Here is a 70,486-nt window from a genome sequence, read left to right as displayed (position 1 = left end):
ATGGATTCCTTTCCGTCTCCCCACGGAAATGCCATACATGATACTCGCGCTTATCTTGATACTTTTATGAGTAGCCATTAAAGTTGTCTATGAACAACATATGTCTCCAAGTAGTCCATATCCACGGACGCGGCTATTCGAATAGATCATAACCTTGCATGGGTGTACTTATTCACACACGCTCTCGCCACTTATCGCCATGTGCACGTCATGCACCTCGGCAACCTTCAAGCGGAAGCCCAGCATGGGAGTCGGCCACGACCGTTAACAACACTAATACCTAGTCCAGGTCTATCGCCTATTTGAGGGTGAACCCGCACGGAAGTCCGGCCAAGGTTTTTGCCACGGCCCCAAACGATGTGCGCAGGGTTCCCAAGCCCACCATCCGGGTGCCACTTGGTACACCGTGCCACTGCCTACCGCATCATAGCCCACCTCTAAGGTCAGCAGTATGCAAGGCCTCCAGCATGACTATAAACACCAGAAACTACTTGCAACTCCTGGACCGAGTACTAGGCGATTAATAAGCCGAGATGGTCAATTGAGTATCCCAACATGTGGTAGTATCTAGTCATCGATTATATACACGGAACTCAGTTCCTAAGGACGGTTCCAATGAAACAACCCGCCATGTACTCCTACATAGCCTTTCATCGGTACCTTTACCAAATCAGGTTCCACACTTACACTTTGTCACTAGAACACATTCATCAATTCATGTTCATCACCCAGATGAAACAGATCTGACACTACTCTAGGCATAGCAAGCAAAGCAGGAAAGGCACATCATGGCTCAAGCAACTACCAGGTATGCTAGGTTGCAAGGTTTGGCTATTTACTGTGACGATGACAGGTCATGCAAAGGAATAGGTTCAGCTATCGAAGTAAGGCATTAGCAATATTTTGTGCTAATGCAATAAGTGGGAGCAGGAGCAAGAACATGGGATTATATCGGGATGATCAAAAGGGTGCTTGCCTTGTTGCTCAGTAGAAGGATTAAATCCGTCAGTCGGATATTCGAACGTATCCGGAAGGGCGGAGCCTACCGAAACAATAACGACAATCAATAACATTCATATGCAACAATATGATGCATGATCATGGCATGATATGAAATGTAGCATGAGCTAGTGTGGCTATCAAACCTTTGGGTTGATGCTGATTTGAATTCAAATTCAAATATTAGTTGAAATAGTATATTTATCATATTCATTTAATTGATTTGACCTGATGTTGTTTCATAACTTTGTTTTTCATGCATGAAAGTAGCACCATTGTGTTCATTGAATTTTTATGATCAATTTGCATATATTATTTGTCAAATTTGGAGTTATAATCAATTTTCTATGAATTTCCAAAGTTTTGCACGTATTCTGGAATTAATATAAAACAGAATTAGTATTACTGCATCAGCATGACATCAGCAGGTCCATCTGGCCGTTGAAAGTCAAACCTGACCAGTGGGGCCCACTAGTCAGTGACTTTGGCCAGATTTTAATTAAACTTTAAGTTAATTAGTTAGTTAACAGGGGCTGGCCCACATGTCACTGTCTCTTTAGTAATTAACATTTTCTTTAATTATTTTTAAGTTAGTTTTATTTAACCAGGGGCTGGCCCCGCCTGTCATAGACCCACGGGAGTCAACCCAACGGTGCTGGGGGTCAAACCCGCCGGCGTTGAGCCACCGGTGGCTCCATGGATGGCAGAGGGCATCGGAAATGCACCTCCGACGACCAAAAGAGCGGCGGATGGCACCAGAGGAACGACCACTCGTCCGCGCGTCCATTTTTGCAAGTCTCGGGGGTTGAAACGGCCGGAGATGACGCTGATGTCCCACAAGCGTATGGGATCGCAGCAGTTTTTGAGGGTAGAGTATTCAACCCAAATTCATTGATTCGCTCACAAGGGGAAGCTAAAGGATATTCTCAAGTATTAGCAGCTGAGTTGTCAATTCAACGACACCTGAAAGATTAGTGTCTGCAAGCAAAGTATCAGTAGCAAGGTAGTACGATAGCAACGGCACCAGAAAAAGCTTTGGCAATCCCCGGCAACGGCACCAGAAAAAGCCTTGTTGAGGGGATGTTAGCGCCAACAAAGTCTTGCAACAAGTAACAGCGGAGTAGCAAGGAACAGTAGTAGCAGCAGCAGCAAAGTAACAAGTAACAACAGTAGCAGCAGCAGCAAAGTAACAGCAGTAGCAAAGTGGCCCAATCCCTCTTGTAGCAAGGGACAAGCCTAGGCAAAGTAACGTAGCGAGGACCGGTAGTAAAAGACTCGTAGGCAGTGGATCGGTGATGGATGAGTATGACGGATGTGATTCATCATGTAACAGCTATAACACGGAGAGATATGTGGCTAGCTCTCGTTCGTCAATCTAATGTAGGCATGTATTCCGTATGTAGTCATACGTGCTTACGGAAAAGAACTTGCATGACATCTATTGTCCATCCTTCCCGTGGCAGCGGGGTCCTAATGGAAACTACGGGATATTAAGGTTCTCCTTTTAATAAAGAACCGGACCAACGCATTAACACGCGGTGAATACATGAACTCCTGATACTATGTTTATCTCCGGGAGTGGTTCCGGCTATTGTCACTCCGGGGTTGCCAGGTCATAACACATAGTAGGTGACTACAACTTGCAAGATAGGATCTAAAACACACATATATTGGCGACAACATAATAGGTTCAGATCTGAAATCATGGCACTCGGGCCCTAGTCACAAGCATTAAGCATAGCCAAGTAGTAGCAACATCAATCTAGAACATAGTGGATACTAGGGATCAATCCCCGTCAAGAACTAACTCGATACATGATAGATCTCATCCAACTCATCACCGTCCAGGAAGCCTACGATGAGATTACTCATGAACGATGAAGAGCTTCATGGAATTGTCGATGGAGAAAGGTTGATGATGACGATGGCGACGATTTCCCCTCTCCGGAGCCCGAAACGGACTCCAGATCTGCCCTCCAGATGAAGAACAGGATGTGGCGACGCCTCCGTATCGCAAAACGCGATGAAACCTTCTCTCTGATTTTTTTTCCAGGCGAAACGGAAGATATAGGACTGAGATTGGGGGCGGTGGTGCCACGTGGGCCCCACAAGCCCTCATGGCGCGGCCATAGGGGTTGGCCGCGGCCCGGGGGCTTGTGGCCCACTCGCACGCCCCCTCATGTGGATCTTTGCGCAGGTATTTTTCTTTTATTCCAGAAAAAATCTCCGTAAATTTTTAGGACGTTCCGAGAACTTTCATTTCTGCACAAAAACAACACCATGGCAATTCTGCTGAAAACAGCGTCAGTCCGGGTTAGTTCCATTCAAATCATGCAAATTAGAGTCCAAAACAAGGGCAAAAGAGTTCGGAAAAGTAGATGCGACGGAGACGTATCAACTCCCCCAAGCTTAAAGCCTTGCTTGTCCTCAAGCAACTCAGTTGACAAACTGAGAGACAAAAGAAAAACTTTGACGAACTTTGTTTGATCTTGTTGTTGCAACTATGTCTAACTCACAACCAGAAATTCAGCAACATCACAAGCAAACCACAAAAGCAAATGACATCTAGGTCTCACGGTAAACTCATATCAATGGCATAATCAACTAGCGAGCAAATAATAATAAGCCTCAAGTGTCAACACTTCAATCAAAACAACATGAAGCAGTACGAATAGATGGTATCTCGCTAGCTCTTTCTGAGACCGCAAAACATAAATGCGGAGCACCTTAAAAGACCAAGGGCTGACTAAACATTGTAATTCATGGCAATGAAGATCCAGTCATAGTCACACTCAACACAGTTAAAAGCAAAGCATAAAAATGACAGAGGTGCTCTCTAATTGGTGCTTTTGTAAGAGGAGGATGACTCAACAGGAACATAAATAGATAGGCCCTTCGCAGAGGGAAGCATTGATTTGCAAAGGTGCCAGAGCTCAAGCTTTTAAAACAGAGATAATAATTTTGGGTGGCATGCTTTCATTTAAAATGCAATGACTAAGAGTTCTCAACATCTTCCACGTTACACATGCTATAGGCGGTTCCCAAACATAAAAGTAAAGTTTTGACTCCCCCGCCACCAATCAATCACACTCCACGGCTAGCCAAATCCTCGGGTACCGTCCAAACCAACATCAATCCTGGGGGAGTTTTGTTTGCAATTATCTTTTCGATTTGAGCATGGAACTGGGAATTTCAATTACCGGCCCCTTTCTCGTGAATGATAGTGAATAAACACATATCGAGGATAACACGCCTGGCATGGAAGATACCGATAGCCCCCTGTCACCACATGAGCGGTTCGGGCATGCAAAACAGATTATTTCTTGAAGATTTAGAGAGTGGCACATGCAAATTTACTTGGAACGGCAGGTAGATACCGCACATAGTTAGGTATGGTGGACTCATATGGCACAACTTTGGGTTTATGGAAGTGGATGCGCAAGCAGTATTCCCGCTTAGTACAAGTGAAGGCTAGCAATAGACTGGGAAGCGACCAACTAGAGAGCGACAACGGTCATCAAAATGCATTGAGATTAACTAACATTGAGTGCAAGCATGAGTAGGACATAAATCACCATGAACATGGACATCATAGAGGCTATGTTGATTTTGTTTCAACTACATGCGTGAACATGCGCCAAGTCAAGCCACTTGAAACATTCAAAGGAGGATACCATCCTATCACACTACATCATAGTCATCTCAACATTCATGTTGGCAACCGAGACAAACCATTATAAGCTCCTAGCTAAATAAGCATGGCATAAGCAACTATGATCTCTAAGTTGTCATTGCAAACATGTTTCTCTCACAACAAAGCTGAATCAGGCATGATGAGCTAGTCATATTTACAAAAACAAAATAGATCGAGTTCATACCAGCTTTTCCAGGCTCAGTCACTTCATCATATATCGTCATTATTGCCTTTCACTTGCACGACCGAACGATGTGAACAATAATAAGTGTGCTCGTGCATTGGACTACGCAGGAATCTGCAGGCAAACACAAAGGAGAAGACAAAGTAATATGGCTCTTTGAAAGCTAAACAGGTATGCATGCAAGAGCCACTAAACATTGTAACCAATATCTTCTACCTTGACCCAAAGAAAAAGAAAACTATCTACACGGGAAATCTCCCAACAAGCAAAAGAAGAAAAGGAAATCTTTTTGGTTTTTCTGAAAGTAGACACACACACGAAAAGAAAACGAGAAAAGGAAAATAAACTAGCATGGATGATACAGTAGCAAAGTGTGGACACCGGCTAACAAAGTGAAAGCATAAGCAAGAACGTAAAGTCGGTGAGAACACGTACTCCCCCAAGCTTAGGCTTTTGGCCTAACTTGGTCTACTCCCAAGGAGGGAAATAACCAGCTCCTAGGTACTCCGGAGTGGACTGTGGATGCCACTCATGTGTGAGCTCCAATGGCTCCCACTGATAAACTGGCGTCTGGTACTCGACTGCCGGCTCGGGCACGGGCACCTGTTGTTCGGCCAAGGCCCAATATGCGTAGATGTCCGAGGGCATAATAGTGTACCTGCCTCCATGAATATTGAACAAAGAAGGAGCTGGCAAAGTAATAGTCTCATGAGTACCCTGACTAAATACCAGGTTATAAATCATCCTTCCACCTATATCTCTATCAAGAAAGTCATGGCGAACCATGATATCGTGATCTAGATATCTCTCGGGAAGAAGCATCTCTTCTTCTTCCTCCAGTCTAATAGGTATCTCAAAGTGTCTGGCAAGACGCGTAGCATAGATACCTCCATAGACAACACCTTTAGAACGTTCAAGGTTCAACCGTTGACTACTATAGCGCCCAAGCTATGAGTTTTATCGTTATAAAGGGCTTCGCGCAATACCGCGAGATCTCGGGAACTAAGTGACCCAACTTTCCCACGACCAATCAAACATTTTCCCACAAATAGTGAGAAGTACCGAAGCACGGGAAAATGAATGCTAGCAGCTCTAGCGCAAGACACTCCTCTCTCCTCTCCTACAGCGATAGTACCGGTAAAAGCTTCCCAAGTCCCGTGGACGAGGTTCATGAATATCCCCTATGTAAGGTAATTTGCAAATATTGCAAAAATCCCGGAGTGACATGCGCTGGGGGACATCATAAAGTTTAAACTCAACCATAGGAGGATTCTTCTTCGGATAGAAGTTAAAGTTTTGTATGAAGATATTAGTGAGGAGGAGGTATTGCGAACACTTATCTTCAACGAAGGCGGTAAGGCCTGCGTTCTCCACCAAGTGATAAAAGTCCTCATAAATTCCAGCGGCGCGTAAGAACACGTCGCTTGGCCACTCGCACGCTCGAACTTCCGCGACTCGAGGGACCAGATACTTGGGCTTCTTCTCACTCCCATCATCCTTGGGGTCACGGCTTGACGAACCTCTCAAGAACCTCCTCATCTTTTCTCTTTTCTATCTCTGAAAATTTCTGAAATTTTTAGTGATTCTAAGGATAAGTGAATAAGACTCAAAGAAACTCGTAGCAACTACTCCCACAAGTTCCTAGAGACCATATCACGCATCAAAACTACTTGGGGCCAGCTAGAATCAGCATACAAAGCTCAAGAACATGGTCACCAAGGCAGCAAAAATACGCGAAGTATAAGGCACTAGAGCAAAAACTAATTGGACCAATGGAGGAGTCACTTACCAAGGAGTAATTTCCCCAAAACAGTTCGGAGAACGGTGATTTGAGCAAAGAGATTGAAAATCCCAGCAAGAGGAGCAAGAACACGGGTTTGAGCTACGAAACGATTTTTTCTGGAGGTAGGAGAAGCGGATGGGAGCAAGAATGAATGGAGGGGGTGCCTGTGGGCCCCACAAGCCTGGGTGGCGTGGCCAGGGGGTGACCGCGCCCCTAGGGCTTTTGGCCCACTGGTGTGGCCCCCAGACAGACTCTTTGTCCTAGTATTTTTCAAATATTCCAGAAAAAATCATACTAGATTTTCACAGCGTTCGGAGAACTTTTATTTTTGGGGTATTTTTCCACCGGACGCTAAAACAGAAGACAGGGAAAACTAAACTAAATCCCTCATTTTTCTTCTAAGCAACCTAAAGTGAAACCTTGAAATAGAGGTTTGTGACTCCTTGATTCATCCATCTCATGGTCATCGAAATAAATCCGTCAATGGGGTTGATCAACTCCCTCGACAAAACTTTCTTGAATCGCAAAAGAGAACGTAGAATTTTTGAATAGTCACTAAGTCACCTCAATGGGGATGTGTATCTCCCCAACAAGCAAATCATACTGCATCTTGACACGAGGAATAGGTCATTCAAAGCTCCCGATAAGAATCGATGAAGTTTTTTCGATAGCATTGATGCAATGTACTCAATATTGTTTCTTCGGAAAGTGCACCATATGCTCATTACCGTTGACATGGAAAGTGACATTGCCTTTGTTGCAATCTATAACAGCCCCTGCAGTGTTTGAAAAGGGTCTTCCGAGGATGACAGCCAAGGCATCGTCCTCGGGAATATCCAGGATAACAAAGTCTGTTAAGATAGTGGTGTTAGCAACCACAACAGGCACATCCTCGCAAATGCCGATAGGGAAAGCAGTTAATTTGTCGGCCATTTGCACAGAGATTTCAGTGGGTATCAACTTATCCAGTTCAAGTCTATGATAGAGAGAGAGAGGCATAACACTAACACTGGCTCCAAGGTCGCACAACGCAGTTCTAACGTAATTGCCTTAATGGAGCAAGGTATAGTGGGCACACCGGGATCACCTAGTTTCTTCAAAGTTCCACCCTTGAAAGTGTAATTGGCAAGCATGACGGAGATCTCAAGATCAGGTATCCTCCTCTTATTAGTCACAATATCTTTCATGTACTTAGCATACAGAGACATCTTGAGCATATCTGTCAAACGCATCTACAGAAAGACAGGTCTGATCATTTCAACGAAGTGCTCAAAATCTTCATCATCCTTTTTCTTGGATGGTTTGGGAGGAAAGGGCATAGTTTTCTGAACCCATGGTTCCCTTTCTTTACCATGCTTCCTAGCAGTGAAGTCATTCTTATCGTATCTTCTATTCTTAGGCTGTGGGTTATCAAGATCAACAGGTTCAATCTCCACATCCTTTTCATTGCTAGGTTGAGCATCTTCATGAACATCACTATTGATATTATCATTAGGCTCATGTTCATCACCAGATTGTGTTTCAGCATCAGAAACAGACGCATCGTTTGGACTCTCACGGGTAGCAACAACAGGGTTGCTAGCGTGCAGGTTCCTATCATATTTCTTCTTCTTTCTAGGATGACTAGGTGCATCAGTGCTAACTCCTTGAGACTCTTGTTCAACTCTCTTCGGATGACCCTTAGGATACAGAGGTTCCTGGGTCATTCTACCGCCTTTAATGACGACTCTGACGAAATTGTCATTCAACTCATTGAGCAAGTCATTTTGAGCTTTAAGTACTTGTTCTACCTGAGTAGTAACCATAGAGGCATGTTTACTCAGAAGTTTAAGATCATTGACATTTGGGTCCACACAAGCACTTAAATGACTAAGCATACGAGCATTCTTTTCCAATTGTCTGCTAACATAATCATTGAAACTCTGTTGTTTGGCAACGAAGTTATCAAATTCATCCATGCATAAGCTAGCAGGTTTATCAAAAGGAATATCACTCTCATCAAACCTACGCAGAGAATTTACTTCTACTACCTGTATCGGGTTATCGAGACAATGGATCTCTTCGATAGGTGGTAGATTTTTGACATCTTCAGATTTAATGCCTTTCTCTCGCATAGATTTCTTGGCTTCTTGCATATCTTCACGACTGAGGAATAGAATACCTCTTTTCTTTGGAGTTGGCTTAGGAGGTGGTTCGGGAATTGTCCAAGCATTCTCATTGCACAAGATGATATTCAGTAGAATCTCAGCTTGTTCTACAGTTCGTTCCCTAAAAACACTACCGGCACAACTATCTAGATGGTCTTTAGAAGCATCGGTAAGTCCATTATAGAAGATATCAAGTATTTCATTCTTCTCAAGAGGGTGATCAGGCAAAGCATTCAGTAGCTGGATGAGCCTCCCCCAAGCTTGTGGGAGACTCTCTTCTTCAGCTTGAGCAAAGTTGTATATTTCCTGCAAGGCAGCTTGCTTCTTATGGGCAGGGAAATATTTTTTAGAGAAATAGTAGACCATATCCTGGGGGCTACGCACACAACGAGGAGCAAGAGAAGTGAACCAGGTCTTAGCATCATCCTTTAGCGAGAAAGGAAACAGCTTGAGCATATAGTAGTGGCGCATCTTTTCCTCACTAGTGAATAGGGTGGCTATATCGTGCAGTTTGGTAAGATGGGCTACAACTGTTTCAGACTCATAACCGTGAAAATGGTCAGATTCAACTAGAGTGATTAACTCAGGGTCGACAGAGAATTCATAATCCTTATCGGTCACAAAGATAGGCGAAGTGGCAAACTTCGAGTCGTATTTCATCCTAGCGTTCAGAGATTTTCCTTTCCACTTGCGCAGAAGTTTCTCAACATCATAGCTATCCTTACACGCAAGAAAATCCCCAGCTATCTCTCCCTCCATAACATAGCACGTATCAGGCATAGCTGGCAATTCAGGCATAGTAGCAGGTTCTACTTCAATAGTATCAACAGTTTCAGAAGTATCATCACATCTAGCAGCAACTCTAGCAATATGTGCATCAAGGGCACCAAGTGGCAAAGCAGTATCAGGCATAGTATCAAGCATAGCATCATAAGCATCATGGGCAGCAGAAGTAGCATCATCAAGCACGGGCGACATATCATGATTTCTAGCACGAGGCGAAGTCGCAAACTTACTCAAAACTGAATGTGAATCAAGTGTAGAGCCAGATGGCAATTCCTTACCTCTCCTCGTAGTGGAAGGCAGGATTTTAGTTCTTGGATCTTTCGGATTCCTCATAGTGATCAGCAGACGTCAATCTCAAGTGACTCAGAGAATATAGTTGTGCTTCCCCGGCAACGGTGCCATAAAAAGCCTTGATGTCCCACAAGCGTATGGGATCGCAGCAGTTTTTGAGGGTAGAGTATTCAACCCAAATTCATTGATTCGCTCACAAGGGGAAGCTAAAGGATATTCTCAAGTATTAGCAGCTGAGTTGTCAATTCAACGACACCTGAAAGATTAGTGTCTGCAAGCAAAGTATCAGTAGCAAGGTAGTACGATAGCAACGGCACCAGAAAAAGCTTTGGCAATCCCCGGCAACGGCACCAGAAAAAGCCTTGTTGAGGGGATGTTAGCGCCAACAAAGTCTTGCAACAAGTAACAGCGGAGTAGCAAGGAACAGTAGTAGCAGCAGCAGCAAAGTAACAAGTAACAGCAGTAGCAGCAGCAGCAAAGTAACAACAGTAGCAAAGTGGCCCAATCCCTCTTGTAGCAAGGGACAAGCCTAGGCAAAGTAACGTAGCGAGGGCCGGTAGTAAAAGACTCGTAGGCAGTGGATCGGTGATGGATGAGTATGACGGATGTGATTCATCATGTAACAGCTATAACACAGAGAGATATGTGGCTAGCTCCCGTTCGTCAATCTAATGTAGGCATGTATTCCGTATGTAGTCATACGTGCTTACGGAAAAGAACTTGCATGACATCTATTGTCCATCCTTCCCGTGGCAGCGGGGTCCTAATGGAAACTACGGGATATTAAGGTTCTCCTTTTAATAAAGAACCGGACCAACGCATTAACACGCGGTGAATACATGAACTCCTGATACTATGTTTATCTCCGGGAGTGGTTCCGGCTATTGTCACTCCGGGGTTGCCAGGTCATAACACATAGTAGGTGACTACAACTTGCAAGATAGGATCTAAAACACACATATATTGGCGACAACATAATAGGTTCAGATCTGAAATCATGGCACTCGGGCCCTAGTCACAAGCATTAAGCATAGCCAAGTAGTAGCAACATCAATCTAGAACATAGTGGATACTAGGGATCAATCCCCGTCAAGAACTAACTCGATACATGATAGATCTCATCCAACTCATCACCGTCCAGGAAGCCTACGATGAGATTACTCATGAACGATGAAGAGCTTCATGGAATTGTCGATGGAGAAAGGTTGATGATGACGATGGCGACGATTTCCCCTCTCCGGAGCCCGAAACGGACTCCAGATCTGCCCTCCAGATGAAGAACGGGATGTGGCGGCGCCTCCGTATCGCAAAACGCGATGAAACCTTCTCTCTGATTTTTTTTCCAGGCGAAACAGAAGATATAGGACTGAGATTGGGGGCGATGGTGCCACGTGGGCCCCACAAGCCCTCATGGCGCGGCCATAGGGGTTGGCCGCGGCCCGGGGGCTTGTGGCCCACTCGCACGCCCCCTCATGTGGATCTTTGCGCAGGTATTTTTCTTTTATTCCAGAAAAAATCTCCGTAAATTTTTAGGACGTTCCGAGAACTTTCATTTCTGCACAAAAACAACACCATGGCAATTCTGCTGAAAACAGCGTCAGTCCGGGTTAGTTCCATTCAAATCATGCAAATTAGAGTCCAAAACAAGGGCAAAAGAGTTCGGAAAAGTAGATGCGACGGAGACGTATCAACTCCCCCAAGCTTAAAGCCTTGCTTGTCCTCAAGCAACTCAGTTGACAAACTGAGAGACAAAAGAAAAACTTTGACGAACTTTGTTTGATCTTGTTGTTGCAACTATGTCTAACTCACAACCAGAAATTCAGCAACATCACAAGCAAACCACAAAAGCAAATGACATCTAGGTCTCACGGTAAACTCATATCAATGGCATAATCAACTAGCGAGCAAATAATAATAAGCCTCAAGTGTCAACACTTCAATCAAAACAACATGAAGCAGTACGAATAGATGGTATCTCGCTAGCTCTTTCTGAGACCGCAAAACATAAATGCGGAGCACCTTAAAAGACCAAGGGCTGACTAAACATTGTAATTCATGGCAATGAAGATCCAGTCATAGTCACACTCAACACAGTTAAAAGCAAAGCATAAAAATGACAGAGGTGCTCTCTAATTGGTGCTTTTGTAAGAGGAGGATGACTCAACAGGAACATAAATAAATAGGCCCTTCGCAGAGGGAAGCATTGATTTGCAAAGGTGCCAGAGCTCAAGCTTTTAAAACAGAGATAATAATTTTGGGTGGCATGCTTTCATTTAAAATGCAATGACTAAGAGTTCTCAACATCTTCCACGTTACACATGCCATAGGCGGTTCCCAAACATAAAAGTAAAGTTTTGACTCCCCCGCCACCAATCAATCACACTACACGGCGGAGAAGTAGATACGACGGAGACGTATGAGACGCCGGCGACGAGCTCGGCGGCTGCCGGAGCTCGGCAACATCGGAATCACTGCTACGGGGCTTAACACGCGTGGGGCTGGGCTCCTATGGCACCTACTCGTCGAGCTGAAGCCGATGGTACCCTCAGATCGACCAACCGATCACGAGAGCGTCACCGACGACGAGCTCCCGCGGCGGATCTCGTCAGGCTCCGGTGGAATCAGGCGCTAGGGCACGGGATAGAAGGGGAAAATGAGGGGAAAAGATCCCTGAGCTCACAAGGAATGCAGAGGCGTCGAGAGCGGGCTCGGGGATGGCTTGGAGAAGGCGAACGACGACGGCGATCAATGGCGGCCCGAGGAAGAAGACGATGGCGATCCGACGTCTTAAGGGCTCTCGGCGTCGTACGGCTTGCTGGGGAGCTTCAGTAGGTCACTGCGATCCTTCCACACGGCTCTGAGGAGAGAAAAGGTGGCTGGAGCGGCTTGTCGACTGCGAGCTCAAGCTCCGGCCATGGCGGACAAAGAGGGGGAAGGGGAGAGAGACCAAATGAGGAGGAGGAGAGGATGGGAATGGGGTGCAGGGGGAGCATATCCAGCTCGCGAGCACATCACCGAGACTAGGCAGGCACCCAGGTGCGTGCCGTCGCCGGAGAGAGCGGCGGCCAGCTCCTGCTGCTCGCTGGCAAAGAGGAAGACGGCCGGGGAGGAGATAGGCTGGGCGAGGTAAGCGCTAGATAGCATTTTTCCATTTTTCTTTCTTTTCTGTTTGTGTTAAACATTTGTTACATATGTTTGATTTTAGTTTTGGCTTCAATCTATTTCTAAAATAGTGAAAATAATGTTGGGGTGTTAGTTGTAATATTTTAAAACCCACATAAAAGATTCAACATTTTATGAAATTCTCAAATATTTGAAATCATATATTTGGGTGATTTCAGTAGCTTTTAATATTTAAATCAGAAGCTAAATGTTTTGTCAAAATAAGTTTCAACCCTGAATTGTTGTTTCCAATATTTATCAAAAATGATGGACTTTTATGAAGGTCATTTTGGGTTCATTGATTTGTCACAAGTTTGAATTGGATTGAATATGAAGTTGCTAGGGTTTTTGTCTTGGATTTCTATTTTCACTTTTAATGCAATAATAAACATGAGCATAATATTGCTAGACTTCAAAAGGTAGCTAGGGATCTGACGAGGTGGGAGGCTGGCGTGCCTGCCACCGACTAGCGGGCATGGGGAAGAGAAAGGAGGGCGACGCAAGTGTGTGTCCTTTGTCCGTGTCAACGCAAATCCAATCCAAATTTGAGTCTGATATGGATCGCGAATGGACACAAAATAAAGGCGCGTTCATTTAAATCGACACGTTGAGTTATTTTTACTGTCCACAATGATTCAAACGAATAAGCGCGGACGTAATGAGTCGGTGGTTTGGAGTGGCTACGGGCATTGGTTCGACTTCCATTGCCAAGGAAGCACGCGAGGATCCGATGCCAAGCAAGGTTCAGTGGAAGAATTTCCCGCAGAAAAGAAAAAGGTTGAGTGGAGGAAGGATGATCCACGCAATAATTACCTCCGGCCTCCATCCGATCCGCCCGTCGCTTCGGTCCTTCGGCTCGCAGTGTCCCACACTGCTTCCGAGTACGCTTCGGTACAGCATTTCCGTGGTGCTATGCTACGGGGGGCAGGCGCGCCCACACTTTTTGTCAATCTCGTTCTCACCCCTCTCGGCGAGGCATACCGCATACGGTCCGAAATACATCTAAATTTAGGAAGCGAGAATACGACTAGGACCCGTCCAATCGCGATTCAAAACTGCCACATTTATTATGAGTATAGGAGAGAGTGGTATAGTATTCAGCTACGTACTCCTTTGAGCGTGCTCATCCATGGCTAGTCCCAAACCGAAGGTGTGACGTGCCATGCGCCATGCGCCATGCATGAAAGCCAGCGATGACCCTGCGACGCCGCCAAGCCCCAGGCGCTGCATGCACGCACGCACATCGAACAGACTTAATTAATTTCCCGCGGGCCGCGGCCACGTCCCCGATGAGCTGACCTTAATTGACCCCTGTGCCGAGCCGGTTCATCTCCAGGAACCCTTTCGCCGAAGAAAAATATTCCAACCTGCAACCGACCCCCAACCAATCATGAACACCCGCGCAGTGAAAAAAAAACAGCGAAGAGGCCGGGCGGGCGCCATCAAGTCACGGAGGATAAATAAAGTTGACTTATCGCGGCTCTGACGACTGCAGCAGCGTATTTTTACTGTGACGGGCAGGAGCGTGGTCCGAGTAATAATCCACTGTATGAGAGAGGACTGGGCCTGCGACACTGAGATGAGAGAGAGGGGGTTAGGGACCAATGAGCCGCGGAATGATGGCGGGATTAGCCCCGGGCAGAAAGGCTCGTGCTCAGCGTCGCAGCGGCGGTGGGCTCGACCGGCCGGTACCGGTCCTGTATCTCACTGCCACCCCATGTGCCGGCCAACTGTTCTCCTTTCCCTCCATAAAATCTACCGGCCGGACAGCGGCCGAGGAAGAAGACGACGAGGTGCACGGCGACGGGTGGGAGGGTCCGCGCCGGGGGAGCGAGGGCGGGAATGGTGGCGACAAGCCGGGCTAAATTCACGGAGGCCCGCCCGCCCTGCACCAATAATTCCTCCCCTCCCGTCCAAAAAGCATGCATGCAAACGGTGCGCCAACACGGGCCAAAAACTTACACGTTCCATGCCCTCTTTGGCATACTACCACTCCACCCCAATTTCTCCTTTCTTTCTTTCTTTCTTACACATGCATGCAGCCTCCGTGATCCCATTCACAAACCAAAAACTTACACGGATCACCGTTGAGCCGGGCACCTAGCTACCTACGTACTCGTGCGAAGTATATTCCAATGCGCCCAGCTTCTGGTGCCTGAACGTCGCACGGTCGATCGATCGATGCAACGGAATGAGCACGCCGTCCGTCGTAGCAGTACATGCTATGGCATGCTAGGCTCGGGACCTCGTCCGTCCGTCCGGAAGTTGCTACTCCTCCTACTGGACAGTGAGTGTACCGACCGCGGGCCATTCGGGCCTGTCCCTGGCTGACTCCCTGTCTCGTAGCGAATTAAGCAACGACGCATTACTGTTTGCGGCAGCTCCTGTAGCGAGAAACCCGCCGCATCTATTGCCTCTTGTACCACCACCGTCCACCGCCCCACCGGTGCACTGTACTCTAGTCTCTGCTCTCCAGTACGTACCGCCCTCCTCCTGCTCTGCTCGTCGTGGATTTGCCCACTGGCATCGTAGATCGCACGATATTGTATGGATCACAACATACGTGCGTACGTGTCCATGCATGTGCATGCAGATCCGGTACGCGTGTGTGTTACGTTGCTGTGCTGTGCTGTGCTGTGCGGCGAGTCGTTTGTGTGTGTGTCCGGGGCCAGAGGAGCGACACGTCGCGGGGGCCGTTAGGCGGGCAGTAGTAAATGCACGCCGCGGCGCAGCTAGCGTCCAAGTCCAAGAAGACGGAGGAGAGGAGGTGGCCGGCGGTCCCCGACAGCGTGCAGCTGCCGCGCCGGACGCTCCAATAATTCCCGTCTTCCTCCATCTCCCTCTCGTATGGACGTATGGACGTACTCCATGTCCATGGTAGTGGGTGCTGGCCGTGCTTGGGCTGCATGCGGCGCCGGTACGCGCCTCTCGTGTACGCCTCTCGCGAGCCATAAATGGCATCTTTCCTTGCCAAGAGGTTCCCGTTTGCGGCCCAAAGGATGTTTGATGACTACTCGTACGTATTTGGTGCACCCGTATCAACTACTGTATAAATGAAAATTAAGAGGACGCCTATGCATTTGGTAATCCCTCCATCCGGATGTGCGTAGACTCAGCCAGCGGCGGATCGAGCTCAAAATGCTAGAGTGGGGTTGAGGTGGGTTGGGTTGGGTCTTTTGGATTCATTTTTCATTTCTTCAGCACTTATATAGGCTCAGCCAAGATCTTTAGGGTGGGCCGATCCCTACTCTACACCCTATAATGGATCCTTCCCTGGTTGCAGGTGGACAATTTAACTATTTAAACACTTTCTCAGTTTATTTACTCCCCATATTAGCTTTGGTTTAATTTTAGAAGTTTGACTCGAGAGAAAGCTATCATGCGAATTAAAAAAAAAGGATATGCATTATATGTGGTAAAAATAATTATGTCCACAAACAACATCCGGTTAATAGTCCAATGATATACTCTTGGTGTTATATAACAAAATTTTGTTAGTCAAATCCATGACTTGGATCTATGTGCACCCTCAATACAACCGGATGGGGGAAAGGCTTCGGCGTGTTGGATCTAAAATGGATGGTCAGGTCCGCCTCTTCTCCCTCCGTTGAATGTTCTGGTTATATTCTTTCACATGTGTTGCCCTCGATCGCCCGCCTCGGCACCCGCAACAAGTAGCATTGGCGACTCCTCCACATCACGTCTTGCTAGATCATCCCACTAAATTGTGTCACCGCCACCCTACCGTCCCCCCCCCCCCCCCCCCGCCACACACACACATTTCAAACGCTAGTGATAATCCCACCCCTCCCACCCAAAAAGTATGGCCTTCAAACCAAACTTACCGCGGAGGCCATAGAAACCTTCGTGCACTCGGAGCTGCGATTTGTTTTCTCTCTAGAAGTCGACTCTTATAGGATTAACATATGTGAAATTTCAGCATAAGGGTTAACGTATGTGAAATTCAAATTGGGGCATTTAGTAATGTGGGTTTGAAGTTACTTTATACTTTATCTTAAATCCGACAACATATAGAGACCATGGCCAACTCTTATCATGATAGTATTTAACAAGGAGTGCATGTTTTACCAAAAGATCAATCAATTCTCTCAGGCTTCTTTATTTCTATCCCACATGAGCAATTATCATACATGAAGGAATTAGTAGTCAACTGATATTGCTTCCTACATGAGCAATGGTTAGGTTCCTTTGGTGGAACCAACGCGTCACGGTTTAAGACCAAGAATTGGCGCTCGCGTTCGCAGTTTTTCGGATTTATATTTAAACTTTTTGGCATGCTCGTTAAGTGGGAGGAGACACTCCTTTTGACTATGAGGCACCTTTCGTGGCTTTTTCGCCAATCTCAAGATGTGATGCCAGCTCAGTATCACAAAGTTGCTTAGTATACATAGATGTGTGCTCTCATATGTGTGAATGTATATGCATGTATTTGAGCATCTGCAATTGTACATTTGGAAAAACTGAAATCAAGTCGTGACTTTTTTTCTGGTGCAAGATTGGAGTGCATCTAGGTTGGACTTGTATTTTCTTTAATTCATTTGCTCGTGTTTATCCATTGTAATATTAGACAAGAATACTATTTTTACTATAATACATAATTAAAATAGATACATGTATGGAAGTCCACGGAAAGTTCACGCACACTACCTCCGTCCTGCTTTATTGGACCCCTTGGTATTTTGTAACTAGCAAAATATTAATGCATGTCACTAAAAATCATATAGTTTGATTCATATTTCAACATAATTTCTATTGGTATTATTTTTCTATATGTATAATTTATATTTTATTAGTTAAAATTATGATCGAAATATGAACCTAACTAGATGTACTCCTTTAGTTCCATAATATATTCCTTCCTTTCCGGTTTATAGGGCCACAATCTGAAATCTCATCAATCAAGGTGAACTGTGAGTGGATGACGCTAGTTTTAACTAGCCAATGAAATATTTCTCACATATTTAATTTCTGAGTCAATAAATGTAGCATCGTCCTTTTCATTGGACTTGTATGGTCGATGTAGAAAACGATGCAAGCATAGCCACTCATTTTCATTCTTTAAACTCTATAAATTAAATATAGCGTGAGAATCAAAACACTTTAACTCAATTAGACTTAAAATGAACCTAATATAATGAAAATTTGAAATTTTTGAGATGAACCTTATAAATCGGAAAGGTGGGAGTAGTGCGTATATGTTTTTCAAAACCAAACTTGACAAACTCTGACTAAGTTTATAGAGAAAACTGTTCATATGTACGCGAGCAAATATATATAAGATGCAACTGCATCTTATATAAATCTGATAACATATGTTTGGCAATTTAGAGGTAAACATGTCCATAAATTTGATCAAAGTTTATGAGCTTTCACTTTAAAAAATATACAATATAGTACATTATAGAGGGAGTAGTAACAAACAAAATCGTTTACCTCGCAATTTTTCCTTTCTCAATCAGTGCAAAACCGTTTTGATCACGTACTACCATTTATCCCAAGGCTTTCTTGCATGGAAATATGTGCGTGTGAATTTGTTAGAAATCTGTCCCATGATATGGCAGGCATGCCGGACGGCGGGGGGAGTATTTTAGGCGCCGATCCCTGCACACACAGAGAACATCCGGGGAGCTGCACGCCGATCATTCGTCGCCCCCGCCACACCCGATTCCGCTTTATCTCGACGGGAGCAAAAGGACGGAACTCTCGTTTAGTTTACCAACTAACCGGTGCGTGCCCGATCTGACGACGGCGACATGCAGTGGACGGCGAATCTCAGTCGCAAACTCGGCCTTTTCCCCGGCCGCGGATGCTTCCTCCTCAACCGTAAACCAGCGGCGTTTTCGAGCCACCTTTTTGTCAGTTTAACATGTAAACCTGGGCCAAAGCGTAGCGGGTGCATGAGAGCGGGGTCATCACGAAACACACGACACAGCAGCTGGACTGGATGGAAGGATCAGACCGGGATCCGGGTGCTCTCTCGCAAGCAGCAAAACTGCAAAAGCTGTGGTGTCTCGTTAGCTCTCGCAAGGGACCAGCTGCCTGCCGGCTGCCGCTGCATCAACCGATCGAAAAGATCTGTGCGTCACGTCTGGACGGGACCTGACCCCGCCCGCCGTAGGTCCGTCAACGTCACCGGCCTCCACCGGCTCCTTGACGTTACGTCGCAGGAGACCGGTGCCCGCCCGATCCTCGCCATCTAACTTTGACACAGGCTTTACAGCCGCGACAGGAGACGCTCCAACAGTTCTTTTGGCAGCTGCCACCTTCCTCCGTTGGCAATTGGCACGCATGTTATGTTTGCTTGGGGCATATACGGACTTTGGTTCCTCAGTGTATACGCTCTATTTTATTTTATTTTCTAAAATAGTCTAAATTTTTAAAATAAAACGGACCTTCTATATTGTACATGCAAAACAATCCGCAAAGGAAAACTCCCCGTCTACTTCTTGGCAAATAAAACTTAAATATTTTTGCCTTGAAGTCAAAGTTTTTTTTCTTCATGAAAAATATATATATTAGTGCAAAAGAAAGTCAAGTTTATTCCATAAATACTTCTAATTTTTTGAATGCTTTATAAATTTCCCCATTTAGGCTGTATATATACCCAAAATTTTCCATCTGCAACGTCTTCTCTCAAAACAGAATCACTAATTCTCCGTTGACTGGTCCGGAATTGTAAGTGGACACGGATATGGGAGCCAGCCATCCAACCCTCCCCCCTAATGTTTGTCTTAATTTTTTCTCTGAAGTCCGCAACAAATAATTCAGAAGCACAATTCATACATAAAATGATATGTTAGCATCCCTAGTGCAATAATAGTTCAAAGGAAAAAATTACATCCGAGATAACCAAATGTTCAACAAGTTCTTCGAATTCACCGACTCCAAATTCGACGATACTCAAGTGTGAATCCGCATATGTCATCCCACGTAATGTGGCCCTTGAGCTTCATCCAATAATGTATTATCGTAAATGGCTTACACCCGATCTTGTGGTACACCACAACATGTCGACCGGGCTACATGATGATATGTGAGCCCAATGGTCACTTTTCCTCCACTTGTGCAATCACATCATAAAACTTCATGATATAGTTGAAGATGGTGTACCAGCGATGGATAGCAACTTCACATTACGTTCATGGATCACGTACAAATTCGAGGGTGCAGAGTGGTTTTGCTCGTGAAACAAAGGATGCACGTTTAGACAAAAGATCGGATCGAGGCCCCTTGCCTCGTGCCTGAAATGTCGTATATATGACCAACCACGCATCACAAATCGGCTTATCCTCCATCACCGAGTATCCCTCCATTGTCCTTATTGCTTACTCTAGGAAACTAGGAGAAGGTAAAAAGAAAAAAAAATACAATGGCTTTTGATCGAATATTTGTTGGCCCTGTTGTTCATCATGGTCGACTTCGACAAGGGGCAAAGGGTACCTGGCTATGAATAGATCCGGGGTGGACGTCGCGGCAGAGTCCAAGGCGGTCAGGTGTGTGCGTGGGGGTTGTGGACGTCCGACAATGCATGAGCTGTGGTCGAAGGGGACAACGGCAAACAGAACGAGAAGAGTGCTGACGCAGAGCAAAGGGGATCAAAGATGAAGTCGAAGAAAAGTGGTCTGAAAGGGGGACTTGAGTGATCCGGAGATGTCGAAGTCCTACATGGAGAATGTCCGAACCCTCGCAAACCTTCCCTTTTTTGGGTTCGTTTTGCGAAAATTCAAATAAGGGAACGGTACACATGCAAATACTAGTACTAGTCATGTTTGATACTAGCAAACTACATTAAGACAGTTCGGTCCGGGTGCGTGTAGGCGTTGCAAGGGACCACGTTTGGAGATGCCATTAGCGTGTCCAAACGCCACAAGGGAGCCCTTTTCCACCTCCGCCTCCCGCCTTTGGTTCCACCTCCGGGCGCTCTTTCGCCGATCGGCCGGGACGGTGACAGGGCCGGACGCTTTCCTCCGTTGTCGTCCAAAGTAGCGGCGCCGTTCGATCAATCATGCCTGCGTGCATGCATGCGAGCCGGGAGCGGTCGGGCACATGCGGGGGGCGCAGCGCCGTCGCCTTTGCGGCCACATTTTACACGCCCGTTCACACCGTGGCATCCTCCCACTCGTGACCGTTCGGGTCTCGTGCATGCTGGGCAGGGCATCGTCCACGTCCACTTGTTTGTTCGATTCGCCGATTTGGGTCTCGTGCGTGCCCGTTTCGAGGATTCCGGCGAGCGGAGGCAGCCAGGCAGGGCAGGACCACGCGCGCCATGGTTCCAAACGAGACCCACCTCGCTGTCGTAGCAAGATATCCATGGGGCCGGCCGGCGTAGAACCCGCGGAGGTCGAAACGTGGAATTGTAGATCCTTGTCACCATCCGGTACACGGGTTAGCAGCAAAAGGCGGATCTTTGTCGAAAAATCAAATCTCAGCCCACCCTCATCTGATCTAGGCGACCAGTAATTAATTTTAAATATAACAGGAAAAAGTATAACAACAACTGACTTTTCTTTTTGGTCAACCATGATGTCCGGAGAAAATTTCGTGATATTCGGACGTCCGAGGAGCTCGCAGAAGGAAAGACAAAACCGGGTACAAACTGCGTGTCTTCATAAACTTTCTCACCGTCCTGATTATTTAATTTTAAAAAAATCTAAACTGCACACAATGCACAGCCGCTTTCCCGTGCGGCCCCTTTCTCATGCACATAAATTCAAACAACTTGCTTAGCGGTGTTGTATTTTTTTAAAAAAATTATCTCTCAAACCGTTATTTTAATTAATGATCCGCTTTCACCACTAACTTTATCGTGATGAGATCTTCAAAACTAGATCACATGTCGACATGTTTCGATAACTTTTATTTTTCGTCGTTACTTGTCAGATTACTATCACTTACTTGTCACATTATCTGTCACATAGTTCTCACGTTAAATTAACTTGGTTATTAGATTTATGAATGTCGATATACCCTCCTAAAAAACATGATTCATTGTGCTTGTGCTGGTTCATGCATTTACTTGCTTATTGTTAGTGCTTTAATATCCTTTTTTAGCTTCACATAACACTGCAATACTTAAAAAGTGTAAAATTATTGTCCGATAACTATGTATAATTTTTATGACAACTATCACTCGTAAAATGACAACTATGATGACATAAATGTAGCAACTAGGAACGACGAAAAAAATATTCAACAAAACATGTCAACATGGGATCTTATTTTGAAGGTCTCGTCGAGACGAACCTAACGGTGAAAACGAATCTTCAATCAAAGTATTAATCTATGAGATAAATCATTTTTTCCAACCCGCATGCATACATGCATGCATAGAGCAGATGGTGGTTGAAAGCGACCCGTGCAAAATTTACTGAAAAACGACGAACGTGTTTAATTATGGGTTAACAAGCCGCCGTACGAGAAGTCAGCCATGCATGGCCGCTATGCTCCTTCAATTTTTTTAGTTAAGGGCTGCTCAGACGTGAAAGCACCATTAAATTTGGTATGGAATTCACGCACCCAGCATCTTGCATGCCACAATTTTATTTTGTATTTTATGAACTTTTTGCTTTTTTTTATTTTACTTATTCATGCGCAGGAGCACATGAGGTCGGAACCCGAATTGCTGCATCCAATCTTTATAGCATGTATACACAAAAATTCGTGATGCATCTGATAATATTAGGGGACTGCTATGCATCTATCGGTAGATAAATATCCACCTCGACAACCGTTTGATCTCGCGCGTGTAGCCGTCCGATCCGCTGCGTCTGATCCGCTCTGGACGCAATTCCTGGAACGATGCTCGAGTTGCAGAAACTTTCACTTTGTTGAAAAAATAAACTTTGGATCCGTTAATTCCTGAAACAACGGTCGAGTTTCAGAAACAATTTGCTTGTTGCAGATTTTTTTTCCTTCGTCTTTCTGTAACATAGGTATTTTTACGGAAGAATTTTTTTGCAACAAATGTCGTGTTGCAGGAAACTTTTTGCAACAAAGGTCGAGTTGGAGAACGCGGCGGCGGGGGCAGGTCGAACTCCCCGCCGGCGAGCGCGGTCGCGACGAGCTTCTTGATCTGGGCGTGCGCCTTTTGCTCGGGGTCGGCGAGGTCGGCACAAGGTTGCTCTCCTCCTTGAAGGACACGGTGGTGCCCTCGATGACGGCCCCAGCCTCCGCCTCCGCCTACTCCATCTTCTTCTCCTCGTCGTCCTCCGCTGCCGCCTCGTCAGCCTTCTCGTCCACCACCTCCACGGCCTTCTCCTCCACCACCTTGCTCCAAGGCCAAGGGAGCCAGGGCTGGCCATGGTTGTTGCGACGGGAGCTCGCCGGCGTCCGCGCCCCACACCTCCTCGTTCGCCGCGCAAGGTGGGGATCCGGCGATCCGGCGAGGTGGGGATCTGGTGAGGGGCGGGCCGGCGGTGGAGGGCGGCGGGGCAGCGCACAGGCCGACGGTGGAGGGCGGCGGTAGGCCGGTGACGGCGTGCGTGCGGAGCCGCGGTAGGCTGACAACGGACTGGAGAGTTTCTGAAACAACTGCCCAGTTTGAGGAAAACATTGAACGCGGGATGGGAAAAAATTAACGGATGAGGAGGCGGCGGATGGATCGCACTGATCCACCGATGGAAGGTAAGACTTTCCCATAATATTACACATAATTTTATTTTTTACATTTTTTTGGAAGTTTCAAATAAGGGTTTCTTCCTTTTTAAGAAAAAAGAAAAAAACTAAACATGGCACTCCATAACCCAGTGCAATGATCGGACAAACTATAGCCCCAAACCGAACAAGCTTCGTTTCTACTCCGGGATTAATCAATGCATGAATAATACATGTGTTTGGTGGCAGCGGAACAGTGAAAGTGTCCAATCGTGAACCACGGCGCTGTTAAGAATAGTTACTCCTCCTCCTGGTCATGCACTGGTGCCCAGCAAAGAGCAAAGCCAGCCCGCCAACCACGCGCACTGCAAGCGCTAACTCCGGACGCCGTCCCCTTCCTCCTCCCACGTCCCAACAAAATTCGGTGCATGGAAGAAACCCACACAGAGTCGTTGGCAAGTTGGAATTGGAAACGGATCTTTGTTTCGCCACGCCAGATCTTGGTTGTGAGCCGAGCATGTGCCTACCAACCGACGCCGTTTAGCCAGACACCGGACCGGAGCAGCAGTTAACGCAGCCGCCTGGCCGCAGCAGGCCTGCGCGGCAGAGAGGGAGCAGGAGAAGCGAAGCGAAGAAGCTGGTCTCAGTGCGTGGGAAGCGGGGAAAAGAAGAAGAAGAAGACAGGGCCAAAGATGGATGGATGGATAGCGAGTGATCGTCACCGATCCAGAGCCAGAAGAGAGGAGAGGAGAATATCTCCGTCCCTCCACAGGAATTTTTCAGAGCCCGCACACCGCCACCAACACATATAAAATTAAAAAAAAAATTCCGCAAAACCCAGCCCAGCCTTGGCTTGCACAGCACATTTTAGAAAAGTACTAGCAGTACTACGAGGAGAAAATGAGGGAGGGGGAGGAAATGACAGTGGCGTGAAAAGCCGGAGGAGGGGGGCTAGATTGATGGGCCCTGTCAGGCGGGTACTCCTATATAGGCCGCTAGAGCTAGAGCTAGAGCTAGAGCTAGACCGGTGGTAGAGTGGTCAGTGGTGGTAGAGCGAGCGAGGGAGCTCGGTGCTTGGCTTGGAGGAGTTGGAGATTGTTGGCGCTAGTAATTGGGGCCGGATAGAGACGCCGCAGCCTAGTGCTACTGCACTCGCTATCCATCCTCTCCTCTCCTTTTTCAAGGCGGAGAAACGGAGAGAAGAGAAGAGAAGAGAAGAGAAGGAGAAGCAGCTCCCACCACACCCGCAGCCTCAGCCTCAGCCTCAGCCCCCGCTGCTCCTGCGTCAGACACTAGTACTAGCGCTGCTCATTTTTATTCTCCTTCTAGCGGATCGCCGCCGTAGCCTCAGCTCAGCAGCCGCTACGAGTAGCTTCTAGCGGAGCGGGTAGGCGGCGGCCGGCGGGTTCGGAGGGGGCGGTGGTGGTATTTTTAATCCCGATCTCCGCCGCGGAATTCGCTGGGTATAAGTGTGGCTTCGGGGCGGCGCTTCCCATCCGACACCGGCGCCTTCGCGGACTGGGTCGCGTCCTCGGCAGCGGCCGCCGCCGCCGCGGGGAGCAGGGGGGACGACCTCTCGCTCGGCTTCAATGCCGGCGCGGCGGCCGCGGCCGCGGCCGCCTCCGGCGCCGCGCTGGGGGCCGGGCTGTGGGGCGCGGCCTCCTCGTCGCCCGCCTCGCGCCAGGCGGCGCTGAACTACGGGATGGCGGCGGGGGACGTGGGGATGGTGGTTGTCGCGCCCGCCGCCTCGTTCCACCACACGCACCACCATCACCACCACCACGACCCGGCCGCCTCCGACGCCATCTTCCCGCTGCTCTCCGCGGGGCCCTGCGTGCTCGACCCCGAGGCGGCCAAGGCCGCGGCCGCCAGCGGCGGCATCCAGTTCTGGCAGTCCGCGCAGCATCACTCGCCGTCGGCCGGCGGCGCTGGCGGCGGCAACCCTAACCCTAGCCTTGGCCCCTTCTACCTGAAGAAGCCCGTCCCGATGCTGGACGGCGGCGGCGACGGCTCCTCCGGCTCCGGCACCACCACCTGCCAGGACTGCGGCAACCAGGCCAAGAAGGACTGCACCCACAGCCGCTGCCGCACCTGCTGCAAGAGCCGCGGCTTCGACTGCTCCACGCACGTCAAGAGCACCTGGGTCCCCGCCGCCCGCCGCCGCGAGCGCCAGCACCTCGGCGGCTCCGCCTCCTCCCCCGCCAACGCCTCCACCGCCGCGGGCTCCAAGAAGCCGCGCCTCCTCTCCTCCCAGCAGCAGGCCACCACGTCGCACACCTCCACCTCCAACGCCACCACGCCCCGCAGCTACGACACCACCTCCAGCCATCAAGGTATGTATGTGTTGTAACCACGGAGCCGTATACTCCTCACGCGTGCGTAATTCCACACGGTTCGCTGAGCATCGATCGATCTACATACATGTGTGCTGCAGACGCGTCGTTTCGGGGGAACCTGCCGCGGCAGGTGCGCGCGCCGGCGGTGTTCAGGTGCGTGCGCGTGACGTCCATCGACGACGGGGAGGACGAGTACGCGTACCAGGCCACGGTGACCATCAACGGCCACGTCTTCAAGGGCTTCCTCTACGACCAGGGCGTCGACGACGGCCGCGCCAGCAATGACATTGATCCGTCCACCGGAGGCGCCGTGCCCAACATGTCCGAGCTCCACCTCGGCGGCGGCGGTGGCAATGCCGCGAGGGGAGGCGGGGGTTCGTCCTCGATGGCGCCCTCGGACATGTACGGTGGCGGCGGCGCCGGAGGAGCAGGCGGAGGGGGAGGAGGCCAGCACATACTTGGCGGCGGGTCCAGCTATGGTAACACCATGAACTGAGCTGAGCTGAGCTGCTAGAAGAGTAAGGTCACATAGTAGATCATCACTACAGTACCATTCTTTGCTTTCTTCTCTTCATTGCTAGTAAGTACAAACCTGTCAACCCTCCCATGGCCGGGGTGCAATGCATGGTTTTCGCCATTAATTTGTTCATGCTGTATGACGACATCCAAGTGTTAATCGTTCCTAGTCTAGTCCAGTCCAGTCCAGTCCTCCTAGCAGCAGCAGTTCCTTAATTTTCTAGCAGTACTAATGTACTCTTAGAGAATAATAATTGTCAATTAGGAATGTTAAACAGGATAATGCAAGATCAAATCAACACTAGTACCACTTTGCATAATGAATTGATCAGGTCATTGCCTGCTGGTTTTGTGCAATTGGTTTCTTCTTGTCTCATGCCTTGCTTATGTTCCCAATGTCTGCCTTTCCATATGTGGGGATGTGTTCAGGGGTGCAAACCATGTAGGCCGTGGGTGCCATTTCGAGCAGGAGGCAGGGATCCAGAGGAGGCGTGCACTGTTCAGGCTTCCTCTCCTGCTGATAGATTACCATGATAGGCTGAGCAGAAAAGTTTGACTCTTGCTATACTCACTTGCTTGGCCTTCACTCCTTTGCGTGGCCGATTTGGCATCCAATGCTTGCCATGCCTATCTTGATTATCTCACTCACTCTTCAGAGCACCCTTTTCCCTGTTTGTTTTCCCCATCTTTTTCTACGGTAGGTAAGCATATGGATGCATTCTTGGCATTGGCTTTGTGCTTTGTAGATGGAGCATCTTCTAATTGCATTGGAACTTGTGTCCTAGAGAGAGAGAGAGGCCAATGTGTAATGCATGTGATGAGGGAATTCTTGTGCATATTATACACCATCTTATCTAACACTCATGCTACATGTTAAACTAAGTAAGCATCTTCATCTTTTGGTAATTGGCATGCATGTTGGGGAGCATGTTGTGGTAGAGAGACTAGAGGAGATGCATGAGGAGGAGAGGAGGCAGGATCATGGAGGCTTCCTGTGCTTCATCCTCCTACCAGCCATGGTTTTTTGTGCTAGCCCCTATATTGATTCCCCGTGCCGGATTGACAAGATGTGAAAGGAAAGGAAAGAAAGGCGTGTGAAAAGCAAACCCATGCATGCCTGATTTGACACGGTTCACTGCCCGGGATTGCAGCCTTCTTTCTCCTTTGCTTGTTGGGTGGAAATTTTGGTCGGCTACACTATAGCCTGCTTGCTTAAACTGCTGTTGCAAGTTACCTAGGGGCATCATGAACATGGGTATTGGGTCGTAACGTCATGGCTTATGAGCCATGATGAACATTTCATAAAAATTGGGATGAACCATGACGAAGTATATTTAATTTTTTTGGGGATTGGTGTTCGTCCCTGGGCTATCTTTTCATCACCAAAGCTGCCATTATCTCATGTGCGCGATCATGGCGTCCGTCCATGTCTTCATGTCGATTGTTGCCATCCTTTGGGGAGCACGGTTACTGTTCAGCTATCTTCTTTATTTCATCAGCTTGTAGATGGTAGACTTTGGGGGCTTCGTAGGCCTTGACTCTCTCCTTGAATCGTGCTGCTGCTTGACTAATTGAACACCTGCCGCTGCTACTGTTGGACAAGGTTTCCTTCTTTTCTTCCTAATGTTTATGTTTCCATTTAACTACTCATGCTAGATGAGGTGCTGCTGCTAGTTAGTCTCCAGTTTGTTTCTTTTCACTTAACTCCAGAATTTTGTCATCGCACACCTGGGCAAATAATTGGTTGTGATCAGAGACGTGTGGCACTAACAGACTGTTGAAGCATATAATTGGCACCATAAATTGTATATTTATTTATCCCTGAAAGCACGATTCGTCACATGTTTTATTATTATCAATGCTGCTAACTTCTGTCACGTCCCTTTTCTTTGGACAACAATTTCAACGGACCTAATGACGAGGACATGTGCTGCTTGTCTTCTTGTGAGGATGGTGATCGAATTGACTAGCCCAACTCTCATGTGCTGACATTTGTTAATCCCCTTTTAGTGTGCCTGAAAAACTATTCTTTGTCCTGTTAAATTTTATGGTATCAACTCGGTATTGTGATATATGACTTGCTAAGAAACAAATGATTGTTCACTGATTACTGATAGATGAAAAGGATTAAATATTGGGCTGCTAACTTTTGTATTTGTTGCTATGTAAGCCATGCACTTGGGAGGCATGGGTGTGATTACGATTTGGATTGCCTATAGCTTTTATGCTATGTTTGTTTATAACCTGATTGTGACCTAATATATTGGAAATCTGCTAATTTTTCATTTAATTATGTTCAACTCAAGTAGGGTTTTGTTCGTAAGTGGTATTTCTTTTGTGTGTGTGTGTATGAACATTCATGCTGTCATTTTTTCTATCATAATCGTATTTACCATGGTGTTTGACAATACATTTATACTGTTCTTTGTTCCCTTTTGAAGTTCATTGATTCAAATTTGCATGAGATATCTGATCTGGAAGGCAGATATATTGATATCACATCTATGTTAGTATAGTAGCTATGGTTTGTTTTATTCAAGTTATTAATCATGTCTTTTGCAAATTTCCCTTGAGATGGTACATGTTTATATGACATAACATGAGTGATTGAATTTTTTTTAATGTGAAATTGCATCTAGTCGAATAATCATTTATACTAACTTGGTATTGGTTGGTCCTGATCATTGGTAACAGACCTAGTACTTGTTTAGTGTAGACAGCTCTATTCTTTTTTCTTAACTTTTTTTGTGTTACGTGTGTTATGTCTTATGTGATATTATATTCTTGTTTCGCATTAGTGTTGTCCAGTCACTGGAATAATGTTTTCCTTACTTTGCCTAGCCTTTCTGACAACTAATATATAGCCTTTATGACAACTAATATATAGCCTTTCTTAAAATTTTATTGTAATGTTAGTTGGATCATTGAGTAGTTAACATTGCTTCCAAGTTTCTACCTTATGGTACCACCAATGCCTGTTAGAACCTGTGAGACATCAGACATGGTGTGTGTTTTGTTGGGTGATTGCTTTGCATCATTATTTTCATTATTTAAGAATATGTATATTTTGGACGGCGGCGTGGATGTGGACATGTCACATTTGCTCTGTATTGTGTTGCTGAGGATACTAATGGGTTGGGTTTGCATATAGCGCAGGTATATTTATGTTTTTGACATTTTGTGATGCTGATGTTTGCAGTCCCAAAACGATGTTTATTTAGCCAAATTTTGCTACTGCTGCGAACTTATGTTTTCTGATGTGTTGTATCCATGAATACCTAGTGGCACCTTATATTTGCATGGATCTTTCTATACAAGATCATGGGCATGTCATTTTATGGCATATATTCCTCTATAGTTAGTACCCCTTCCGTTCCTAAATATAAGTCTTTTAAGCGATTTTACTAAGGGACTACATACGAACAAAATGAGTGAATCTATACTCTAAAGTATGTCTATATACATCCGCATGTAGTCATCTAGTGAAATCTCTAAAAAGACTTGTATTATGGAACCGAGGGAGTAGTATCTTTGCCATTTGGACATTCTTCAATTCAAGGCTGTATATTTTCCTGACACAGGTATGATATTTGTGCTCAAAATGAGCCCATTGTCTGGTTTGGAATATGCTGGAGTTGCTTTGGAACTTGCCGAACCCACTGCTCTGTAAACTGTACATGAGATGCACTAGATGTACGTTTTACTCCGAACATTCTGATGCCCAGTTGGATTGATTGTGCTGATGCATAAAGTAAAGCGCAATCACTCCCTGAATTCATGCGCTCCTGGGTACAGGTGTGTGACATGATCTAGCAATGATTCCGGAGGCCACTCGCGCAGTGCCGTAACTGTTGTGTTGGTTAAAGCTCCACCATATGCTTCCTGAAATGATGGCCAGTCCGGCCAGGCCGAGTGCCTGGGTTTTTAAGGAACCAGCCGAATAATCCTGGTACAAATCCACGCTCTGTCTTTTCTTCTTTTTGCCCTCGTTGTGCTGCTCTTGTTTTTCGTGTCGTGGCTTTGTTGCTCGCTGCAAATAGCCCGGCTGTGACTGGCACGAAGAGCAGAGACAGAAAGCTGCACTGATGATCATTACAATGACACGGATATAATTTCTCCTTGCTTAAATGAGACTGGTCGAAGTATGTTACTAGTCCCTGTTACTACCTCCATAACAGGAACATTAACACGTGTGTATCATGCAAGTCTTCGTCTATTTAGATTTTTTTTTTCAAAAAAGAGGCATCGCCCCGGCCTCTGCATCGAGTGATGCATGCAACCATTTATTAAGTATGAAACCAGTCTAAAAGAAGTACAAAGTAGTCTCAAAAACAAAAAATAAAAAAGGATTTACAAGGCGACCACAACACCAACATCAAAGATATCAACAGACCTAGATAACTATCGACCTATTCTATCAGCATGCCGCCATCCATATCGGTTGAAGATACCCTGAGCTACCATCTCCCATCGGGCACATTCAGTAACCAAAGGCTCTCTGGTTTCCACATGAGTGAGTAAGGACCACATGCGGATTAAGGCGGTAGCCCTGAAGATGACCTGCAAAAAATTAATATGGTGTTGTCTGTTTAAAACTAGATCGTTTCTGCAGTTCCATATAGCCCACAAAAGAGCAGAAGTTCCAACTTGAATTAGTTTGGCGTAATAAACATTAACCCCTTTCAGTCACGTCCCAAATAACATGTTAATGCTAGTAGGCGGGGCAATGTTAAAAGTAATATGTATGGAGCGCCATAAGAGTTTAGCCATAGGACAATTCAGAAACAGGTGCTTAATCGTTTCATGCGTCTGGCAAAAGCTGCATCTTCGATTTCCTTTCCAATTTCGCTTGGCCAAGTTATCCTTAGTTAAAACAACTCCTTTGTGAACAAACCACATGAAGATTTTTATCTAAAGGGGAACCTTGACCTCCCATATATGCATTGATTTTGAAATAGGTGAAGAATCAATAATATGCTCATACATTGATTTCACTGAGAATGTACCATTGGTAGTCAATTTCCAACGAATACTATCGGTAGAGTCAGAAAGGCTAATATCCATTAGCCGTCTGACTAGATGCAGCCACCTGACCCATCTATTGCCAATCAAGGCTCTACGAAACTTAATATTTAGCGGAATCTCACGTAAGACTGCCGTAATGGACGTCTGTCTACGCTGGGCAATATTGTAAAGCTGCCTATTTAGATGTAGACTTATCTTGCCTCGGGGTGTGTTATGTTACGACAATATGTTATGTTAGATGTAAACTGACGTTCAGGTGAAAAATGAGTTTATAATTGCTACATTCTCTGAGGAAGAAATCTGAACTGTGGTGTTGCAAATGAAACACAGCAAGGCTTCTGGACCAGACGGTTTTTTGGTGGAGTTTTATCATTTTTTTGGGACTTGATTAAGGTGGATTTGATTCAGTTGTTTAACCAATTGCATACAAAAAAAACCTAGACATTGCCCGTTTTAATTATGGGGAAATTATTTTCTTGTACCGACTAAGGAGGCAAGTCGAGTAATATCGATCGATCTGCCACCTAAATGTTAGTTTTAAAATCTTAACGAGGGTTGCAACTAGCCGATTGAATGGGGTGGTGCGCCCCACTCAAACAATATTCATGCAAGGCCACAACGTACTCGATGAAGTTGTTTTGCTGCATGAAATTGTACATGAGCTTCACCGGAAAAGTTGAGGGATACATCTTAATCATTGATTTAGAAAAATCCTATGATAAAGTCAAATAACCCTTTCTTCTGCAAACTCTTCGCACAAAGGGGTTCACGCCAAAATGGTGTTGATGGGTAGAGAGTTTCATCTCTGATGGTAATGTGGCCTTCAATATCAATGATGATGTTGGTAATTACTTTGAGACTAGGAAGGGTCTTCGCCAACTAGAGCCCATCTTTCCCATTTAGTTCAACATCGTGGCAGATATGTTTGCCTTTCTTGTGGAGAGGGCTAAAATGGTGTTATTCCTCATAGTAGAAGACCACTTGTCCATTCTACAGGATGCGGATGGTATTGTACCTTTTGTGGATCATAACCTAGATAGAGCGATCAACCTCAAGATTTTATTATGGGCTTTTGAGGAGCTTTTGGTCTGAAATTAATTTCTATAAGAGCGATTTTTGTTGCTTTCGTGAAGCTGTGGAATCGTCATCTGAGTATGGTTAGATTTTCGTCTGATAACTCAGGCAATTTCTTATTATGTACGTGGGTGTTGCGATTCACTATCGGCATTTAAGTATCATTGAGTGGAAAGATGTGTAAGACAGACTTGAGAAAGGCCTAGCTAGTTGGAAGGACAAACTCTTGTCTGATGGTGCAATTCGCTTTGATTAATTCAGTCATCAACAATATGGTTTTATACATGTTGTCATTCTTGCACTTAACGAAAGTGGAATGTGCGATAATGAATCAAATAAATATCTACTAGCTAAGTGGAACGTGTTAGGGCACTACAAGAAATATGTCCATTTATGACTAAAATATAACGACCAGGGTTTATTGGTCATAGATCAGTGACCAAATAATACAAAATGGTCAAGGGGTGTCAAGGTGGTCTAAAAAAACCATAATTGTGACAATTTCTGTAAAAAAAGGTCATGATGTTATCAGGTCAGTTGGTCATAAAATGTATAGCACTATGCATGGCCTTATTTTGGGTTTACCTTGATCATATTAATATGTTTATAGACTAGGTAGTTACCTCAAATCCGGATTTTCCTTTGTGTCATATATACATGCAGTAATTTTGTATAGGTGTCAGCCATGTGTGTCAAATCAACCTAAGTGTGGAGGACCAACGAGGTATATCTACACTTGACATGTGGGTCCTAGCTATTCGGCAAATCCGGATTTAACGTGTGAGACCAACAGACGTAGAGAACACATCAATCCTCTGATCCGCTAGCATGCAGGGCCCACCTAAAAGACGAGTATTCAATGGCCACGTGCCACCTTACACTTGAGGCCATCTAACCTACCTTACAAATAGAATACCGAGAAAATAAAAAGACCCCGAGCGGGTGGGCTAGGTCCGTTATGAAGAGGAATAGTTGGGTAGGTTGCCTACTCACGACAAGGGCTGGATTTCGATTAAAAATGCAAGGGATTGCTTTTATACTTTTTTTCTTTCAATTTTATAAACTTCAAAATTGTTCGAGGATTCAAATTTGCTTCAACCTTTTTTGTAATTTTATGAGGATTATCCACATTTTTTCATATGCAAATAAAAATAATCATATTTTGGAGTTATATATATATATATATATATATATATATATATATATATATATATATATATATATATATTGGTCATATAGTTGATGTTTGTCGTTTGATGAATATGCATTTTTGTAACATGGTTTCCTTCGAAATTAAAATAAAAAATAAAAAAATTATGCTATATAAGACAATCATTAGGCCCATATCATGGATTATTTAATATTTATACTAGTGTTGTCATGAGACCGTGGAACTATGGAGCTCACCACCGCCCTTCTTAATGTATAATATTTATACTATCCATTCCAACCTTGCCTTATAAAATATCACCTGAAGAATTAAACCCGACGTAAAGAGACAAGAGACAATTCCTATTACAAAAAGAAGACATCACACGGAAAAAAAGGTAGTCTTAACATTGTTAAATATATTTTTAATACTAACGCTATCAAATATAGCCATCATGATTAGAAAAGATCATCTAAACCCTCACGTACAATACTGGGACACTTGGTATTATTAAAGGGCTATGTCATGTGGAGAAAAAAAGAGTCCTGATGCTATAAAAGGTTTTTTTTTCTTTATTGGAATACTCACGCTCGCGCCATATGTCGACCAAATTTCCAGCACGCGCCAAATTTCCCAACGATTACCCGCGCGCGGCTTCTCGGCCCAAACCAGAGCAGCCCACGTCGTATAAGGTGTATGAAACCCTATCTCCTCCCAAATCCCGTCGAGCGCCGCCACCCCTTCGGTCCTCCCCGTCCCCCGGTTCTGGGACTCTCCCCACGACCCCCTCCTCTTCGTCGAGCCTTGATTTGGCCAGATCCATCCATTCCACCAGGACCGCCGTGGCTATGGCGGTAGGCCACCAGGACGGCGGAGGGAATCGCCAACCGACTCGAGTCCTCGACGGCGGCAGGTACCACGAATCTTTGTTGCACCAATCGCAGGCGTCACAAGGGAGGGCGGGGCTTGACGGATCATTGCCTCGTCGTTGTGGTCGCTGCCGCCTCTTCCAGCAGCAAATGATGTGCTTCTTGCTGACTGGCAGGGGCTGGGTGAGCCGCGTCGCTGGAGTGGGTCATCTCCAATGGCCCCGGTACCAGCGGCGGTGAGGAGTAGGACGACCGGACCATGCGGCGGGAGGCAGTGCTCGCAGCGGCCAAGGAGATGTGCACTTGGCCAAGGTGACCATGCCGCTCCCATCCCCATCTAGACATCCTCACTGTCGTCGTCACCTTTGAGTTCAGCATCGGTGAGCGTCTTCCTTTTCTTTCTAATCACTATCAATCAATGAAGGTATTTGTGGCTGCTCAAATAATATCTGAATGTGCCAAATCAATTGCTATGTAGGAACTAAAATTTGTTGCTCTGAAGGTGTCGGCGTCGGTGAGGCAATTTATCAATGGTGGGTTCAGTAGTTAGTGGTAACTCAAATCTGCTGCTATTTTGTTTGCAGCCAGAGAAGAAACATGTTCATGCCATTTTCTTCAGTGATTAAAAAAAATCTCTCCGACTGAAGAGGAATTGGAGAGCGCTGTGCATTGATTCGGCTTCAGACAGCTGTAGCTTCTTCTTCGGCTGAAAAATGCAACGATGCCAGTGTGTTCTTGCAGCTTAGTTAGCCGAATAGACTTGCCAGATTACTCAATAGTTCATCATATTTTATCATCCCAAGCCCAAGGATTATTGTTCAGCTAGCTCTACAAATACTACACTGATAGCCAAGCTGACAGTGCGATCACTGCTGTTTTAGTCAGAAACAAATGGCCTGCACTTTTTCAGATCATACTACTACCGACTTCATAATTTAGCACCCCTGACCACCGGAATTCCAAGATCAAGCTGCATCCCCGTAACTCCAAATGCAATGCTTCCAATGTGTTCTTGCGGCTTAGTTAGTCCGGTGTAGCAAGTAGTAATTGGCATGTCGCATTGCTCAACAGTTGGTTGCCTTCATTTTCCCCAAGTTGTGGTGGATCTGCAAATCCTCCACTGCTAACCAAGCTGCGAATGCAAATACTACTGTTGTTTTAAATAGAGATGTCATTGTATTCTACCCTTTTCTGAACATACTGACTCTTTTATAATTTAGCACATGGCTACCTTAATTTTTCTAAGATCGAACCTATGACCTCATAGCACTGGAAAGCATGAGATTCTTTGCTGACCGGCTGAACCATTATTTGCCAAGTCTCTGATTATTAATTGTGTTAAAGATAAACGACATGAGCTTTTTGTGCACAAAGTGTTGAGCTAACACAAGAATAATCTTGTAATTCCTGAAATTTCTATGGGATCGTGTCTTAAGTCTTGTGTTTCTATTGATTGTTGTGAAATTTGAAGTCTGATTCCTGAATGTAGAACCTCCATTTGTCATTTGGTTGCTCATATTTTGTAAGCTCTCTTATGTTTGATTGTTCCAATTATCAGGATGATTGGAAGCACTTGGGAGAAGCGAAGGGTTTCTGATGTTATGTGTGATAAACTAAAATTTATCTTTTTGTCCAATCTCTGTAGAACTATGTTGATGTACTCTTGTGCACTTCTAGATTCTTTTTGTTGTGCACTTGTTGTGCCTCGAACCTTATATGTACAGATTCCCGGATGATGTATTGTATTCCATGTGATGTGTTGCTGAAATGAAATATACAGTTTATTTGCAATACTGTAATTTGTTGTACTCCGTGCTTGTTTTCAAATGGGCCTAACATGAGATATGCATGAAAAAATAATAATGCATCTGCCCGAATAAATCAAAACATTTTAATAAAATAATAGGTATTGGGCTAGGCCCATGTAAGCTAGATTGGGCTGTGAAATTTATGATGATTTCATTTGGTCACTAACAATGCCACGTAAGCTCAGCCACATCAGATCCTATGTGGCTCAGTCAAATGGGTAATGACCAAATCAAAATTTTGGTCAATAGAGAGCTACGACGAATTTTTTAGAAAGGTCATGTTTATTCGTTCTTGACGGCCAACTGTTGACCTTTTCAATTTGGTCACCGAAAGGTCATAAAACATAAATAATGACGATATAGTGACAAAAATAGAGGGTCAATAATGAATGAATTTCTTGTAGTGGGGGGTGGGTGGGTGGGTGGGTCTTGGAAGATCTTGAGATTAAAAACATCACCCTTTCTCATTAAATGGGTTTACAAAGTCCTCAGAGAGAATGTTGTATGGCAGGAAATCATTCGTAACAAGTACATGGGTTCCAAAGCCATTTTCCAAATCTGTCGAAAACCCGGTGATTCACATTTTTGGTATGAAGTGATGAAATCCAAGGAATTATTTTTCCAATTTGGCACTTTCTTGGCTAGGGATGGCTCACAGCTTAGATTCTGGGATAATACGTGGCTGGGTACCACCCCATTTATGGTGCAATACCTTAGCTTTTATTGAATTGTTAGACACAAGTTTGTCACATCATTCAGGTTTCGGGACAAGAAAATCCCGACATTTCTTTTCGTAGTGTCCTATTAAGGCATTGCCTTGGAGCGTGGAATTCATTCTCACATGTGTGGAACCCATTCAACTCTCAAATGAACCGGGCGCATTTAGGATTTTTTTTTGCCAAGTTCTTGTACGATGCGATTGCCCATAGCGATATTCCGGTTGATAACAAGAAATTCTATAAGCTCAAAATTCCTCTTTGAGTGAATATATCTCTATGATTTCAAAACATAGGCGTGATCTTAATTAGAGATAACCTAGCATGCCGCAATTGGCAAGGTAGCAAGACATGTGTCAACATGACAAGTCTATTAAAAACTTATTTTTTGAGTTTGAGTTTGCTCGTGTAGTGGGTCATGGTTCAAGTGGCTTCAAATCTTTACACCCACGTAGTACATGCAATATGCTCATTCATTGGTTACGTGATATTGACAAGAAATTTTCCACACATATTCATGTGGGGGCGGTGCCTTATGTTAGGCATTGTGGCTTACCAGGAATGATGGGCTTGTTAGTAATAGGGATCCCTTAATAATAAATGTGTTTCATCTCCTGTGCAGGTTATTCATGCATCTACGCAAGCTCGGTACTTGTTCTATACTGCAGAGGTTGGAGGACATGTACCTTTTTATGACAACGTCTACCTTGATGTAGCATACGGCAAGGAGGTTTTCTCCCTTCATGGAGGACAATGCAATCTCCAGAAATGATCAACCCCACATTAGATTGGACTTTTTATTATTTATGTAATATTATCTTTTATTTTTGGTTGTGTTGGACGTGTTGGCTATGTGCATCGTGCTATGTACATGTCGTGCATTCTTTTAATATGCTTGTATCACATCGATATATCAATTGAATGAAATGTTCTTGATTGAAAAAATATGTTAGCACAAACCTCTCTCTACATATAACCTCCTTGATACATAAGCAAAATTTCCTTATTATGTGTTATGTTACTAGCTAAGTTACTCCCACTATGACCAGTTTGAGGGGTGTTGTGTCAGACACTACAAAATCTCGACTATTTTGTGACATTTCACTTGTGTCACGTAAAGCCATTTTTTGTCTTAGAAAATAAAACCTTAACGGAACCACTTCCTCCGACAATCAAGATCGTGTTTTAGGTGACGAACCCAAATTTGTTAGCGTAACCTATCTTCTGTAATGACCAAAAAATGTCACTAGAACTGTGACCACATGCGACCTGCTCGTCCCTCATCTTAAGTTTTTGTGACTATACATGTGTCACTAACACCGAACCACCATGTTTGACCAGTCAAAGTTTTTTGACATACGAGCCCATAATATGCTGATGTGGCACCTTGATGACCCACAAGTATTGGGGATCAATCATAGTCCTTTCAATAAGTAAAAGTGTCGAACCCAACAAGGGGTAGAAGGAATCGATAATTAGTTTTAGCAAGGTATTCTCTGAAAATGTTGTAAAAGAGAAGTAGCAGGTAGTTTGATATTAGGGTAATCCGTAGCAAGTAACAAGCAACCAAAGTAACAGGGTGCAGCAAGGTGGACAAAGCCTTATACTGGAAAGGACAAGCCAAAAGTATTTATTATAGTGATCAAAGCATTCTTGAGGAGACATGGGAATTTCGTCTAGTCATGTTCATCATGTTTAGTTGATTTGAGTTCACCACTTTGATAAATTCTAATGTGGGTGGACTAGTGCTAGCGTGTTGTTCTTACTTGAACAAACAACCCATTTATGAGTATCCCCTCTCAAAAGCCTCTCCAACTACAAAATAAGAATTAAGATAAATCTAACCATATCATGAAGCATATGGATCCAAATCAGCCCCTTACTGAATAGTGCGTAAACTATGGTTTAAGCTTCCGTCACTCTAGACACCCATCATCTACTTACTACTTCCACAGTGCCTTCCCCTAGGCCCAAATATGATGGAGTGTCATGTTGGCGATGTTTACACGACACTAGTGGGGACGGGGCCTTTAGCCCCAGCCCGTAAGGGGCTTTAGTCCCGGTTCACCAACCGGGACTAAAGGGGCGGGACTAAAGGCCTAACCTTTCGTCCCGGCCCTCTTACAAGCCGGGACTAAAGGTGCTCCACGTGGGCGCCTCGTAGCGCCCCAGGGGCAGGCCCTTTAGTCCCGGCTCGTTACACGGACCGGGACTAAAGATTTTCAGATTTTGCTGGTTTTTGGGGTTTTTTTTGAATGAAATTATTTTTGGGTTTTAGGGTTTTAGGGTTTAGGTGTTCGGGAGATTAACGTGATGCCTCGTTTGGTGTTTGGGAATTAGTTTTCATATAATTTAAATAGAAATAATTATGCACATATATATATAAGATTAACTTATCTTACAAGCGATCATATATATACAATTATATGGAGATCTGAATTATGGGGACTAGAGCCCGTCTATTCGGTTACATGGACGAACATCAGTAATGGCCCTTAGCTACACTAAATCGTCCTTTGTCTTCTATAGCTTCCGTCCTCAGAAATCCCGCAAGCTCCTCTGCAACAGCAATCGCGCGTTGCTCTGGTAGGACCTTCGTCCTCATGGCCGTGTGCTATATAAGAAGAGGAGATGAATATGAATATCAATCATGATAACAAAGAATGACGGGTAAAAATAGAGGTGTGAATGTTCATTGCTTACGTCGAATCTGTGATCCTTGAACTCAGAGGTAAACGTGCGAATGGTCTCGCAAACATAGTATCCGCATAGATGCGTTCCCCGTGGCTGCTGGTCGCACTTTACGAGAATAGAATATATATAATCAAAATAATAATCTAGCATCATAAATGTATTGAAATTAATAGAAGTATATCATACTACTACTTACCTGAGCCGCTCTAAAGGTCAGCTTCTCAGGAAAGTTACCGGGAGTCACGCACTTGAACCGCTTCCAAACCCTGCCCGACAAGGATAATGATTTTCTAAGTTTTTCATTAATTGATATATCAGAAAATCATCGAAAGAGACCGATAGAGCGCAAGAATGATTAAAATTACCCTTGGAGCATGTCCTGCAGGCTTTGGAACTGTTCCAAGGGTCTCGATAATGGGTCGAAGGCATCAACTCTTCCCTTATCAATTTGAATGTCCAACAGAATCCAATGGAAGCTGCACATGTATATATATATATATATATATCTGTGTGTGTGTGTGTGTGTGTGTCAGTAAATTATCAATTACACTTATAAGTGAATGGACACAACAGAGTAAAGACCCTCACCTGAAGTTGCATGGAAACAGTATGTGGTCACATAAATTTTGATCTATTAGAAACGTTAGAAGGTTTTCCTCCGTGTCCTTGGGGTTTGTCAGTTAGCGTCGCTATATGTATTTTATCTGGGTCAATAAACCCAATATTTAGGATGCTCTTACTTTTACAATCCAGAATCTTCATTCTACATAATAGAGTACAAGTTATATATAGACAATGAATTGAAATAACTAAACAAGTTATATGTAGACAACGAATTAAAAAACTTACACACAATAGCAACTCATAAGCGATTTGTCGAGGGCGTCGCCATTGTACATCTGGAAGAGTTCATCAAAGTCGATATGGATTTCTTCGGAGCGGCCGTAGTACTCCGTGGGACACTCAGCACGATCATCGTTCTCCCATTCTTTGATTCACTTAAGTACCATTTATGCAAGTAACGCATATTTGTTGGGAGATCATCTTTGCTGACCAAAGGATCTCCCATGACAAACTGTGGCTTAGGGGCTACCACAGCCTTGGGTATCCTGTCGTCTTGGGAAGCCAGCAAATCTTCAACCGAGATACCACATTCATCCGCCAACTCCTTTGCTCTTTCAAAAGCTTGCCCCTGCACCAGAGGGGGAACATTCTCGGTTAACACCTTGAGGGGTGGGATCGACTGTTTGGCCTGTTGTCCAAGCTGAGGAACGTCTGATTTTTTTCTTGCTTGTAGTTGAACTTGATTTGCTCCCACTTGCACTTGCACGTGAGCTGCTCTTTTTCACTTTCTTCTGCAATGTGCGTGTATAGTCATCAGGCTTATAGTGTAAGTCATACTGTGATGGAAGGGTTATGAAGTCTTTTGCCCATGCTATTTGCTTCTCGGTGTATTCCGGGCGGGGCTCGGGTTCCTTCCTTTTCATCTGCGCATCATGCTGTTCCTTTGCTATCCTGGCGTTTTCCTCAGGGGTACGATCATAAGGTCTGATAGGAAGATTAGCATGAGGTACCTTTGGGAGGGGCGACAGTTTGCACTTTGGGGAGCTCCGTCGCTTAGAAATCATCGACGGAGCGTTCTTGCTGGCACGCTTCCGCTTAGTATCATGTGCGGGTGGCGGCGGAGACGGACGACCCAAGTTCGGCGACGGTGATCGAGATGGACTCGTGTTGTGCTGGCCGACGTCATGTGGAGGGCTTGGAGGCAATGGAGGTGTAGGTGACGTGCGACGACTCGGAGGCGGTGTTGTCCTTGGGGCCGAGCCTGGAAGCTTGATGTAGTTCTTGTCCCATAGGATGACTCCACCCAGTACTTCTCCGAGTGTCCTCTCATCTTCGGGTCCAGCTATGTCGAGCTGCATATCATTAAACCCCGTCATGATTTCATCCACCCCGACTTTAGCAAAGCCAGCTGGAATCTCACGGCCATGCCAGCGTGCATCAGGGCCAGAAGGTAAAGCTTGTCCGACGGCCACCTTCATGGATATGTTCTTGAATTTCTGATGGAGTTCACATGATGTTGACTCCTTGATTCCATCCACGCGGTAGCCGGGACCGCCCTCTATCATTCTTCGTTGATCGTCGGGCGGGGCCTCAGATTCAGCCACGCTGCTTTTCCGCTTAGATGGGGCGCCGGTAATATCAAGTGCAGGATCTTCTTGGCGCGGTACTCCTCTAAGCTCATCAATCTGCTTCTGTTGCTCGTTAATCCTGGCAAGCAACTGGTTGAACTTGTCATTCTCCTCATCGTGCTGCCGCTTCTTTGCTCTCTCTCGGCTTCTGTAAGTGTCTTGGTCTTTGGCAAACCCAAGCCACCACGGGTAAGAAGGACCAAAGCCTCGCGTTCGTCCTCCATGTTCGTCATTGCCGAGGACCAGTGTGAGCAAATCTTTATCTCTATGTGCAGTGAACTTTCTTTGTCCCTCCTTAATTTCTTTCACTATCCTTTTCCAATTCTCCCTGGGTATCCTAAGAACGTCATTGCAGATGAGGTCCCCTGTTGTTTCGTCGTACGACCCACCATGCGCAAGGAACCAATTTCTTGCTCTCAATTCCCACTCATCACGGAGTGGTTCAGGTACGATGCCTTTATCTATCAGATCTTGCTCTTTCTTATCCCACTTTGGGATGGCAGTCTCATAGCCCCCTGGCCCCAGCTTGTGGTGATATTTCTTCTTGTCGGCATTTATCTTGTTCTTTTCTGATAATGCCTGGGCATCTTCTGACTCCTTGTACTCTTGAAATGCCTTCTAGTGATTCGCCTGCTTGCCTAGATACCCCTCGAATACTGGCACTTTCTTTGTCTTCAGATAGTTTTTCCATAGCTTGTTCTTCCAGCTACGGAACAGTTCGGCCATCTTCTTCAGAGTCCACTGCTTGACTTTGGACCTCAGTTTGTCTGCGGCGTCTTCATCCTCACATTCTGGCAGGTTGAAATGTGATATGAGATCATTCCAAAGATTATCTTTGTACCTTTCGGCGACATAGTCACTATCGGCTGCCCCTTTGCGCTTGTTCCACTCCCGAACGCTGATCGGGACGTGATCCCTAACGAGAACTCTGCATTGCTTCTTGAATGTGTCAGCAACATTCTTAGGAAGCTTGGGTTCGCCCGTAGGAAATATCACCTCAAATGTGTAATGCGTCCGTGCATCCAACTTTCTAGTCGGGCCTCGTTTCGTTGTTTTGCTCGATGTGGAGGCCTAAGAGGGAGAAACATTCGTCAAATGAATGTATATGTATACAATATAGAGCTATCTCCAATATTTTTCACATATTACAAGTGATTGTCGAACTTCATATGTATACCTCGTCGGACTTCTCCTCTTCACCGGCTTCTCCATCAGTGGAGCTATCACCTTCTCCGTCATTGGACCTATCTCCTGCCCCATCGGCTTCATCTTCGTGTCGCTCGACCTCCATTCAACGTCCTGGTTTAGATATGACGACGGAGATTCAGCTGGTTCAACGTCGGGGCCGTCTTTGATTATATCTTCGAGAAGTTCTTCCTCTTCGAGGTTCCTGATATGTGGATCCATAGTTCTGCAAAAAACGGATTCTCTTAACCTTTGTACCAAAAAAGAATTATTCTATCAGGAACTTCGTTCCAAAACAACTTAAGTCCCGGGTCGTGGCTCCACCCGGGACTCCTAGATTTCTGCATAGTATTCAAAGTAGGAGTACTTTTCCAATTTGAGCATTCAATAAGCAAAACCAAATCGTAAAATAAAGTAGTATTCAAATTAGCATGCATTCAATTATAAGCTAATACATCATCACTTCTGTCCGTACATCGTCGAATATTATCACTAATACTCCTCGAATACTATCATACATATAGCATCACTAATACATCTAGAACCGTAGTGCCCGACGGGTATCGGCGCGGGCGGTGGACACCCAAAGAGAAGGAACCATCACAGGATCATAGCTCCAGTGAGATCCCCGAAAAACCTGCCAGGTATGCTCGAACCTGCCCTCCAACGCAACCATGTAGCGACGGACGTGCTCATCCTCCTGGCTGACACGGTGACGTACCACCTCCGCGGTGTCCGGAAGCCTCGGCACCCTCACTGGCCCACTCGACCGCCACCAAACAAGGATCGGGTCAACGACGGGCTGGCTCCTCACCAACCTACGCCCCCCGAAAGGTAGCACCTCCCAATACCAGCCGGGCGGAGCCCAGTCCCGGACAGGGCCCCTCTGATCAAGCAGGTGTCCTCCGCCGAGTCGACGACGAGGATGCGGGATCGGCATTGTAAAATGAACTAAAAAAATAAACTAGTTCTATTAATTTTCTTGCTAAAAATAAACTATTAACACTTAAGCATATACCATAGCAAAATTAAACTATTAACACTTAAGCATATACAATAGCAAAATTAAGCAATAATCTAAGAAACGCTATTAACACTTAAGCATATACACTATACAATAGCAAAATTAAATGACAAAAAAATATATTTTCTTCTCCTTTTTCTTCTTCTACTTCTCCTCTTCTCTTCTCTTCTTGTAGTACTTCTCCTCTTCTCTTCTTCTACTTCTCCTCTCCTCTTCTAATTTTTTCTCTTCTTCTACTTCTCCTCTTCTTCTATTTTTCCTCTTCTTCTCCTCTCCTCCTCTTCTTATTCTCCTTTTTCTTCTTTTCTTCTCCTCCTCTTCTTATTTTCATTTTTCCTAATCTTATTTTCTTATTCTTGTTCATATTTCTTCTTCTTGTAACCCTAACCTAATTCTAAATATTACTAACCCTAATAATCTAGCACAAACCTAATAACAATAGGAATTAAATGACAAAAAAATCTTTTTGTTTTTCTTCTTTTCTTCTCCTTTTTCTTCTTCTCTTCTCCTTTTTCTTCTTTTCTTCTACTGGCTGAAGTGTTGGGGAGGAGGGGACGGGGGGCTTACCCGATGGAGGTGTCGACGGCGCATGGCGAGGAGGACAGTGGGGCGCAGCGAGGAGGGCGGCGCGCGGCGAGGAGGACGGCGACGGCGAGGAGGACGACGGCGACGGCGAGGAGGACGACAGGCGGTGGCGAGCAGGACGTCGGGCAGCCTGACGACGTCGTCGAGTTCGTCGCTGTGCCGCGCCGGGCAGGAGAACGAGAGGAAGAAGAAGAGAAATGGACGATTTGGGTTGGAACTTTTCGAAGTCCCGCTTATATAGGTGGATCTTTAGTCCCGGTGCGTGGCTCGAACCGGGACTAAAGACCCCCTTTAGTCCCGGATGGAGCCACGGCCCGGGACTAAAGCCCCTCGTTTCCCGCCTCCTCGCCTGCCGAAAAGGGGTCTTTAGTCCCGGGGCGTGGCTCCAACCGGGACTAAAGGTGGTCTTCAGTCCCGGGGCGTGGCTCCAACCGGGACTAAAGCCCCTCCTCGGCTGCACGATAAGTTTAGTCCCACCTCGCCCAGCGAGGGGGACTAACACTTGTTTATAAGCCCCGTCGCAGCTTCTCCATCGAGCTCATCTCTAAAGCACGCTTACGGGTCTAAACTCACTGAAAATTGTAACTATATTAGAAATTATAGGGAAAATTTAATCTAAATTCAAATGAGAATTTAGATTGAATTTTCTCTATGATTTCGAATATAGTTTCAATTTTTTCTATTTTCATAATTAATAATTTTGACTATTCAAACTATTATCTATTTTGTTATTTTCAATTAAAAACTATGTTTATTAAAAATTCTTTTTGCATATTTGAGAATTTGACAAAACTATGATAATGAAAAGTGTTTCAAATTGAATAAATAATGCAAAACTATTTTTTATTTTCATAATTAATAATTTTAACTATTTAAACTAATATCTATTTTGTTATTTTCAATTAAAAACTATGTTTACTAAAAATTCTTTTTGCATATTTGAGAATTTCACAAAACTATGATAATGAAAAGTGTTTCAAATTTAATAAATAATGCAAAACTATTTTTTATTTTCATAATTAATGATTTTGACTATCTACACTATTATCTATTTTGTTATTTTCAATTTAAAACTATGTTTATTAAAAATTCTTTTTGCATATTTGAGAATTTGACAAAACTATGATAATGAAAAGTGTTTCAAATTAAATAAATAATGCAAAAATATTTTTTATTTTCATAATTAATAATTTTGACTATCCAAACTATTATCTATTTTGTTATTTTCAATTAAAAACTATGTTTATTAAAAATTCTTTTTGAATATTTGAGAATTTGACAAAACTATGATAATGAAAAGTGTTTCAAATTGAATAAATAATGCAAAACTATTTTTTATTTTCATAATTAATAATTTTGACTATTCAAACTATTGTCTCTCGAAGTAGCAGCTTTCGAACGAGAACTCATCTCTTACAAAGGGATTTCATTTTTTGGAACTTATTTGAACTCCATACTTTTTGTGTGTTCAAAATGCACCATTCAAAGGCACATCACAAAATTTCAACAATTGCTGACTACATTTGGTATATTTCGTGCATTTACTTATTTTTTTTGAGCTAGTTGACCCTGAAATTGAAAAGCACTACAAATAAACTCTGAAAATATTGAAAGTTGGCATGCTATCATCATTTCACCCACATAGCATGTGTTAAAAAGTTGAGAGGGCTACGACAAAAACTGGATGCAGTTCGTGTACAAAACGGACAATCTCTTTCGAAGTAGCAGCGTTTCGAACGAGAACTCATCTCTTACAAAGGGATTTCTTTTTTTTGAACTTATTTGAACTCCATACTTTTTGTGTGTTCAAAATGAACCATTCAAAGGCACATCACAAAATTTCAAAAATTTCTGACTTCATTTGGTATTCATCGTGCATTTACTTTTTTTTGAGCTAGTTGATCCTGAAATTGAAAAGCACTACAAATGAACTCCGAAAATGTTGAAAGTTGGCATGCTATCATAAATTCACCCACATAGCATGTGTTAAAAAGTTGAGAGGGCTACGAAAAAAACTGGATGCAGTTCGTATACAAAACGGACAATCTCTCTCGAAGTAGCAGCGTTTCGAACGAGAACTCATCTCTTACAAAGGGATTTCATTTTTTTGAACTTATTTGAACTCCATACTTTTTGTGTGTTCAAAATGCACCATTCAAAGGCACATCACAAAATTTCAACAATTTCTGACTTCATTTGGTATTCTTCGTGCATTTACTTATTTTTTTTGAGCTAGTTGATCCTGAAATTGAAAAGCACTACAGAGGAACTCTGAAAATGTTGAAAGTTGGCATGCTATCATCATTTCACCCACATAGCATGTGTTAAAAAGTTGAGAGGGCTACGACAAAAACTTGGTTCAGTTCGTGTACAAAATGGACAATCTCTCTCGAAGTAGGAGTTTTTCGAACGAGTACTCATCTCTTACAAAGGGATTTCATTTTTTTGAACTTATTTGAACTCCATACTTTTTGTGTGTTCAAAATGCACCATTCAAAGGCACATCACAAAATTTCAACAATTTCTGACTTCATTTGGTATTCTTCGTGCATTTACTTATTGTTTTTGAGCTAGTTGATCCTGAAATTGAAAAGCACTACAAATGAACTCTGAAAATGTTGAAAGTTGGCACGCTATCAACATTTAACCCACATAGCATGTGTTAAAAAGTTGAGAGGGCTACGACAAAAACTGAATGCAGTTCGTGTACAAAACGGACAATCTCTCTCGAAGTAGCAACGTTTCGAACGACAACTCATCTCTTACAAAGGGATTTCATTTTTTTGAACTTATTTGAACTGCATACTTTTTGTGTGTTCAAAATGCACCATTCAAAGGCACATCACAAAATTTCAACAATTTCTAACTTCATTTGGTATTCTTCGTGCATTTACTTATTTTTTTTTGAGCTAGTTGATCCTGAAATTGAAAAGCACTACAAATGAACTCTGAAAATGTTGAAAGTTGGCATGCTATCATCATTTAACCCACATAGCATGTGTTAAAATGTTGAGAGGGATACGACAAAAACTGGATGCAGTTCGTGTACAAAACGGACAATCTCTCTCGAAGTAGGAGCGTTTCGAACGAGAACTCATCTCTTACAAAGGGATTTCATTTTTTTGAACTTATTTGAACTCCATACTTTTTGTGTGTTCAGAATGCACTTTTCAAAGGCACATCACAAAATTTCAACAATTTCTGACTTCATTTGGTATTCATCGTGCATTTACTTTTTTTTTGAGCTAGTTCATCCTGAAATTGAAAAGCACTACAAATGAACTCCGAAAATGTTGAAAGTTGGCATGCTATCATCATTTCACCCACATAGCATGTGTTAAAAAGTTGAGAGGGCTACAACAAAAACTGGATGCAGTTCGTGTACAAAACGGACAATCTCTCTCGAAGTAGGAGCTTTTCGAACGAGTACTCATCTCTTACAAAGGGATTTCATTTTTTTGAACTTATTGGAACTCCATACTTTTTGTGTGTTCAAAATGCACCATTCAAAGGCACATCACAAAATTTCAACAATTTCTGACTTCATTTGGTATTCTTCGTGCATTTACTTATTTTTTTTGAGCTAGTTGATCCTGAAACTGAAAAGCACTACAAATGAACTCTGAAAATGTTGAAAGTTGGCATGCTATCATCATTTAACCCACATAGCATGTGTTAAAAAGTTGAGAGGGCTACGACAAAAACTGGATGCAGTTCGTGTACAAAACGGACAATCTCTCTCGAAGTAGCAGCGTTTCGAACGAGAACTCATCTCTTACAAAGGGATTTCATTTTTTTGAAATTATTTGATCTCCATACTTTTTGTGTGTTCAAAATGCACCATTCGAAGGCACATCACAAAATTTCAACAATTTCTGACTTCATTTGGTATATTTCGTGCATTTACTTATTTTTTTGAGCTAGTTGACCCTGAAATTGAAAAGCACTACAAATGAACTCTGAAAATGTTGAAAGTTGGCATGCTATAATCATTTCACCCACATAGCATGTGTTAAAAAGTTGAGAGGGCTACGACAAAAACTAGATGCAGTTCGTGTACAAAACGGACAATCTCTCTCGAAGTAGCAGGGTTTCGAACGAGAACTCATCTCTTACAAAGGGATTTCATTTTTTTGAACTTATTTGAACTCCATACTTTTTGTGTGTTCAAAATGCACCATTCAAAGGCACATCACAAAATTTCAACAATTTCTGACTTCATTTGGTATTCTTCGTGCATTTACTTATTTTTCTTTGAGCTAGTTGATCATGAAATTGAAAAGCACTACAAATGAACTCTGAAAATGTTGAAAGTTGGCATGCTATCATCATTTCACCCACATAGCATGTGTTAAAATGTTGAGAGGGATACGACAAAAACTGGATGCAGTTCGTGTACAAAACGGACAATCTCTCTCGAAGTAGGAGCGTTTCGAACGAGAACTCATCTCTTACAAAGGGATTTCATTTTTTCGAACTTATTTGAACTCCATACTTTTTGTGTGTTCAGAATGCACCATTCAAAGGCACATCACAAAATTTCAACAATTTCTGACTTCATTTGGTATTCATCGTGCATTTACTTTTTTTTTGAGCTAGTTGATCCTGAAATTGAAAAGCACTACAAATGAACTCCGAAAATGTTGAAAGTTGGCATGCTATCATCATTTCACCCACATAGCATGTGTTAAAAAGTTGAGAGGGCTACGACAAAAACTGGATGCAGTTCGTGTACAAAACGGACAATCTCTCTCAAAGTAGCAGCGTTTCGAACGAGAACTCATCTCTTACAAAGGGATTTAATTTTTATGAACTTATTTGAACTCCATACCTCTTGTGTGTTCAAAATGCACCATTCAAAGGCACATCACAAAATTTCAACAATTTCTGACTTCATTTGGTATTCTTCGTGCATTTACTTATTTTTTTGAGCTAGTTGATCCTGAAATTGAAAAGCACTACAAATGAACTCTGAAAATGTTGAAAGTTGGAATGCTATCATCATTTCACCCACATAGCATGTGTTAAAAAGTTGAGAGGGCTACAAGAAAAACTGGATGCAGTTCGTGTACAAAACGGACAATCTCTCTCGAAGTAGGAGCCTTTCGAACGAGTACTCATCTCTTACAAAGGGATTTCATTTTTTTGAACTTATTTGAACTCCATACTTTTTGTGTGTTCAAAATGCACCATTCAAAGGCACATCACAAAATTTCAACAATTTCTGACTTCATTTGGTATTCTTCGTGCATTTACTTATTGTTTTTGAGCTAGTTGATCCTGAAATTGAAAAGCACTACAAATGAACTCTGAAAATGTTGAAAGTTGGCATGCTATCATCATTTAACCCACATAGCATGTGTTAAAAAGTTGAGAGGGCTACGACAAAAACTGGATGCAGTTCGTGTACAAAACGGACAATCTCTCTCGAAGTAGCAACGTTTCGAACGAGAACTCATCTCTTACAAAGGGATTTCATTTTTTTGAACTTATTTGAACTGCATACTTTTTGTGTGTTCAAAATGCACCATTCAAAGGCACATCACAAAATTTCAACAATTTCTGACTTCATTTGGTATTCTTCGTGCATTTACTTATTTTTTTTTGAGCTAGTTGATCCTGAAATTGAAAAGCACTACAAATGAACTCTGAAAATGTTGAAAGTTGGCATGCTATCATCATTTCACCCACATAGCATGTGTTAAAATACTGAGAGGGATACGACAAAAACTGGATGCAGTTCGTGTACAAAACGGACAATCTCTCTCGAAGTAGGAGCGTTCCGAACGAGAACTCATCTCTTACAAAGGGATTTCATTTTTTTGAACTTATTTGAACTCCATACTTTTTGTGTGTTCAGAATGCACCATTCAAAGGCACATCAAAAAATTTCAACAATTTCTGACTTCATTTGGTATTCGTCGTGCATTTACTTTTTTTTGTTGAGCTAGTTGATCCTGAAATTGAAAAGCACTACAAATGAACTCCGAAAATGTTGAAAGTTGGCATGCTATCATCATTTCACCCACATAGCATGTGTTAAAAAGTTGAGAGGGCTACGACAAAAACTGGATGCAGTTCGTGTACAAAACGGACAATCTCTCTCAAAGTAGCAGCGTTTCGAACGAGAACTCATCTCTTACAAAGGGATTTAATTTTTTGAACTTATTTGAACTCCATACCTTTTGTGTGTTCAAAATGCACCATTGAAAGGCACATCACAAAATTTCAACAATTTCTGACTTCATTTGGTATTCTTCGTGCATTTACTTATTTTTTTGAGCTAGTTGATCCTGAAATTGAAAAGCACTACAAATGAACTCTGAAAATGTTGAAAGTTGGCATGCTATCATCATTTCACCCACCTAGCATGTGTTGAAAAGTTGAGAGGGCTACAACAAAAACTGGATGCAGTTCGTGTACAAAACGGACAATCTCTCTCGAAGTAGGAGATTTTCGAACGAGTACTCATCTCTTACAAAGGGATTTCATTTTTTTGAACTTATTTGAACTCCATACTTTTTGTGTGTTCAAAATGCACCATTCAATGGCAGATCACAAAATTTCAACAATTTCTGACTTCATTTGGTATTCTTCGTGCATTTACTTTTTTTTTTTTTGAGCTAGTTGATCCTGAAATTGAAAAGCACTACAGATGAACTCTGAAAATGTTGAAAGTTGGCATGCTATCATCATTTCACCCACATAGCATGTGTTAAAAAGTTGAGAGGGCTACGACAAAAACTGGATGTAGTTCGTGTACAAAACGGACAATCTCTCTCGAAGTAGCAACGTTTCGAACGAGAACTCATCTCTTACAAAGGGATTTCATTTTTTTGAACTTATTTGAACTCCATACTTTTTGTGTGTTCAAAATGCACCATTCAAAGGCACATCACAAAATTTCAACAATTTCTCACTTCATTTGGTATTCTTCGTGCATTTACTTATTTTTTTTGAGCTAGTTGATCCTGAAATTGAAAAGCACTACAAATGAACTCTGAAAATGTTGAAAGTTGGCATGCTATCATCATTTCACCCACATAGCATGTGTTAAAATGTTGAGAGGGATACGACAAAAACTGGATGCAGTTCGTGTACAAAACGGACAATCTCTCTCGAAGTAGGAGCGTTTCGAACGAGAACTCATCTCTTACAAAGGGATTTCATTTTTTTGAACTTATTTGAACTCCATAGTTTTTGTGTGTTCAGAATGCACCATTCAAAGGCACATCACAAAATTTCAACAATTTCTGACTTCATTTGGTATTCATCGTGCATTTACTTTTTTTTTGAGCTAGTTGATCCTGAAATTGAAAAGCACTACAAATGAACTCCGAAAATGTTGAAAGTTGGCATGCTATCATAATTTCACCCACATAGCATGTGTTAAAAAGTTGAGAGGGCTACGACAAAAACTGGATGCAGTTCATGTACAAAACGGACAATCTCTCTCAAAGTAGCAGCGTTTCGAACGAGAACTCATCTTTTACAAAGGGATTTAATTTTTTTGAACTTATTTGAACTCCAGACTTTTTGTGTGTTCAAAATGCACCATTCAAAGGCACATCACAAAATTTCAACAATTTCTGACTTCATTTGGTATTCTTCGTGCATTTACTTATTTTTTTGAGCTAGTTGATCCTGAAATTGAAAAGCACTACAAATGAACACTGAAAATGTTGAAAGTTGGCATGCTATCATAATTTCACCCACATAGCATGTTTTAAAAAGTTGAGAGGGCTACAACAAAAACTGGATGCAGTTCGTGTACAAAACGGACAATCTCTCTCGAAGTAGGAGCTTTTCGAACGAGTACTCATCTCTTACAAAGGGATTTCATTTTTTGAACTTATTTGAACTCCATACTTTTTGGGTGTTCAAAGCACCATTCAAAGGCACATCACAAAATTTCAACAATTTCTGACTTCATTTGGTATTCTTCGTGCATTTACTTAATTTTTTGAGCTAGTTGATCCTGAAATTGAAAAGCACTACAGATGAACTCTGAAAATGTTGAAAGTTGGCATGCTACCATCATTTCACACACATAGCATGTGTTAAAAAGTTGAGAGGGCTACGACAAAAACTGGATGTAGTTCGTGTACAAAACGGACAATCTCTCTCGAAGTAGCAGCGTTTCGAACGAGAACTCATCTCTTACAAAGGGATTTCATTTTTTGAACTTATTTGAACTCCATACTTTTTGTGTGTTCAAAATGAACCATTCAAAGGAACATCACAAAATTTCAACAATTTCTGACTTCATTTGGTATTCTTCGTGCATTTACTTATTTTTTTGAGCTAGTTGATCCTGAAATTGAAAAGCACTACAAATGAACTCTGAAAATGTTGAAAGTTGGCATGATATCATCATTTCACCCACATAGCATGTGTTAAAAAGTTGAGAGGGCTACGACAAAAACTGGATGCAGTTCGTGTACAAAACGGACAATCTCCCTCGAAGTAGCAGCGTTTCGAACGAGAACTCATCTCTTACAAAGGGATTTCATTTTTTTGAACTTATTTGAACTCCATAATTTTTGTGTGTTTAAAATGGACCATTCAAAGGCACATCACAAAATTTCAACAATTTCTGACTTCATTTGGTATTCTTCGTGCATTTACTTATTTTTTTTGAGCTAGTTGATCCTGAAATTGAAAAGCACTACAAATGAACTCTGAAAATGTTGAAAGTTGGCATGCTATCATCATTTAACCCACATAGCATGTGTTAAAAAGTTGCGAGGGCTACGACAAAAACTGGATGCAGTTCGTGCACAAAACGGACAATCTCTCTCGAAGTAGGAGCGTTTCGAACGAGAACTCATCTCTTACAAAGGGATTTCATTTTTTTGAAATTATTTGATCTGCATACTTTTTGTGTGTTCAAAATGCACCATTCAAAGGCACATCACAAAATTTCAACAATTTCTGACTTCATTTGGTATATTTCGTGCATTTACTTATTTTTTTGAGCTAGTTGACCCTGAAATTGAAAAGCACTACAAATGAACTCTGAAAATGTTGAAAGTTGGCATGCTATCATAATTTCACCCACATAGCATGTGTTAAAAAGTTGAGAGGGCTACGACAGAAACTGGATGCAGTTCGTGTACAAAACGGACAATCTCTCTCGAAGTAGCAGGGTTTCGAACGAGAACTCATCTCTTACAAAGGGATTTCATTTTTTTGAACTTATTTGAACTCCATACTTTTTGTGTGTTCAAAATGCACCATTCAAAGGCACATCACAAAATGGACATTCTCTCTCGAAGTAGAAGCGACCCCCACAATAAGAGACGACATTCTTCTTCTCTCATATATGGTGGACACTAGCTCACGTGAATTTTCAACCGTCGATGATGGTCGCTACTCCTACTTCCCCTAGTGCATAAACAATATCTAGCACAAGGAGAAGAAGGAGAAGTGACCCCCACAACAAAAGTGGTTCCGGTGCACGGCACGTGGTTCCGCTGCACGCCACGTGGGACTAATGGTCTTTCATTTTTAAATGACTGTTTTAATCAAAAACAGATGTGTTACAAAAGGGATTTCATTTTTTGAACTTATTTGAACTGAAGACTTTTTGTATATATATGTGGTCGAAATGCATGATACCATGAAGTTAGAAAGGGCTAAACCATTCAAAAGTAGCAAATGAAGTTAGAAAGGGCTAAACCATTCAAATTTGGAAACTATAATGGCACAAACAGAAACTAGACATATATAAATTGGTCCAAGAAGTACATGATACTAGTCCAAACAGTACATAATAATAGCTACCATAGATATATATACAAGTGTTCGACGTTCATAACACTACTCGTCTGAATCATCTAAATCAGAATGTCCACCTTCCTCGAGGTGACGCTGGCCATAGTGGACGACTCAAATCTTGCGGTACAACTCGTATGAAACGTATGCATCTTTTGCTGCATACTCAATGTTGATATCATCAAGTGGGCCCTTCTCCCAAAGTTTGTGCTGAGACTTTGGGAAACTGGTCTTCATATCAGCATATGAATCGTCGATCAAGGCAAGTGCCATATGAGCCATCGAAGTCCTGTCATGTCGAAGCCTGAATATCGTTTGGAGATCAACGAGGCAACCAGCTGGTATCTCAATACCGAAGCTGTGCCTCATCTTCAGCTTGTCGTTCCTTATGTCAACAGAAGCAAAAGTGATGCCGCTGCGAAGGAAGTCCATGAGTTCTGGACAATGCTTGTCACTCCTGCAACAGAAACAAATTAAAATGGAACAAATGTTACATACTGCTGCAATAAGGAAACATGTTTCACTACAACTAAAGCGAAAATTATCTTTAGGATTCAAATAGAACATAAGCAATGGAACCTAGAGAGATCACTATAGCTATCCAATGGAACCTAGAGAGATCACTAGCTATATGCAATTTTCATGACTATGACATATCATATTGCTATCCAATGGAACCTAGAGAGATCACTAGCTATATTCAATTTTCATAACCTTGGATCAAAGAACACCGCATAAAATTGTATCACTACAACTATGATTTCAATGGAACATATTGAACCAATCAGATTTTTCCGATTGTGGAACACTATTCCAATCAGATTGTGTTCCCTTCAACTAATAGAAATTGTTTCACTACAACTATTTGAAGCGAACCAACTATGATTCCAATGGAACATATTAAACACTAGTTGATTCTAATACGATTTCTCAGATTATGGAACACTATTCCATTCAGATTGTGTTCCCCTTCAACTAATCAAAATTGTTTCACTACAACTATTTGAAGGGAACCAACTATGATTCCAATGGAACATATTAAACACTAGTTGATTCTAATACGATTTTTCAGATTATGGAACACTATTCCAATTAGATTGTGCTCCCCTTCAACTAATCAAAATTGTTTCACTACAACTATTTGAAGGGAACCAACTATGATTCCAATGGAACATATTAAACACTAGTTGATTCTAATACGATTTTTCAGATTATGGAACACTATTCCAATTAGATTGTGCTCCCCTTCAACTAATCAAAATTGTTTCACTACAACTATTTGAAGGGAACCAACTATGATTGAAACAAATAAACTTACAATGTCATTATCTTGGATCAAAGAAAGCCTCAAAACTTACCTCGCCCATTGGAAGATCAAGACATGGCGTGCGAAGCATAGTTGGATGACGGCAACACCGCGTTGATCGGCCGTGTACTCCAGATCAAGCCCCAAGAACTTCTCATTATCCACTGCGTTGTCAAACCATCGTTCCTTCAACTGTTGAAGAAAAAACGGCACCTCCCTGCTCAGGTTTGTGTACATGACATGGAGCTTGGTCGTGCCATGTGCGAGCACCTCATGAAAGCTAGTTGGCATGGTGGAAGAAGAGAAGGGAAGAAGAGAGGAGAATAATAGAGAGGGAGAGCGAGAGAGAAGAAGAAACAGAGAAATGGCGACTATACGCTTCGGTTCGTGCTTTTCATCGCCCGAAACGACGCGGGATGCAAACCGTTTGGGTCTTTAGTCCCGGGTTGAGCCACCAACCGGGACTAAAGAGGTATACCAACGGTCGCCACCACTACGGCAGGCCACGTGTTAGTCCTTTAGTCCCGGGTTGAGCCACCAACCGGGACTAAAGGGGGATACGAACGGTTGCCACCACCACTTCACACCGCGTAGCCCTTTAGTCCCGGTTTGGGACACGAACCGGGACTAAAGGCTCCTTACGGGCCGGGACTAAAGCCTCGAGGGAGGCATTGAGAATTGGGGCGATGTGGCCGGGCCTTTAGTCCCGGCCCAAAGGCAGGCCGGGACTAAATGGTCCCGGCCAAAGGCCCGTTTTCCACTAGTGCGAGATCACAAGAGGAAGGACAATATACATGCCAAGAACGAATAGCAACTTCCTATGATAATTCATAACAATACTTGTACCATGTCATCAATAACAAACGGAACTACTCACAAATCATATTCATGTTCATGTTCATGACCATAGGAGATAAATATATGATTAACAATCTGAACATATGATCTTCCAGCAAGTAAACCAACTAGCATCAATTAGAGGATGTAATCAATACTACTAGCAACCCACACGTGCCAACCTTAGGTTTTGGACAAAGCTTGAATACAAGTGATGAACTAGCGTTTGCAGATAAGATGGTGCCGGTGAATATGGTTATGGGAATGGGTCATCCCATGATGAGAGGAGTGTTGGTGATGATGTAGGCTTCGATTACCCCTCCCGCAAGGACGTTTCGCCGGCTGAATCGCTCTAGTGGAGAGCAAAAGGGAGCCTGCCCACGTCCCGCCTTGAAACGATGGCATTTCATCCCAGAAGTCTTCTCCTTTTTTTCTTGGGAAAATGGCTTCATATAGCAGAAGATGGGCACCGAAGGGCCTCTGTGGTCTCCACAACGGAGCTGGGTGCGCCCCCTCCGTTGTCGGCCATGGTGGGTCTTCTATGGCACTTCTTTATTCTAGTATTTATATATATTCCAGAAAAAATATCTGTGCAATTTCGGGTAATTTGGAGCATCGGAGAATAGCTATCTCTGAACTAGCTCTTTGCAGTCGAGAATTCCAGCTACCGACAATTTCCCTCTTCAAGTGTATCTTACAAATTAAGAGTGAAAAGGCATAAGAATTCCATCAAAAATTGAAATATAGTTAAAACATTATAAATAATAGTAGGAAAAAATGATGTAAAATGAAAGTATCAGTTCCCCCAAGCTTAGAGCTCGCTTGTCCTCAAGAAAATATCGAACTTGGTAATCATGACCACATGTTTATTGAGAGAGATGTCGATAAAACAAAATACGCACATAGTAGTAGCATGATCAGTAGTATAACAACAAATATCCATCATAAAACTTCTCATGGTAAAGTAACAATTTATACACAATCTACAGGTACAAGCAATAATCTTTCTTGAAAGCTAACAAACTATGTTCCTATGATCAAAACAATTACAATTCGTCATCTTTCAAGGAAGAGTCCTTGTAAGAGAACTTGGTTTAGAGAATTCCACATACTTAACAGTCGTATAGTCTTCCATGATTGCTGACACTCGGAAAACATATTTTTAGAGCAAACCGTTTCAGATATACACAGAGGAAGATAGGGGTTTAATGTTTCACATCCCAACTTTTTATCTCATGGATAATGTCAACAATAATAACTCATGATTACCTATATTCAACTGTATATATATGTGTGTATCAGTACCCAACATATGATGCTTGCCAAGTATAGAATAGTTGAGTTTGGAATAAGAATAACCACTACTAGTTCTTGCATAAAAAATAAAGACTAAACATTACAAGTTAGGCCCTTCGCAGAGGGAAGTAGAGATTGCCATGTGTGAGGGAGTCCAGAACTAAGGGGTCCTCGGGCCGTTCACTTATTTCCACGGGTCGGACTCCTGGGCCGTTGTATCATCATTAGTTATATTGAATTCAAGATGGCCTCTTCTGAGGACTTGGCTTGTAATCCAAGGCCATGTAGTGATTGGGATATTCCTTCCCTGATGTAACCGATGTTGTGTAACTGTAACACCCCTCATATCTATATAAACCAGGGGGTCATAGTTCATAGGACATATTAAGCTCATTGCTATTAGGGTTTAGACCACAACATTTGATCTTGAGGTAGATCAACAATGTACTCTACGCAACCCCATCAATATAAAAAGAGGAGGATGTAGGGTGTTACCTCCATCAAGAGGGCCTGAACCTGGGTAAACATCGTCTCCCTTGTCTCTTGTTACCCATCGATCCAAGATCCATAGTTCGCCCCCTACTCAAGATCTCCCGGTTTTGACGCACACATTAGTGCTTTCATTGAGAGCTCCATTGAAGGATCGTCAGAAGCATCAATGGATCATGTGGTCACTAGCGAAGACATTAACACCGGGGATATCTTTGTCCCCGACCAACTTTCTGCGTTCAGCGTACCGTCCCGCACGTCAAAGCGTTTCACCACCAGATCGACGGGTTTGTCCGGGGCCAAGGATTCAAGTTCACCGACTTAGATTACATTCTCGACGCCCAAGGCAATCTGATCCTCGCCGGGATCTCGGCCTTGGCCGAGGAGCCCGGTAACCCCGAAGCCTTAACTTCGGATCATTTACGTGACCTTGAGTCTAGGATAGCGCCTACCTCGGATTCAGCTTTGAGCACGGATCCGACCTTTGCGTTTGAAGGCCCGGGGGTAAGCTCGCCCGAACACACTCCCCGCGCTAACGCACCGGAGGTCAACTCCGCCAGAATTCTGAAGATCAGGCCGACCAATCTCCCGTTGTCAAACGAGACACCGATCCGAACCCAAACCACGGATAGTTCGGATGGCTCGACCCCGATTTATGATATTTTTGGCTCTAAGTCCAGGTGCAAGGAACTTTATTTCCCACCCACCACCCACTTGATAGACACTATCGAAGATCTAACCAATATGTTAGACTTCTCCTCACAGGAAGCCGAAGATATTGACACGGATGCTAATACACATGTTCCTCCTGCAACTTGACGGTGGACTGCCACTTCCATGTACGACATGTACAAGGTAGACACCCCAAAGAGGATGTCATCACAGGGAAGAGAAATGATGACACAACTGTCAAAAAAAGTGGCGATGAACCTATCAGGCGTCATCGCCAATGCAAGAAGCCTAAAGCTCTTAAAGGCCAGGAAAGTAACAAGGGAACCAGAGATAACCTCACCCGTGGAGATATGGAAAATCCTGTCGAATCCGCGGACCCCGAAAAAACCCCGATGATCTGCCGGATCACATGGATCCGAACGAGCCTGAGGATCTTGACAATTCCGAAGACCGAAACTACCTCCCTCCGGTCGAAGAGGGGGAGAGCTTAGGAGACGAGGATTTCATCATCCCGAAGACCCGCTGGATCAAGAGATATTCAAGCAGCAGCTCATAGCCACTGCTCGCAGCCTCAACTTGAAACAAAGGCAAATTAAAGCCGAACATGACTCCATCAATGAAATATGGACGAAAGTCCTAGCCACCGAAGAAGGGTATAGTCAAGAATGACGTGGATAAAATAAAAGCTACCCATGTCACCGGTTGCTGCCATGGCAGAAGCTATACCACTAGCATTCCCAAATACCGTACACAAGCTATCGTGTTGGCATATCCTCAAGAAGTTCAAGGAACACCTCGCGTGCCTGTACTAAAAGTATCCAACATTCAAAGAGGAGTTCACATCTATCTTAAATTGGCCGCTAGTGCCAACAGAATTAGAAGCTGCCAGGGCTGCACTCGTGCAGAAGTACAACCAGCAGAACGACCAGATGATGATGCAACTGTGGAGTGATAGGAATATGTGTATATCAGCATATTACAAGAAAATTTTCTATGCCAGAATGACTTCCACACAACGAAGTGATAGCATGAATCACGTGCTCAAGAGAGGGTTTGTCAAGGAGATCTAGCACCTGCACAAGTTTGCTAGGCGGGTAAATGCTTGCATACAAACTCTAGTGCACCTGGAGAACGGGCAAACGATGGCTAGCATGGTTTTAAGACAAAAAACAATATCTTATTCAGAACTTTCAACATGACTAATGTCTTATTTTTGACATATGCAGAACAATTCAGTGATAAAAGCAAATCACGGCTATGAGGAAGACATGTATATCAAGTACACGTGAGCCAGATACATCGATATGAGGGATATGATGAGAAAGAGCACACTCTTCTGTGCAAAGAAAACAACATAGGAAAACAAGTACCTTGTGTACTACCATAACAAAGGGAACCATGAGGAAAAAGTATTTGCGTCGTCAAAGCATGAATTCTAGGTTGTAGCCAATCCAGTTCAAAAAATATATGAGTTTGAATGCAAGCTTTGGACCCACACAAGTGAGTGCAAAAAGAAATAAATAAATAACCAGCTAAACTACTATTATGATATGGTAACTCATTGGTGGCTCACAAAAAATGAATTCTGCACTTATCTCATTACAGGATTGTTTTGCCTTCACATCATGAACATTATGGGCTACCTAAGGGCTGACGAGTTTCTAGAAAAATATATCCTTAAACGGTACACCAAGATTGCTAAATTGCAGCCAACATTTTATACAAGGGACTACAACATAATAGCGTCCGATGACAGCTTAAAATCTCCAAGCAAGACACCTTGCAGCATCTAAATTTTACGGTTAACAAGAAAGCAATGAGATGTGAACAACGGTACGAGAGATCCTTCTATGTTCTAAAGAGGCTCGTAGAAGAACTTGACGCCATACATTTAGCAAATCAAACAGATATTGACGAAAGAAGGGTTGAATAAGATGTTGAAATAGCTGATGATCTTGCTTATTATGAAGCTGAAATGCTCCAAAGCGCTGCTCAAGCCAATCAATTTCAGGATGGTGCAAGTCATTCAATGCAGCATAATGACCAAAAATATCAATAACAAGGGATGATGAAACCGCCATTGTACTCTCACACAAACGATATGAAGAAACATTCTACATCAAAGAAAAGTGAACACATCGATCAGATAAAGGCAACACCTCCATATGGAAGAGTGGTGAAGCTAGAGGAGAATGGAGTGCCACTTGGACAAAGGAAATGCAGTCTATGCAATCTGGTTGTAGGACACAACAAATTGACTTGTACAATACTTATAGAAATAAAAGATGCCGAGGAAGTCAAGCAATCGAAAGCTCAAAAACATAACAAGGGACCACACCCAGAGAAAGCTAGAAGCATGCCTTGTAGCATATGCAAGGAATATGCTGCACACGATTCACGAACATGCCCTAAGCGCAATGAAGAAGCTAAAAAGAGGAGTCAAAAGCTAGAAAAGAAAGGGAAAATTAAACAAAGAGCCAACACAAAGAAAGTGGTGGAACATGAAGATGAGCAAGAGTTTCAAGACGAAGAGGAAAGCGAAGACCTCATTGAAGAAGAAAGCAAAGATCTAACGTAGAAGAATAAGAAGGAGGAGGAGGAGGAGGAGAAGAAGAAGAAGAAGAAGAAGAAGAAGAAGAGCAAGAGCAAGAGGAAAAGGAAGAGGTGCAGGACAAAAATAAACCGCAAGGAGCAACGTCTAGAAGGAGTGCAAGGCTTATGAACAATTAAACACCATCACCAAACAAAAAAGTCTTATACTAAACAATATATTATGTTTTATGTTATTACACTACTGAACATAATAGTATGTGTGGAGAAGTTCAAATACTAACATTTCTGGAGCACGTGGGAGCACATGTTATGTTATTTCACTACTGAATAGTATTTCTTGAGAAATTCAATTACTTATATTGTAGAAGTTCAAATATTCTTACTGTACAAATTCTGGTATAACAGTACATGTAGATAAAAATATGCTTGACACAAAAAGGTACTGCCGAATATCATGCGTGCAGTTATGAAGTTCTATTTGGACTCCTGGTATTTGGACTACTCATGAAGTACAACTAGCACACCATTAAAAATAATTAAAAGATTAAACCGTAAAGGAGTGCAAGAGAAATTTCCTATGTGAAGTTCTACCTGAATACTATATGCAATTCAAGTATATCAAAGAGGACATATAAAGTTTATGCAAAAAAGGATACAACTTGAATGAGTTGAAGAACAATAAAAGAGAGAACACTACATTTTACAACACATAATGTTCCCATGTGCTAAAACTGCAGTCCAACAAAAGAACATGTAGAAGTTGAAATATCAAGTTCTAATATTGCAAAAGTTCAAAATATTCCTACTAGAGAAGTTCTCGTATACAGGAGGTGCTATATTACATAAAAAGAGTAAGCAGGAAAAAACAAAAGAACAATGAAGTTCAAATATTCTTACTCGAGAAGTGCTGGTATAAGGGTCGATGTAGAGAATAAATATGCTTGACACAAAAAAAGGTATTGCCAACTAAACTAAGTTAGAAAAGAAGGACTACTAGTTTTTATAAAAAATGTATTATCCAAAACCAAAACTTCAACTAATCAAAGTAAGAAAGTTCAATAAATAATGGTTGTTTGGTATTACTCTAAAATTAGTGGATTAAAAAATAGAGAAGAAAATGTCTAAAATATACGTGCAAATATTACAAATAATTATATTGATTCAAGAAATAATTAAAAAAAGAGTTTTCAAATTAATTAGCAGCATATACAAATTAAGTTCAACTTGCGGTTAAACAAGTAGTCCAAGTTGGTCCATTTCCATGATTACTAAGTCTGCACTACAGCAGGGACACGTAAACTCCGGTGGACATTGACGAGACGGGTGAGTGTGATGCTTTAAATTATCATGATAAAATTTTCCACCGCCGACTGGGTTTTCGAGGCCACCACTTGCACTTCCGCTGGGAGGTTACCACGTGCAACTGCAACACCCACTACCGCGGTGAACTCGGACGAACTGCCTCCCCCAAATCCCAAACCACGGCTTAGAAAACCCTGCTCGCCTTCATCTCCGCCTCAACCTCACCATTTCCGCTCCATCTTCCCCAGAAAAAATCCACAACACCACTGTCACAAAGCCGACCATCGCTTCAAGAGGGCAATGGTAGAAGGGCCATCCCACAAGCGTCCCCGTGATGAGTCGTCGAAGCACGCCACCAAGCTCCAAGACGATGTCGTACCCGCTGAGAAGCTCGACTACACTAAGGATCTGAAGGTCGTTAACGTCCACGGCAAGGACACGATGTACGTCCTCTGCACCAGCAATTGTGATGCTGCCGACGAGATGATCAACAAGATGACGTTGAAGATCGGCGGCATGAGGGGAAGGATCATCGGCGTTGATCTTGAGTATAGCATGGAAGACACCGAACGAGAGGGCAACAGTTCTACAGTTATGTCTGGAGGAACAAGTGCTGGTATGCCACATCACCGCGACAACTAAAATGTGAGCAAAACTACTCATTCAACCTATTTCATGCAACTTTCTTCATTAGTATTGTCGCGTGAAATTTAATTAAACTAGTTTCTGAAGTAGATGTATGTACTAGTGTAGTTTATGAACTATGGATTATTTTCTGAATATTGACTCACTAGAATATGTTCTGAAAATGATATGGTGGATTAATTTCTTGAATTGATGTACTACTGTAGTTTTATGATGTTGATGTACTAATATAGTTTCTACTTTTGATGCACTGGTGTTATTTTCTTTACTTGTCGTAGAAAATTAGGTTCTGAACTTGGTCCTAATATTATTAATTTCATCACGAAAGAAGAAAGAACTTGCTGATACACTACCGTATGTTACATTATTCAACAAAGGAAACTAACATGGAACTAACGAGGAGATAGATAAATGACTCAATTATAAAAAATAAACGGAAAAATAACACATGGTGTACTAATATTAGTTTATGAACTTTGTGTACAAGTTTCTGAACTATATTAATCCATACATTTGTGCAATATGTAAGCATCTACTTCATAGATTCAACAATTTTAAACAAAATATTGTTGAATTAAATCATGTAAAAATAATCATCTTCAATCTGTTGCTACAACTTGCACGCCCGAATGGCTCGACCCGTTCCTGAAGGAGAAGATGTACACCTTTGTTGGCTTCAGCATTGGAAATGACAAACAAATGTTGAAGAAGGAGATTAACCCCAATAACTCCATCTACATGCAGCGCAAATGGAGGCATCCTTACACCGACAAGGAGTACCACTCTCTCCCAGATGTTGCACGCATGGTTGTCCACCCATTCTATAATAAAATGAATGACAAGATCAACCTGAAAGAAGATCACAAACTGTCGGGGATAGCCCTGATATGTCTCCAACGTATCTATAATTTATGAAGTATTCATGCCATGTTTACAACAATTTATATGGTTTTGGTATGATTTGCATGGAACTAACTAGGACTAATGTTGTTTTCAGCAGAACTACCGTGGTGTTGATTTTTGTGCTGAAATAAAAGTTCTCGGAATTGGACGAAACATTTTAACGATTTTTTTGGAAAAAAAGTGGTAGTAGAAGCTTCATGGGAGGACCATACGGTCAAGGAGGTGGCCACTACGCTCCAGAGTGCGCCAGAGGCCTTGCGTGTGGGCTGGTGGGTAGTGGGCACCTCGTGGCCCATCTTGACATGAGACCGAGGCTAAAAATTCCTATAAATACAGAAACCCCCAGAAATAACCATAGATCAGAAGTTCCACCGCCGCGACTCTCTGTATAAATGGAAAACCAATCCGGAGACAATTAAGTACCCTGCCAGAGAGGGGAAATCATCTCAGGTGGCCATCTTCATCATCCCGATAGAGGCCATGACAAGGAGGGAGTAATTCACCCTCGGGGCTGAGGGTTTGTACTAGTAGCTATGTGTTTAATCTCTCTCTCTAGTATTCTTGAGATGGCACAATCTTGATGTATCGCGGGCATTATTAATATAGTTGGATCATATGGTGTTTCCCCCTCTCTATCTTGTTGTGATGAATTGAGTTTTTCCTTTGAGATTTTGTTTTATCGGATTGAATACTTTTTTGGATTTGAGTGCGCTTGATTTATATCTTCCTATGAATACCCGTGGTTACAATGGGGTATCATATTGATTCACTTATATATGTTTTGGCACTCAACTCGTGGATTCCGGAGGTGACATTGGGGTAATCTATGCATAGGGATTGATGCACATTGTCGTCTTTGTTTCTCCGGTAGAAATCTCGGGGAACTCTTTGAGGTTGTTTGTGTTGGATTGAGTATTATGAATCTGAATTTGTTATGCTGTTATTTTAGTATGAACTCTTGGATAGATTGATCGGAAAGGATAACTTGTTATTTTAGTATGAACTCCTGGAAAGATTGATCGGAAATAATAACTTTGAGCTTGTTTCGTACCCTACAAATAATTTCTTCTTATGTTCTCCACTAGATAGGAACGTTGGAGTGATTCTTTATCGCACGTCGAGGGATTTTCATGTGATCCAATTATATTAGCATTGTTGGGAGATTGCACTAGCAAAAGTACGGACCCTAGGCCACATTTTCAAGCATTGCAATACTGTTTGTGCTCACTTTTCTTACTTGTTACCTTTCTGTTTTTTATTGTTCCTATTACAGAAATCAATATCTACTATCATTATTACACGTGTATCACCATCTCTTTGTTGAACTAGTGCACTTATACAATTTATCATCGTATTGGGTGTGTTGGGGACACAAGAGACTCTTTGTTATTTGGTTGTAGGGTTGTTTGAGAGAGACCATTTTCATCCTACGCCTCCCATAGATTGATAAACCTTAGGTCATCCACTTGAGAGAAAATTCCTACTGTCCTACAAAAATAAATATCTTCCTAACACGAGTCTACAAGAATAAAATTGTGTAGTACACATCAAGATCTTTACGCGCGTCGTTTCCGGGGAGGTGAGTGCTTGAAGGTATATCTTTAGATCTTGTAATTAAATATTTTGGTTTCTTATTTTTCACTTATTTGGTTTTATAAAAGAAAACAACAAAAATGTAGTTGAGATTGTCTCATATTGTTCGTCTTTATAATGTGTTTCTTGAAGATGATGGAAAGGAAAATTGTGCTCAGTTGCTAGAGGAAGAATTTATGAAAATGCTTAATTTGTTTTCCTTGAATGATGAGCATGATAGTAATATTGTTAGTATGAATTCTCTTAATATCCATGACACTAATTATATGCAAAGCCATAAGCTTGGGGATGCTATGTTTGATGAAGATGCTATTTTTAGTCCCCCCAAGTTTTGATGAGCAAATTTATTATGATGAAATCATGCCTCCTATCTATGATGATTATTGTGATGAAATTTATGCTATAATGAATAAGGATAAACATGAAACTTTTCATCATGATTTTAATTTTCAAATGGATTATATCAATCAAGTATCTCATGATAGTTATTTTGTTGATTTTGCTCCCACTACTATGAATGATACGAATTTTGCTTGTGTGGGTAGTAATAAAAATTCTATGCTTGTGCATCATGAAGAGAATGCTTTATGTGATAGTTATACTGTTGAATTCCTTCATGATGCCACTGAAATTTATTATGATGGAGGAACATATGCTTGTACGAACTGTAATAATATCAAGTTTCCTCCCTATGTGATCAAGGTTTTGAAGTTATGCTTGTTTTGCCTTCCTATGCAAGTTGATCCTTGGTACAATAAATTGTTTGCTTGAAAAATATCTGTGCATAGGAAGTGTGATATACTTAAATGTTCTTGTCATGTGCTTCATGATGCTCTCTTGCATGTTTCACTTATTGCTTTTTATGTGAGCATCACTGGAATTATCATGCCTAGCTAAAAGGCATTAAAGAAAAGAGCTTGTTGGGAGACAACCCAATAATTGTCCTTACTGTTTTTGAGAGTTCACATGATTAAGCTACTTTATTAATGATGTTTTATAGCTTTTATTTCAATAAAGTGCCAAGTAAATCCTTTGGGATACCGTGGATACTTGTTTGTTTGATTCTGTACAAAAATAGAAACTTTTATATCCAGTGCAGAATTTCTCTGATTTTACTGGAGCATTAAAAAATTCTGAAATTTTTACATAGTTTTTATAAGAAAATTCTCTGTGTTGTCCTAATTGTTAAGAATTTTTAGAGTCAGGTAATTATGGTTTTCATTCAGATATTCACAGACTGTTCTGTTTTTGACAGATTATGTTTTGCGTGCATAGTTTGCTTGTTTTAGTGTTTCCATAGCTTATATTGAGTGATCTAAATTATGTGAATCATACATTTTCTAGTATCAATCATGTGAGAAAAATTATTAATCTTGTCTTGACATTACCTAAGTGAATGATCTACATTTATCATACTAACCCATCTCACGAAGTTCCGTTAAGTTTTGTGTGATTGAAGTTTTCAAGTTTAGGGTGAGATGCCAATATGAGGAGAATAAGGAGCAGCAAGAACCTAAGATTGGGGATGACCAAGGTACCCCCAAGGTAATATCCATGGAAGACTCAAGCGTCTAAGCTCGGGGATGCCTCCGAAGTCATCCCCTCTTTCATCACCAACATTATGGGTATATCTTACTTTGAGCTATATTTTTATTCATCACATGATATGTGTTTTGCTTGGATTTACATTTTGTTTTGTTATTCTCTATTAGATCTTATTTATAATCTTGTTTTTCAATAAAAAATTCTAAGATTTGCCTTTAGAATGCTTGAATTGCATGTGTGATATGTGTTGTATAAAAACAGAAACTTATGTTGTAGTATTTGAATTATCATATTTTACTGGAACATGGAAAATTTCTAAATTTTTTACACAGTACGTTATTACAAATTATTTATCACGAATTAAAGTTTCAGAATTTGTTGAGATATACAAGTACAAGTTTTAAGTAGATTGCTACAGACTGTCCTGTTTAGACAGATTGTTGTCTTAGTTTTGTTATCTACTTATCCTATAGTTTTCATAGCTTATATTGATAGATATAAATTATGAAAATGATAGTATACAGTACCTAATGTTTGAAAATTATTATGCAATTGTCGGGGAAACGCTGGAGAGACTTCGCTTTTCCTTTGTTGCCTGAAAGACATGAGTATACTCAAACACCAATGTAATGCAGCTACAAGACGCTGTAAAATTAAAACAACTAGATATTTATATTTTGATACCTTAACGGCTAGGTGCCCCTAAATTATTGGCACCTTCATGATTGTCATTTTCCTTTTCTGAACCCTCTGGTTAATATACATCCATCTGCTAAATCTTTGTCCTGCTCAATACCTAGCCATTAAGGTACCAAAATTAAAACAACTAGATATTTATATTTTGGTACCTTGAAAGTGCAGTTGTACTATTTCACCTCTTCAAGCGCACGCGTTGCAGCCATTTGATGGCCTAGACCCATCTCGAATTCCATGCGCATGCATTTATTTGAGGTTTCAAAATTTTCTAAAATATGTAACTTTTGACTCTAGCGTCGAATTTCAAATCCGTTTTCACCATTGTGTTTCTCGCGATGAGTACTTTAAAATTAGATCTCATATGGATAGGTTCCTCAATATCACCCCAAAGCTGCCTCAATATCACCCCAAAGTTGTTAAAAAAGTTTGTCAGAACCTATCCATATGGAATCTAGTTTTGAAGTATTCATCAAGAGAAACACAATGGTAAAAACGAATTTGATATTCGATTCTAGAGTCAAAAGTTACAGAGTTTAAATTTTTTTAAAGCCCAAACTAAATGAATGCGCATGAAATCCGAGATGGACCCGCTTCATCAAACGGTTGCAACGCGTTCGATCGAAGAGGTGAAATAATGCAGCTGCACTTTTAAATATTTCGGTTTTGTTTTTGGCCAAAGGGCCTGATGTTGCACGCTTCTATGAAGAAGTGGGATCACCAATGTGAAGTGTATATATGACCACCAACCATTCAAGCGAATGCCATCAACTAGCTAGGAGCATAGCTTAGTGTGAGCTATGAAAACCTTAGGGCGGTAGGTGCGAGCTTTTGCAAGACAAAGTTGCGTGATTGCTTGCTCTTGGCGACGGACGGACACGGGCCGGTCTAGTCGCCATGAGGGGTCACCTTTTACCGCACACGTTTGATCGTCTCCAATCAAGGGTCCCGTGATCCCAGCGTGACCGTCGGGTTTGTCCCGGGTCCTCGACCTCGAGAACGTACGTTTCGTGGCGGCGCCGGCGAGCCAGCCATCATGCAGCGCCATGCCGTCCGAGGATAGGCGGGATGTAGTTCTGTTTTGTATTTCTTTTTTGAGAAACCCTTGTGGCTGTCGCGCCGGCCGACCGTTCGGCCCGTCGCGCGTCGAGTGAAGTTGATTAGACATGCAGTTTTTTCCCGTTTAAATTTACTGCAACCAGAGTTTATATTTTCTATAAGTGTTTTCTGTTTGCTACATTTGTCCGATAAAAAAACTGCATATATGTTTGCTTGCAATTTTAGTTCGTCGGATTTTTGGTTACAACCATGTTAATTTTTGCTACAACCGGTATAATTTTTTGTTGCAACCATTCACTAAAAAGTTGCATACACATTCATCAGAGTTGTAACCCGAGTTCACCGAATTCTTTTTGCTACAACCCACATTTTGTTTTGCTACCACGCATCAGCGTCGTTTTTTTACTACGATCACGTTATATTTTTTTGCTGCAACCATATTTTTGTTGCAAACATGTCCGAAATTTGTTGTATCATGGTTAAAATTTACTGTATCGAGGAATTTTGCTGCAAGGACATATTTGACGGTACAGCCTGTAAAAGGACATATCTGACGGTACAGCCTGCTTGCGACCGGTAGATCGAACGACCCGCATGCGGCCGGCCAAAAGTTTTGTCCGACGCACCGGCGCAGAAGGCTGCCCTTCTTTTTTTTTTATAGGAGACAGCACTGACTGGTGCCGGTGTCCGGTTTGGAAGATGGAACCTCGTCCTGTGGGGTGCAATGCCTGGCATCTTTTCATGATTGCAGCCGAGAGAACCTTCATGCGTTGCAAGTTGGCTATTGCCTCCACGCTCACCACAGACAGTCTAATCACCGGTACACCTCTGTATTCCGTACATCTATATGTATTATCTCATCTGCATCTCGCTGATGCGTTGTGCACACCAATTCTGCTAGACGAAACATCTGATGTCATTCCAGTTAAGGCATGTACAATTGGTCTTATCTTAAACGTGTCATGTAAGATAAATGTTGAAT

The 70,486-nt window shown here is 42.7% G+C and overlaps 1 protein-coding gene across 1 annotated transcript; it reads left to right on the top strand.

The window, feature by feature from the left end:
• The first annotated feature begins 24,674 nt into the window (after positions 1 to 24,674).
• Positions 24,675 to 26,865, top strand: LOC123445547 (protein LATERAL ROOT PRIMORDIUM 1-like). Its single transcript, XM_045122543.1, has 2 exons — positions 24,675 to 25,993; positions 26,095 to 26,865. The coding sequence occupies exons 1-2, from the start codon at positions 25,363 to 25,365 to the stop codon at positions 26,490 to 26,492; spliced, it is 1,029 nt and encodes a 342-aa protein (XP_044978478.1). The 5' UTR covers positions 24,675 to 25,362; the 3' UTR covers positions 26,493 to 26,865.
• The last annotated feature ends 43,621 nt before the right edge of the window (positions 26,866 to 70,486 follow it).

This window comes from Hordeum vulgare, chromosome 3H (genome assembly GCF_904849725.1).
Source record: "Hordeum vulgare subsp. vulgare chromosome 3H, MorexV3_pseudomolecules_assembly, whole genome shotgun sequence".
NCBI classification, from domain to species: Eukaryota; Viridiplantae; Streptophyta; class Magnoliopsida; order Poales; family Poaceae; genus Hordeum; species Hordeum vulgare.
This window is presented reverse-complemented; position numbering and strand designations above follow the sequence as displayed.

Coding starts and splice junctions, on each gene's coding strand:
- LOC123445547 (XM_045122543.1), top strand. CDS start 25,363: ATGGCGGCGGGGGACGTGGGGATGGTGGTTGTCGCGCCCGCCGCCTCG. Junction 25,994..26,094: donor CACCACCTCCAGCCATCAAG/GTATGTATGTGT, acceptor TGTGTGCTGCAG/ACGCGTCGTTTCGGGGGAAC.